The 72,089-nt window shown below is 39.2% G+C and overlaps 1 protein-coding gene across 1 annotated transcript; it reads right to left on the reverse strand.

Annotated features, from left to right (window-relative positions):
* Positions 1-6,723: 6,723 nt before the first annotated feature.
* LOC107076196 (cytosolic phospholipase A2 gamma-like) lies at positions 6,724-47,272 on the reverse strand. Its single transcript, XM_069180560.1, has 14 exons — positions 47,206-47,272; positions 31,851-31,909; positions 30,905-30,939; positions 29,704-29,815; positions 27,295-27,437; positions 26,913-27,111; positions 26,263-26,371; positions 24,143-24,283; positions 17,642-17,683; positions 16,516-16,590; positions 11,426-11,539; positions 10,305-10,459; positions 9,688-9,856; positions 6,724-8,360 (listed from the first exon to the last, which is right to left on the reverse strand). The coding sequence occupies exons 2-14, from the start codon at positions 31,857-31,859 to the stop codon at positions 8,191-8,193; spliced, it is 1,473 nt and encodes a 490-aa protein (XP_069036661.1). The 5' UTR covers positions 31,860-31,909; positions 47,206-47,272; the 3' UTR covers positions 6,724-8,190.
* Positions 47,273-72,089: the final 24,817 nt, after the last annotated feature.

Below are 72,089 nucleotides of genomic sequence, written 5' to 3' on the forward strand. Positions count from 1 at the left end.
AAATATTTATGATAAAGGTGGTAGGTTGTGTACTTTTGTCCATCTGTGCAATCTTGCTTTCATAAAATATACCAACTTTTTAATGTATAATGCTTAACATGCTGTAATACACAGTTTAAAGTTAAAAGTCTAAAGAGTATACAACTTAAATTCTTAATTGAATAAAGATTGTCCCTCAGCAGTAATTGGGATTCGAAACTGGGTGTTTTCTGATGACAGCTTAAATGCTTTACATAAGAGGTTAAGCTTTATTAGCTCCACCTGGCAGTTTCACAAGGTGATTCCGGATACTATTAACATAATCTAATTTGCAGTCTGTATGATACTGTATGATGCAGTATGACGCATTTAGATGTGTTGTAACTGAAGAAATAAGGTTCTTGATCCCGAGATGAAGTAAAACAGATGAGTTTATTGCATGCAAGGAACAATAAAGCCGAAGTCTTGTTTCCCGCAAGAAACAACAAAACCGAAGTATTGTTCCCCGTACTGTTACAAACTTTTGGGTTATATAGTGTTTTCTTCTCCGTTTCTGACGTCACTCGGTCTGATGGTAAAGAGGGGGGTTCATGGTATTTGGCCAGTTTACGATGTTCTGGGCAAATGGTCAGTTTAACATTACACCCAGGGGGGTTCCTAGCTTGCATCTGCAATCCTTATCAGTTAACCCCCTTTCCTGCCATAAACCCCAGCTTGTGACTTAGAAGTCTAAACCCCCTACAGAAAGGATTAAATTCAAACCCCCGTCTTCACATCTTTCTTCATTCCCCCCTTATAAAATATGGCATACGTCAGTGTAGCCTGTTTTTATACATACAATGTCAGGGCAGATCTTTCCTTTCTTGGCGAACAGGTATGTATTGCCATGACATTGTACGTTCCACGGTTATAGCAAGATGTGATACATGTTTTTGTGCACGTGATGATTACAATTATACATATAAACAATACTATTCCTACAGATAAACACTATAAAAAGGTTCCACCCCAGGCCCCAAACACAGACTTTACCCAAGACCCAGTTCCCTAATTTTCATTATAATAGTCCTGATATTTCTGTCCCTCATTGTAAATGTGTTGGGCCAGATCTGAGATGTGCTCAGAATTATCAGGGATATATGTACAGCATTCAGTGCCAATTACTGCACAAGTTCCTCCTTGGGCCGCCAGTACATAATCTAAAGGTAGTCGGTTCTGCATGGCCACTGTTCTGAGGGCTACCATCTCATCATTAACAGCCTTCAGACTAGATGAAGTAGAATTTGCTAATTCTTCTAAAGTCGAGGCCATTTGAATTAACTCTCGACTCAGAAAGTTCATGCCGGCTTGTGGAAATATTATACCTAAATAATATTCCCAATCAGCCAATTTTCTTTGTGGTCTGTGGTTAGGTCCAAAGGGGCTGTGGGTTTGAACATGGATATGAGGAACCACATATCCTAAATAACATGAGCCAGACCACTGGGCTGGCAACCATGGGTAGGCTCGTTTTCCACAAATGAAAGATGTTCCGTTTGGCGCTCCCCATGCCTCTGAAAATAAGAAGCTTATACCGAATTGTGGGGTGTGCCGATCCCATCCTGGAATTTGGAAGGTAGAGGTGGATATATTTGCAGTGATGGTAAGGTTGCAACGACTCCATCCAACCAAGTGCAGACCATTAGTGTGCTGAAAACATATGTTTCCCTCACGTTCCTTATTGAGAGTCAGGTATGGTGGTGTATGGCTTCTGTTATATTTAGGAGCGTAAGAGCCTGTGAAACTCGTGGGCTCTAAGCCTCGCTCCTGTAGATAATGTAATGTTGTGCAGGTTAAAGTCGTGTTATGGCAACCCCCATAGTTTGTCATATTAAAATCTCCTAAATTATCCCTCCAAATGATCATGCCTATGACTTCCTCGAGACGCCAAGGAATGGCTCCCATAGGAAGTCCTCCCTGTACATATTTGGGTAATGCGGCACACACCCAGCAGGCACTTTGGTTGGTATTCTTAGCTGTCAGATAGGAGAGGCCTAAAAAGGAATTAATTCCATGTTCTCCTTTGTGGGAGAGATGATCATTAATTCCTGTGGAACATAGTCCTACAGCAACAATTATCGTTATTAACAGAAATGATTTCATTCTGAGTCTGTAAATGGGGATGAGGCTCGTCGGCAGTGTGGCGCGTGGATCCAGCGATCTTTTCCTTCCACTCGAACCGCAGACTCGGTTGTCAACAGGATCTGGTAGGGTCCGTCCCACCTGGGCTGGAGAACCTGTGAAGGAATTTTCCTGATCCACACCCACTCTCCTGGGATGAGGTTGTGCCCTCCTTCAGGTGGTGGTCCCCACGCCTCCAGGACCTGCTCGTGGGCTCCTTGGGTGGCCTCTGTCAGCAACTTGCAATAATACAAAGGAATGGTTGATCCATCTAAGGAAACCCCAGTCTCAGCACCTGTAAGAGAGCTTGTTTCAAATTATTACAGGTGGCTTTTGCTGCGGGAACCAAGGCAATCTTGTCCTTGTACTGCACTCCCCCTTTAAGCAGATCTGTTAAGAGTTGTGCTCACCCTGTAAAAACATTGCACCCAGGCCTTGTTAAAATTTCACAATGCTAGACACAAAAGGGCCTTATCACAACTGCTTCTATTAGACACTCTAAAGCTGAAGCAACTCAGACTTCCTCATCAGGGGAAGCACTCAGAATACCATCAACATACTGAGTGATCACAGCCAGTTGAAGCCACGTGATACCCTGTTCTGGATAGTGATTCTTTGTAATGCATAATATTCCAACCCAATAGATCTGGAATAAAACCACCCATTAAAATCTGGTACTCGGCAAGTAAAACTTGCTGTCCCAATACTCCTTTGGCCTCCTGCCGTCTTCCCATATACATTAATCTATAGCACACTGTCGAACAGAGGAGTGAAACAAGCATGACAGTAGTGCTCCAGTATCCCCTAACAGAGAAACCAACACTCCATTAACAGTACATTTTTAACCACTGGACTGGGACAGACTTAGGGAGGCTACAAGGGATTTACAGGATCTAATCGTTAGGTAAACAGATTTTCTCACAAGACGTTATTCTCCCCAGTCTCGATTCTAAACCTACAGCGTTTCAGCATGTCTGGTTTCGAGACATTCGAATAAAACCAAATTGTTTCCATTATTGCAACTAATTGTATAAAAATACAAAAACTGTTTAACTACTTTTACGTCCACCTGTACTGTACTTATACGTTTCAGACGCTCTTATATTTTCCAATCTCCTTAAGTTGATTTTCGTCAAGTCTCTTTAGTTACGTCTCTAGCCAGTCCCGCTGGCTAAACACACTCACACCGTCATTTAGTAGACCAAAACTCACAGTTACACACATACATGCCGGCACACAAATTCATAAAACACACATACACATCGAGAATATATTTTTCTCGTAATACAATGTGCTGTATTCTTGTTTTACTTCTACATGAATCGTTTTAATTCCTGAAGCGCACTCCAGGTTTGCTGCATTTCTAATTTCGGGTGCGGTACTTTAGCCCACCGGTCAATATCTTACGGTTTTGGATTTGATAGTATGGGGGAATCGGGGAAGGTAGGTGCGAGTGCAGACCCCCTCGACGGGGTACAAGACAGTGTTAGAGTGGCGCTGTCATCAACGGCGCCAGCCCCTGCTACATCAAGTCCTTTCCCACTTCGAGTGAGAGTACAGATCTGCGGGCGCCCTCCCTCTAACAGGGGAGACCCTGATCCGTCTTTATCACACTCATACCAAGTGTTATCCCAATCAGAACCCCCTTCTCCATATGGCCACTGAGGGAATTGATCCCAATTATTTTCGTTTCCTGCCTGTTTGTTCCCCTGTAGGAGAGCAGGACATAACTTAGTCGCCGGCTGTAGCACATTAACCAGTGCAGCGTGACCAGGAGTAAATTCCTTCTTTAGTTTCTCATTCTCCTGTACTACCTCTTTTAGCTTTTTTTCTATACTCTTTCGTAGCGAGTAAAGTATCTTTTCTTCCGGGTTTTTGTTTTCCCCGTAAACACACTTTTAAATCGCATCCCAATTTCTTTCTTTTTCCTCATGTATCTGCCACCACTGTTGCCGGCCGTGCACCAGGGTGGGAGCTACATGCTTGTGGTTTTGCCAATCAATACTCATATGCTTTCTTTACAGGCGTCTTCGCCCCAAATTCCCTCTGACAAACTCGGCTTTTCCCATATTTTTCTCCTTCTTTTCAGTCAACTTACACTTTTCCGATATATAAACGCACCCTTCCACCACTTTCTCAAACCATCAGTTAGCACACATGTTCGGTCTCTTTTACTTTTGTCGTGTGTGAGGTAACAGCTCATACAGTAAGGGGATGCTTTCACTTGAAAAACCTGTGCATTCCTGCACTCATTCAGCCAAGGGCGTCTGTTACCTCCAGATCTAAATGCCTCTCAGAGACTTTAGAGGACTTACACCACACTGTTCACAGGTAAGAAACGAGACCTCGAAAACCCCCTTTCTTGATCAGTAATTCATTTAATGTACCACTCAGCTCCAGAACCCCGGGCGCAATTAAGGCCCACACTGATCCTGAGCCACAGAACTCTGGGCACAATTAAGGCCCAAACCAGTTCTGACCTTCAGAACTCCGGGCGCAATTAAGGCCCACACCAGTCCTGAATTACGTGCATTTAATGCACCACTCAGCTCCAGAACCCCGGGCGCAATTAAGGCCCACACCGATCCTGAGCCACAGAACTCCGGGCGCAATTAAGGCCCACACCAGTTCTGACCTTCAGAACTCTGGGCGCAATTAAGGCCGACACCAGTCCTGAACTACGTGCATTTAATGCACCACTTGCTCTAGAACCCCGGGCGCAATTAAGGCCCACACCGATTCTGAGCCTCAGAACTCCGGGCGCAATTAAGGCCCACACCAGTCCTGAACTTCACGGTAAGGGTCCAAAACCCGTTCAAAAACTCCACGCGCAATTAAGGCATACACCAGTTTCGAACGCCTGTACACAATACCGCGGAACCCCTGCCAGACCAAATTCTGGGCTTACAGCAAACAACCCATTACATACACCGGTGTCTTCCCCGGGCCAGAGGAATTCAGAAACTCACGTTTACTCCGTCATCTCGGGCGATTCTCGCAAGGAGCAGAGATTTCCCAATCGGTCAGAGAGAGTCGGGACTTTTTTTTTTTAAAAAGAGGAGTCCTTACCTCTTAGTAATGTGAGCGCTGACCGTCTCTCCTGCCAAAGGGAAGTTCTGCGCCTTCTGGACCATCCCCCGACTACGCCAAATTTGTTGTAACTGAAGAAATAAGGTTCTTGATCCCGAGATGAAGTAAAACAGATGAGTTTATTGCATGCAAGGAACAATAAAGTCGAAGTCTTGTTTCCCGCAAGAAACAACAAAACCGAAGTATTGTTCCCCATACTGTTACAAACTTTTGGGTTATATAGTGTTTTCTTCTCCGTTTCTGACGTCACTCGGTCTGATGGTAAAGAGGGGGGTTCATGGTATTTGGCCAGTTTACGATGTTCTGGGCAAATGGTCAGTTTAACATTACACCCAGGGGGGTTCCTAGCTTGCATCTGCAATCCTTATCAGTTAACCCCCTTTCCTGCCATAAACCCCAGCATGTGATTTAGAAGTCTAAACACCCTACAGAAAGGATTAAATTCAAACCCCCGTCTTCACATCTTTCTTCAGATGTGACACGCTCACCACGTTGTACCGCAGCATACCCCACTCGTTTTGAATGGCTCCATCTGTATAGAGCAGTCTTGCAATATATTGTGCAATTTACTGTACAGTGCATGACTGTAAGTCACAACTGGACTCTGCTTTATTTTTTATTTGCCTTTAAATAAATATATTTTAATATTTTTTCTTTATTTTTAATAATTGTGTATATAGTATTTAATACAAAAATAAAACAATCTGTTAGTGCTACTGTATAGTATGTCTAGTGCAGAAAAGTACTAATGGATGCTTTTAAGACATTGAAATTTTATTATTAAAATAAGATTAACTTCATGTTGGACACAAGGCACATGAAGAATTCATTGTGCCATCTGTTTTAAAGAGTAGTGCAGGACTGCATTAGATTATTTGAAAAAAATAAAAAGGTGAACTGTAGCAACACCCTGGGCATTCTGAGTGGCTGCAGCTGTAGCTCTTTAAAGATCTGATTCCTTTTTTATATTAATAGTTTATATTTTTTGTAACACTCAGCACTACCACTCTACATTGTTCGATCGATTGAGGATGTAATTCATAACAGTCTCAATCACATGGTCCATTACCTACTGGTCTTTATTCCCTTTTTGTCTTAACCTTAACAGAGTTCCTCCTTATATCCCCACCTGTCCCAATAGTCCATTACGTGCTCAGAGAGTGAGTGAACTGGTGGTACAGTAGATAAACCTTTCCTATGTCTAACCCTGAGTCAACAGAAAAGCACTTATCTTTATCTCTGACCCTTTTCTGTGCCATCTATCAGACTAGCTTGGTCTCACAAGGGGACTACTCTTACCTATATGGGTTGTTATTATTATAGACTAATCTTACAGCTTTTCCTGTGTTCTCTATTGATTTCTAGACGAATCCAAAGGGAATCAGCTGCAACAGACTCACCATAGAACCTTGAACTTATTTTCTTGTCTAGAGCATCGCCAAGCCCGACATGAGCATCTTACATTGACACAGACATTAAGAGATACAGTCAGCTTTGAGAGATGGCCTTTATTACATGCTCAGCAAAAGTCAAAGCTTACACATAATAAAGCTTATTAGCAAATCTGCAAAATAATATTTGAAATTCTTGCACCATGGCAATCTCTATATTTCTCCTTTTCACCAAATCTTAAACAGAAAACATTTTCTTAGGTAAATTATGTTCAAATGTGTTCCAAAACAAAGCTAGTTAAATTTTGTAATGCATATAAAAATCAATTTTCTACGTACAATACCCTTAATAAATGAAGATTGCATAACAATTAAAAATGTGAAAGAGACAGAATTGCAGAGTGCACTTACTTGTTAGCAGATGTGGAGAGTTCTTTATCTGGCAACAAATTCAAGGAAGGGTACAATTTTCTAACACTTTCTGACACTCCCTGACAGTTCACTGCCAATTTAGTATTGTACTGAATCATATGGTACATACTGTATTTTTAGTTTTCTAAAGAATAGGCAGTATTATGATATGATGTAACAATCATATTATGAAGACACAGGAATGTACAGTATTATGATCCAACAAATAAAACACTCATTTTAATTGAACACCCAGTCATTTCTGAATCTTCTTAAATTGTGGTTCTAGAAAATCTTTCTAATTCATCATATATCCCAATAAGGAGTTAAAGGAAATAGAGCCTTAGGGACATGTTTTGCTTTAAACCACTTGTCTTGAGGAATAACAGCCCGACTATCATGAAAGATGATACAACCTGTCTTATAAAAAAAAAAACAGAAAGAAGGCTGCAATGATGTTGACAGTGGGGGTATATTATACAGGAAAGTATAAAGTATTTATACACTAGTGAACAGATGACTGTGGGAGTTGTCTTTGTCCCATAAATTCCATGAACTCCATTTACAAATTCCCTCTAAAGTCTACTTTTTGTTGCTTCACTTTTTCAAAACCTTTTTATAATTCTATACTATAGATTTAGGATTCTTTAATCTTTTAAACCAGATATGATGAACAGAGAGGTGCATTGGCTAACAAAAAGCATCTTTTCAGATTAAAAAATAATCAGATTCAGAATACTGTCTGAAAATGAAAAGAAAAGACTAATTCCTAATGCAAGAAATTGTATAGCGCTAATAAAGTGATGTTATGTTTGAAAACAAAATCAACAAACTGCATCAGAGGTTTTAGATAAAATCAACACGTATCTCAAAATATATAATCAGGAGCATCAAGGGAAATATTATATCTCTCCTAATATGTTGGTCATCAGTTTATCATTAATTTCACATTCTATATAAAGGTGTATTTAATCTGTATCTGTCAATACAACTCCACAAATGCTGTTTTAAAAAATATGCAAATAAGAAGCCTAAATCATAAGCAATGAACAATCTAACTGCATCCATGTCTATAAAACTACTGATTTAACAAAAAAACCCTCAGATTAAAAATGTTCTCTAAAATGCCAACTCTTTCATTGTGTAGGTTTTATTGGTTTCACTTCTTTCTTTCTGCACCCACAGCCTTCTTTATCTCAGTGATAATCTTATCTTTGTTGAGTCTGACATTCTTCTTAGCTAAATTCAGAAGATCATCAAGCTCGTTTTCATTGTATGACAGGTTGACTGTACTGTAGATGTTCTTCATTTGAACAATTTTTTCCTTGCCTGAAAGAAGACAAAATTATGATGGAATAATCATTCTTGTCTTGACAATTTAAAGTGCTTTAAATATGTCCAACCAAAAGCAAAACACATTAGAAACATCAAAATAAGATTAAACAGTACAAGTTGTTAAAAGAATTAGAAAATTAGTATAAAAAGGTATGTTTAAAGACCAGATGTAAAAGTTTCGATTGATCTGTAACCTCATATAAAGGCTGGGATCATTTTGTAGTCTCGGAGGGACAAAACACTAAGCATAATCTCTCAGGATAGGACCTCATTTTGAAATAGAGACCAGAGTCCAAAGACAAGTAACAGTAAACCCATGTAGTCAGGAGCCAAAGAAAGAGCTAAAAGGTGAGCAGCAGTATTTTCAATTTTATTATAAAATCCACACAAATCTATTGTGAGGAAGCTAAAGCAGGAGAGATATGCTTCTGCATTTTAATAACAGATAATTTGTTTAGGTGGGTAGCTGCGTCAGCATGCATAGGCTACAAAGGAACAAGTAATTGGTTTATTCCATGCTGAATAAAAGAAGAAAGTAAACACAATGTTTCGGCCATGGAACCTTCTTCAGATGTCACCCACACCTGAAGAAGGCTCCACGGCCGAAACGTTGTGTTTTCTTTCTTCTTTTTTACAGCATGGAATAAACCTATTACTTGATCATTTGTTTAGTCATACTAGCAGCTTTGTATTACAATAATCAAAAAGACAAATTCAGGCACTGGCATCTCTGACTCAAACTGGAACAAAAACATGTTATAGAATAATGTTACAGAGTTATAAATATAAGATAATAACTTCACATCATTATGATCACAATAAATACATTGTCTTTTCAAGAAAAAATCTGTTTAAGCTTTTGCTTGCCTGTGTCTGAATCAAAGATAGTCTCATCACAAATAGACTGTGTTGCTTTACATGCTGGTGTTTCCACAAATTATTTTAACAAGCTATACTGGATACCTTCAGAAGCCAATTCTTATACAGGTTAACTGACACTTCTGAATTACCCCTGAATACAATGCGTGTCTGCCCAGCATTGGACTAGCATTTTCAAAGGTATAGTCACACCTTATGTCCTGTGCCTGAAAGGTTAGGCTCCAGCTCATTTTAAGCCACGATGGGTAAAGTTATTAAAAATTGATGGTTGGATAGATAATTTTTTCCTATGATCACATTACTTCTGTTGGTCTCTTTGCACTGGATTACATAATTACCTATTAGATGGTTCTACTGACAACTGATGTACAGAATATCCAGGTGTCTGAGGTGAAAACCTGATGACAAGGTAAGTGGTTTGATTAGGGTCTGATTCACTTACTTTCACAGGAGTCCTTGTTGAACAGAGGGAAGTGCATGACTGTGGGGGTTTTATCAGCACTGTAAACGTAGCAGCTTAAGGGACACTCCTTCTCCTCCTTAGTCACTGGTGGAATGGGTGGGAAGGGAATGTTGTTCTTCTCACAGTATTTAGCTGCCTTAGTGACAGTCTGGGATGGGAGTAGAGAGAGGAGTGCAGCAGAGAGGTTTGCGAAGGGGATGGGGGTATGTCAAGAGTTAAGGAAAGAGAAGAGAGGAAAAGGCACAGAGAGAAGATAAACAGCTCTATCCAGCTAGGATAGCAAAAGATCTGTACTGTTTTAGTTTAGTAATGATTTCATCAAGGTATGCTCAGTCACACTGTATTAGGCCATAATTTCTCTTGCACTTCTGAACATGAAAAAAAATAAAACCATTTAAGAAATACACAACTGCACAACACTGAAAGAGGTGAGAAGTGGTTGGTAACTTTTAATATATTGTGTTGCATACTGTATAAGTTTATCTCATTCTTGGCTAAGGGGGATGATTTGATGCAAAGCATGTAAGCCTATATACTGTATAAGACTTCACTATACTGAACTGCTAAATATTGTGATTTCCAATACAGCGTCTTACCAAAAATGGGTCTTCATCAGAAAAATCAAATGACAGAATGAGCTTAACTCTCCTGTCATTCCTCAAAACCAATGGGTAGCCACAATCATTGGCAATACCAGCATCTTCCAAGTAGATCTTCTCATTATTGACCAGATATTTAGGGAGAGTTTTTGCTGGACAGGAAATAAAAGGCAAAAATATTTGATACCATTGCTTTGGTACTTGTGTTCATAATAATCATGTAATTTATAACAGTTGTATTTTATCTTTTCTTAAGAAACAATATCATTTTCATGTTTTCTATTACACTGCTTATACAATGTTGTTTCAGAATGATTCACATCAGTATAAAAAAATTATAAGCATGTCTTTTTGATCTCCACAGTTAACTGAACACTGTTGTACTATAACTATAACTATAAGAACATCAGAAAAGCCAATGTTGAGAACTGGTCGGCACATGCTGCTTTATTAACACATTATAGCCAGCAGCCATATCACCCTGCAACTCACAACTGGCAACCCACTGAAGCTAAGCAGGTGTGAGCCTGGTCAGTACCTGGATGGGAGACCTCCTGGGAAAAACTAAGGTTGCTGCTGGAAGAGGTGTTAGTGGGGCCAGCAGGGGGCGCTCACCCTGTGGTCCATGTGGGTCCTAATGCCCCAGTATAGTGACGGGGACACTATACTGTAAACAGGCGCCGTCCTTCGGATGAGACGTAAAACCGAGGTCCTGACTCTCTGTGGTCATTAAAAATCCCAGGGCTTTCTAATGTGTTTTTTACTCTCGAAAAGAGTAGGGGTGTAACCCCGGTGTCCTGGCCAAATTTCCAATTGGCCCTTACTAATCATGGCCTCCTAATAATCCCCTTCTATGAATTGGCTACATTACTCTGCTCTCCTTCCCACTGATAGCTGATGTGTGGTGAGCGTTCTGGCGCACTATGGCTGCTGTCGCATCATCCAGGTGGATGCTGCACATTGGTGGTGGTGGAGGGGAGACCCCATTACCTGTAAAGCGCTTTGAGTGGAGTGTCCAGAAAAGTGCTATATAAGTGTAAGCAATTATTATTATTATTATACTATATTTCTATATTTGATCACCATTTCATGTATTTCACTGCTGTTCATATTCTAACCTGTGTCAGGGTATTTATACAGGAAGTTGTACTTGGTTCCCCATGTCCAGCTTAAAATGAGAGCGAAGATTTTCTTTAAAAAATCAGGTGTTAGGTCCATTTTTTCAAGTAAACCTGAAGGGATAGAAAGAAACAAGCATAGAAAAGAATTTATATTGCCAAAAAAGTTCAAACTATTCCTATCCAATGTGCATGTTTGTTGCATTAAACCAAAAACCAACAAGGAGTTTAAATAACAGATTTGTGCTGTCCTGAGAAATTTCCCATGAAATTAAGCACTTACCCTTACTTGACCTTTTTACCTGACTACTTAAAGTAATTGAACAAGCCTGAGATGGTCTCTACATACTTGACTGTAGAAAGTTTAATCTCTGATTTGTGGGCCATATAGTACCACTCAGTTTTACTAGTACAAGTCTACATAAGTACAGCATTAGAACCTGGTTTTAACCTGTACACGTGATTTAATCCTTAAGGAAATACAATAAGTTGAATTCAATGATAAAAGCTTGGTTCCCAGCTTTTCACATTGACATCAGTACTGTGAATATGAACATCCTTTGATTAAAGATGCTGATAAGTAAGATTTGTTATTGCAGTATTTCAAACTGTATACATTTATTGAATTCTTTTTATGAAACACAGTATTCTTAATGTGATTTGTAGAAAGTATCTTATAGAACATAATTGCCATATATAAAAGGGTGGCAATGGTGGTTAACATTGCTACCTCTCAGTGCCGGGGCCCTGAGTTCAATCCTGGACTTGGGGTGCTCTCTGCATGGAGCTTGCATGCTCTCCCTGTGCTTGTGAGGGTTTCTGCCAGGTGTTCAAGTTTCCACCCAAAGTCCAAAGACATACTGTAGTGGTAAGCCATCTGGCTTCTGCGAAAAACCGGTGCTTATGTGAGTATGTTTTTCCTGCAATGCAATATACCTTTCCAGGGTATATGCTGACTTGAGCCTGTTGCTTGCCAGGATAGGTTCTGGCTTCTCTGATACCTTGTATTGGATTAAGAGGTTTAAAATTCCTACAATTGCTAAACATAATTGCTACAATGTTGGTTTAATTGCTGCTTAGTTTCATTGCATGCCATGTGTTTCTGTTCTCAGGGAAAAATAATTCCAGGATGACTTACCAAAATTCCATAATTTCTAAATGAAACTGAAATACTGAAATCTGAGAGTGACAAAGAGGAGATAAATGATCATGACTTGGAGAGTCAAGTTAAAAAAAAGAAAACATTACTTACAGACTTCACTGGGACTGGTTCATACTGTAATGCTGTTGGATTTATATACTGTATACAGTATTTACCTGTTTTGCTTCACATAAATGTTTGACAGTGTACATAATAGCCAAGAGAAAAAAATCTGTAAATAACTATTGTTTTCTTTTCTGTATGAGTTTTTAAAATTTTATTATCCATATTATTTTGTAATATTAGTACCTAGAAATCCCATTTTCATTTTACTGAATTAAAATTGATATATACGCATTATGAAAGTGAACATTTAAAATCCAAACTTGAATGCTCACACTGAGAACTTTCATGGGTGAAATGTCAAATGTCAGCAAAAACTGCAAAGAAAAATAAAAAAATAATTTATAGTAAAGCCATCATAATAATTTGCTTTACAAATACAAATTATTTCAGGCACACAGTATTATTTTGGCAAGTTATACATTTAGATTAATGGCCTCTATGGTATGGTATGGTGTATGGTGCAATAGTAGTGGACAAAAAATAACACCACAGCATTTCATCAATCCGATCATGTATTCTTTTCCAATCATATAAAATAAGTCTTGAGAATCTCACCATGCCTTTAACATGCTCATAAACAATATTAATTTAGGAACATAAACATATTATGTAAACTGTATATGGCTGGTATTAGTAGTTTAAAGAAAAAATACACACCAGTTTTCCACTTTTTTTCTAAACATTTGAAGCATCAAAATCTTACATGTGTTTATTTGGAAAACGTTTTTACGTGCTCTTTCTGACTGTATTTAGTTTATATAGTTTGTAAAAAGTTGTTTTAACCTTTTCTCCGAATACACTCGTTATAGCAGTAAACAAAAGCATACTTTTCAAATTTGATTAACAGGGAATATAATATGGAATCGCGAATCTAAAGAAATTAATAATGATGTAATTATATTCATGTGCTACTAAAGAAAGTAGTACACCTTCTTTGGATATATTCGGCTTCAAAGAAACAAATAAACGTTTCTTTGAAAAACTAAAATAGCAAATATTATGGACACTATATTGACATTTTTGATATTACTAAATATGACAACACGTTTGAAGCTAAGTCATTTATTGATAACAACAAATAATTTCAAACTGCTACTACTGTTGTTATTACTGATAATAAATATTATCAACACTATATTGAATTTGTTGGTATTTCTAAATATCACAAAACATTCAAAGTTAAGTGAGTTAAGTGATTACCATTTTCCATGAATACTTGTGCTCATTATCGCAGTAAACAAAAGCATATTTTTAGAATTTGATTAATAGGGAATATAATATGGAAACACATATCTAAAGAAATTAATAACGATTTTAATTTAAGGATCTAAATATATGTATTTACATAGCTGTAGTACTACTGAATTCCACTTACTTTGTAAACATGTTTTATTTTAATTTGGCTCATTCATGCATGATGAATTGTGAGAGAGTGATAGATGGAGACAAGATGTAGGTTTCTTGTCAAAACAACATTCCCCAGAATGCAGTGGGAAATTGGCGTTTTACTCCTGATGGTAACTCCAACAAATTGTCACATTTCACATCCTTGTGAAACAATCAGGACGTTGTCATCCAACCTATGGTTTGATGGTTTTTTTTTTATTTTGAAACCATGATCTTGATATGCAGGTGTGAAGTAGAGTTAACAGCTTCAGATTTAAAAGGTTATTAATAATATCTTCAGTGTCGCATTAACATTGGAATGTTCTTCCAAGTGAAAAAATAGGCAATAAACAATATGGCTGCTCTATATATTTTCAGTTTACAGACCGTCCACAGACGTTTACAGACTGTTTACAGACCGGTAATTTATTATGAATAATATCTTCTATATCGCATTAAAATTGGAAAGCATTTTACTGATGTAAATCCACCTATTTTCCAACCACTTTATCCAGTACAGGTAACAGTTTCACCCCTCCCCCCTGTCTGTCTGACCTCTTTTTAACCATTCTCTGCCTGAATCGCAGTGCGTGAGAAAAAGTGAATCTTTTTTTGGGCTCAAATCTTGCTTAACTAAAAATTAGACACAAGAATAGTATTATTGGACAATGTTGTGAGGCTCTGGTGGAATTTTTCTGTAAACTGAAACTTTTTTATTTTCTTTAAAATTAACTATTTACTTATTTCTTTTCATTTATTGCTTTTAATTTGTGAAGCAGAGTATTAAGATATTAATTGCTACTTCAATGTGCAAAGGTCTCAATATTTTTGCAAGGCAAATAGCTAAGAGTTTATCATACTTAGACATTTCCATCACATTCTCAAGCTCCTCATAAACAACACAATCCAAAAAAATCCTACTGACTCTCATTCTAATCTTCAATACAGCACCTCAAATCCAATGGTCTGCAGAAACAACCTATTTATTTAATCCACAGTGAAATCTGACTCTCTCAGAATTTTTAAGAAGTACCTTCACATCCAATAAATAATGATGTTCATCTGCAATTAAAAGTTTATCTCATTACATTGTAGTGGCAATGCTTGTTAATAAGACAGAATTAAGCGTTGCTGTGCTTTCCCAAATGAGCCCCATCTCTCTCTTCATCTCTGTGGTGCAGCCACAGAGAAGCTATTCATGCAGGCCGATTTAAGGTGTTTTCTTTTGATAAGGAACAACTCCCAAATGGGGATGCACTTAGCTAATGATCAATGGTCATCCCTGGTGCCTATCTGTCTAGGGAGTTCCAGAGGAAATCTGGACTGCATTCCTAAGTGTCAGGAGTAAGTAACTCATCTCTCACCTTGGTCAACCAATCAGGGACTGGCAGGGCGTGGTAACACCACGTGGGTCTACAATGCCCGCCAAACTCTCAACCAATCATCACACATCTGTGTCTTGGTCAAAAAGGTAGCACAAGCTCAGGTCGGGGCTCTCCTTGGCCATTTTCGCGCACCCTTAGAGACAATCACGTGACAACCGGTGTTGTCTGCACTGGGACTTGGACTTTGTTCTAAGCGTGAGGCCGAGGATCCCAGACATACTCAGAATTTTGCAACGACCAACGTGAATGCTCCGCTTGATCAACAGCAGCCTAAAGTTGGACCCTCATCGACAACCTGAATAGCTTATTCAGAAGCAGCACTGGACCGGGAACGAACCAGTTTTCTTCCCGTGCAATAGAATGACCTGCGAGGACCCGCGGTCACACTTTGTGCATTTAGACTTTCTACCAGTCAGCCAGACTACTAGTAGACCCCTGGGTGCAACGACTGCACTGCGCGCCGCAGTTAGATTCCTCCGTCCGTCCTACTCTGAGCTGCACCTCGACTGGTTGGCCGGTAGCCAGAGGACGCCGAGACGATGCCTATTGGATGACTGCTGGGACAGAGTTTGCAACAGAGCCTGTCAGCTAGTTTTGGTGTTCGTGCCAGGAAATCCAAATCCATACACAGTGGATAAGTAAACCCCATGTTCTATGTTGCGTCTTGAGAATTTAATTGTTATCAATTTAATCAATCAAATTTAATTGAATCAAAGTTGTTATCAATTTAATTCATGAGTAATGTATTTACTTCCGAGTCTAGTGTAACAGTGGGTAATGACACTGATTAGATATGGTATAGCCGAACGATATATTGAAATATATTCTCTGTTGTATATCTCTTTGTGTTTGCCTCTCTTCGGGATTATATACCTTGTATTTTGATAACCCTCACAGTAAGGTCTGCTGCCTGTATTCAGGCAGACTGGTATATGTTTTGTGCACAATTTATTTTTAATGAATGTATCTTGTGTTAATTTAGGTGAGCATGACCTTTTAGTTTGGCTGTAATTCTTCAAATTGTTCTATACTTCCCAGGTTCAAAAACTCACCATGAATGGCCTTCATATCTTTCTTTTGTTTAGTCTCTTCGGTATTCCCTTTTAATAAATGATTGCAAATCCATTCTGCAACATAAAAATCAGACAAATGCTTAAACAGTTTAAGGTTTTCTAAGTACGGTACATAACAGTACATTTTAATAGTTCAGGTGGATAGCTGCGTCAGCATGCGTAGGCTGCAAAGGAACAAGTAATAGGTTGATTCCATGCTGAAAAAAAGAAGAAAGAGAACACAGAAAGAAGAAAGAGAACACAACGTTTCGGCCATGGAGCCTTCTTCAGGTGTCACCTGAAGAAGGCTCTACAAACAAAACGTTGTGTTCTCTTTCTTCTTTTTTTCAGCATGGAATAAACATATTACTTGTTCCAGTACATTTTAATTGTGTGTTGGTTATACAATCTATATTTATATACTATATATAAGGCTTATTTGCAATGTAATGGAAAATAAAAAACTTGTAATTTTTAATTTAGTTTGTAAAGCAAGGTGATGTTTTGGTTAAGTGGTGGAGTTCTCACCTGCTATGCCTCTGACCTGGGTTCAGTTCCCAGCCGCTTGCCCTTTCTCTATCTCTCTCTCTCTCTTACCTACTGTCTGGCTCACTCACTGCCTCTGTCTTAAAATACTTTTAATTAAGCATAGTTAAAGTCATTGTCCAACTGCTCCTGTTTTCTATGCTTATTTGCTTTTAATACAAAGTTTTTAAAACCAATATATAATATAGTTAAGACAAAATCTAAAATAAAATTATCTCATTATACATTAATAATAAATAATACATTACTACTTATTCACAATTACATTGCATTAAATAGAAAAATTATGTTACGAATTAGTATTATTGTACAGTTTGAATAGCTCAGGAAAGCACTAATGGGTTAATACACATTTGATTTTTATTATTAAAATACGATGAACTGTGAAGAACACAGCAGACCCACAATATATTAAGGATTCTACAGAGTGCTGCAGTCCTATATTAGATTATTTGGAAAACTAAAAAGCTGTTGCACTGTACTTTTGTCATACCTTGCACATTCTGAATGGGTGCATCTGTAGATGCAGATTGGGAGAGCATACAGCACATTCATTACTTACAAGATATTAAAATTATACCTATATCGTACTGGAAGTCAGCGAAGCAACTGCCACACAGTCCTGAGGAAATAGTAAAAAACAGAGAAAGAGCAATGAAAATGGTTTGAGGCCACTTAATCACAGCATGGAAACAATCAGACTATTTAATTCACTTCCCGTGTGTAATAGATCACTTCCTGTAGCGGAGCTGGAAAATCTGCACATATACAGATGCAGCCATTCAAAGTGAGCGGTACAGACACGTACCGCAGGTAAGATGACACGCGGTGCGTGATTGGTTGACCGACAGGGGCACTCCTGGTCCGTTGGTCTGTCGTAGAAAGACTTACTGTAAACGTCTTTACTGTGCCCGTTGTAGATATTGAATTTTACCACTGAAGGGAAATCTTAGTAGCTGAGCATAAAAAGAATAGGAGCATACTGTAACGCGTGTGAAGGCCATAAACAATATTCATTTTGGAACGTAAACATACAGTATATAGCTGGTCTTGGTACTTTAAAGAAAAAAATACACACCAGTATTCCATTTCTCCCTAAACATTGTAAGCTTCGAAGTCTTTAACTAACGTGATACCGGAGTCAACAAGCATACTTTTAGAATTTGATTAAAAGGGAATATAATATGGAATCACGTATCTCAAGAATTTAATAACGGTATGATTATATCCGTGTACTGCGGCAGAGCTATGTAGGGCTGTTTCGCCTGCCTGATCATGCGAGCTGTCTTGTGGCCTACTGGTCTAGGTGCGTGACTACCAACTGGCAGGTTGTGTGTTCGAATCCAGCTGGTTCTGGAATTTGCATTTTTATTTATTTATTTTTTAATCGCGTAACATAAACATATTACCGTATGCAAACTGTACTGTATACAGTATGTATATGTATATTTAATGTCTTAACTGTGCCCGTTTAATTGAATTAAAAAAAAAATATTTAACATGAACATTAAGCTGTTTACATCTTCCGCCTGAGAACAGTCACCCGTTGCTACCCACCGCAGAATGGTCATTGGCTGACACTATCTGACACCCCTCTGATTGGAGAAAAAAGACGTGCTGGTGTGCTATACCAGGAAGAGGATTTCTTTCTATTCAAAACGTGTATTTTAAAAGTTTAAGAAGTAAAAACCTTACAGCGTACACAGATTTCTAAACTGATCAGGATCGTTATCTTTGTCTTATGCATAATAATGTTCACCGCTCTGTCCAGCAAATTAATAATAAACTTTATTTTATATAGGTTTTTAAACGAATAGATAATTAGATTGCTCATAAACCTAATCACTTGCTTTTTCTTTTTATTTAGGCTCAGATTTCAACTATAGATCGTATTATTAATAACCATAATAACAACCAACCAACAAAAACAACCATATAAACATAATACCAACCAAAAACATAGATAACAACCACAATACAAAATCAAATAATCAAACCATTTTACACTCGCAAAGTCCTCCAATTATCATAATCCCGCCCCTTATGCAAAACCAAACCTTCCTCCCATCCCAGTTTATCCTGTTTATCATAAACAAAATCCACCTCAATTTTCAACATAAAGCATTACACAAAATCAAAACCTCAACACTCCATACTCAACAATGATAATTCACAAACAGCCAGAACATGTAACTACACATTCCCAAACAGACCTCATTTCCATAGCCCCGCCCCTTATGCAAAACCAACATCCCTCCCCTGTTCTCTCTCTCCCCTTGTAATTGTTTTTATTTTCAAATAAATTTTAGCAGTCATGTATTTTAAAAATCTTAAGATTTTTCTATTTATGTCTTTATTTAGTGGTTTCATTAGTGACAAAGGCTAAACTTTCTTGGAAAAATGTCTTTTATGTAAACCATGTTTGCTATTAATTCATTCAGGGCTAAAATATGTTCATTGTCTTCTAATGAAAGAAGGGTTCCTTTCGCCGTAGTCGGGAGCCTAGCCTTTAACTAATAAGTACTGTATTTACTGGGTTTTTGAGGGGGGGGGGGTGTCTTTCGCTGGAAATCTCGCCTCCTACTTTGAAAATACCCGTGAAACCGGTTCAATTCGTCACAGCCAGCACTCCTGCAGAGAGTTGGGTTGTACAGTACTTGCAGTGTATACAGTACACGCGTTATGCTCTTCGTTAATGTCTGTGAAGTTTTATTTAATCTCTGAGCCATACTGATTCTTCTGGAAGCCAGTTTCCGCCAGGGAGTAAAAAAAAAACACACTATGGTATTCTCTCCAATGCAGTGCAGTTAAAAACATACCTCTGATGCTGCTCCTAAATGAATATCGTTTATGACCATCAGAAGCTTTATGCTCCTTTTCTTTTTTCCAGTGGATTGAACAGGGAGAGGCATTTCATGATGTACTTTTCACTGATGAAACAACAGTGGCTCTGGAACAGTTTTCAACCAAGTCGTTTTATAAAAAGGGGAGATATGTACACGTTACTGAAGCTAAAAGTTTAGCCTTTGTCACTAATGTAAACACTAAATAAAGACATATAGAAATCCCTACGTTACAGACTGTATATGGCTGGTATTGGTAGTTTAAAGAAAAAATACACACCAGTATTCCACTTTCTCCCTAAACATTTTTAGGATCAGAGTCTTATATGTGGTTATTTCGAAATGTTACTGTTTACCGTTACTGACCATATTAAGTTTAAGTGCCTGTGGGCACTTTTCCTGTCCGTGGGGGGTGGACCGTCTTTCATTAGAAGGTTAGTCTGTTCTACTCTGAGAATGTAGAGGCGGTGGGAAGTGCCCGCGGTCATTTAATTAGTATTAAAATCTTAGTTATCTTTCTAGTTCACAGGTTTGCATGCATAATTTAATTTTGAAAGCCACTGAGACATCAGGTACTACTGTTGAATTTATGAAAAAAACAAAACAAAAAACATACTAACAACTGTGCCATCCTACTCCTTAGTTAATACATTTTATTATTCATAAACAGTTAACATTGTTAGCAAAATATTTTGAATTATATTTAACCCTATTTTTTCTTTAGTTTTGTATTTAACTTATTATATGATAGTCAGACTTAATGTATATTAATGTATATTTGAACAATGAAAATATATTTTTACAAGATTTTACATTAAGCACTTAAAATTAATATGGTTAATAATAGTAAACTGTAACATGCTGTAACAAGATCGGTTAAACTGCGGAGAAAATGCTTTCAGAGAAAATGTTTCAACCAAACCTGTTCCCACACACCCCGCCCCCACTACCATTAGAATATACACAAACATTTTAGCGTTTCATTCTGAGCAGAAGACCCTCACACCTGAAGAGTGCTGGCTGTGACGAATTAAACCGGTTTTACGGGTTTCAATCACAGATTGGGACTCAGTAAAGTAACACACAGCGCCACTGGATTTGATAATACTGTACCTAACCAAAATCCGCAATATGGAAACAGAACCTGTGTAATTGTTGATAGATGATGTACTCGTAACATTTTTTCAAGACGAACTACAACATTTAAAAAATGACTTGTATGTACTTGATATCTCTAATCAATCCACGGGTTCCAGCACAAAACGAAACTAAAACGCATACCATTTAGCGCTTCTTATTAGTTGCTCAAAAGTAATTTGACCGTATGAAATGCATAATATAAACCTAGAAACATATACGTGAGCAGTACTTAAGCACTGTAGTATCGGTGTTAAGACATACCTCTCAAATACTGTAAATCAAGTTAAAAATATCTCAAGACCGATTCTGGTCGTAATGAAACCATGTTTCGTGTATGTTTTCTTTTTCATCTTGAAATAACTAATTTCCAAATACCTTTTTCACTGTTAACATCTTGTAGCAACTTTGCGACAAAATATACACTCTGACAGTCATCCTGCTACCAACATTAAATAAAACAAATCTTAAGATTTCTATATTTATGTCTTTATTTAGTGGTTTCATTCGAAGCTTACAATGTTTAGGGAGAAATGGAATACTGGTGTGTATTTTTTTCTTTAAAGTACCGAGACCAGCCATATACTGTATGTTTATGTTAAGATTTCCCTTCAGTGGTAAAATTAGATATGAATATTCAATACTTAAACGGGCACAGTTAAGACATTAAATATACATATACATATTGTATACAGTACAGTTTGCATACGTTAATATGTTTATGTTACGCGATTAAAAAATAAATAAATAAAACTGGAAGGTCCAGCACCACCATTATGTTTATATGGTTGTTTTTGTTGGTTGGTTGTTATTATGGTTATGAATAATACGATCTATAGTTGAAATCTGAGCCTAAATAAAAAGAAAAAGCAAGTGATTAGGTTTATGAGCAATCTAATTACTTATTCGTTTAAAACGCTATATAAAATAAAGTTTATTATTAATTTTCTGGACAGAGCGGTGAACATTATTATGCATAAGACAAAGATAACGATCCTGATCAGTTTAGAAATCTGTGTACGCTGTAAGGTTTTTACTTCTTAAACTTTTAAAATACACGTTTTGAATAGAAAGAAATCCTCTTCCTGGTATAGCACACCAGCATGTCTTTTTTCTCCAATCAGAGGGGTGTCAGATAGTGTCAGCCAATCACCATTCTGCGTTGGGTAGCAACGGGTGACTGTTCTCAGGCGGAAGATGTAAACAGCTTAATGTTCATGTTAAATATTTTTTTTTTTAATTCAATTAAACGGGCACAGTTAAGACATTAAATATACATATACATACTGTATACAGTACAGTTTGCATACGGTAATATGTTTATGTTACGCAATTAAAAAATAAATAAATAAAAATGAGAAGTCCAGCAACAGCTGGATTCGAACACACAACCTGCCAGTTGGTAGTCACGCACCTAGACCAGTAGGCTACAAGACAGCTCGCATGATCAGGTAGGCGAAACAGCCCTACATAGCTCTGCCGCAGTACACGGATATAATCATAACGTTATTAAATTCTTGAGATACACGATTCCATATTATATTCCCTTTTAATCAAATTCTAAAAGTATGCTTGTTGACGTATCCGGTATCACGTTAATTAAAGACTTCGAAGCTTACAATGTTTAGGGAGAAATGGAATACCGGTGTGTATTTTTCCTTGTGATATTTTAAGCTCTAGTTGAATGATAGGTGTCGCATTTTAAATCATTCTCGTAGCTAGAAATTATGAAACGCCCTATTAAAAGCAAGGAAGTTTTTATGCCCCGTTGAAGTAAAACAAAATGCCTGACAAAGTATGGCTTGGACAGATTCCAAGTGCTTGTACAAATGTGCTAAAGAAATTATACTTTGAGTATACAGCTTGTCCAAAGTCATCCATTATTAATACTATTAGTAATATCTTCAGTAAAGGCTTTGATGCATAAATATTTCTGATAAAGGTAGGTTGTGTACTTTTGTCCAACTCAGCAATCTTGCTTTCATAAAATATACCAACATTTTAATGACTGATGATTAACATGCTGTAATACACAGTTCAAAATTAAAGGCTCGAATGCTGTACATGAGAGGTTAAGCTCCCCCTGGCGGTTTTACAAGGCGACGCCGGATAGCTAGTCACGTGACACACGTGATACCGCGTGATACCCCGGTGGGCGTGTCGCGGTATGCCGTGAAATACCTCACCCATTTTGAATGGCTGCATCTGTATGGTTCCTGATATATAGAAGCCTACATGCCAAACAGACCGTGCTGATGGTCCCTGTTTTAACCCAATAAGTAAAAGTGGAAATCCTCACTCAGTCAAAGCCATTTTCTTTTTACCAGCAGTTAATACAAGGCTGGTATTATGAACAAGGGCGTTTCTGAGACAGAAAAAAGATAGTTGTTTTAACCTAAATTGCAAAGGAACAAGTAATAGGTTTATTCCATGCTGAAAAGAGAAGAGAGAAAACACAATGTTCCGGCTGTGAATTCTTCTTCAGGTGTGAGAAAGACAGGGCAGACAGCAAAGATTAAATAGCACAGAAGAACAAAAGCTGGGAGAGGAGAGGAGGAAGGGGGGGCAGAGAGGCAGAGATGCCACTCAGAAAGCGCAAAGTGGAGAGGGGTGAAGAAAGGTGTGAAGTCAAAACCAGCATGAGAATAAAGAAGATTACATGAAAACAAGTCAGTCATTGAGAGAAAGGGGGAGGTGTGAACCTAGTTTCAGGATGAGTTTTGTTTCTGTTGTTTTTCTGCAATGGAAGTTGAGAAACCCTTCTCTGTGAACCAAAAGTTTACATAGATTATGTGGTCAGCGGTTAGTGGAGTCACCATGGGCACCTCTTCCATTCAAGATAATTTAGGAGTACCTGGGAACAGCCATCCCTATAAAATTATTAATTTTCCTAATTTCCTAATGCAAATGTAACACATGGAATATTTTATCACCATTACCAAACATTATGTAAAAGCCCAACACAATAAACTGAAGTCCAATAGAAATATATGGAAAAGTTCCTCCATTTGCCTAAAAATCTTTTGTGTGTATCAAAGGCTTTGGCATCCAAGTGGAGTTTTTTCTTCATCTATAGTGTAACAACAAAGATGAAGAAAGACCTTGCAAGTACAGGATGTCCATCTCATCTCTGAGCTCCTCCACATCCCCTCCTGCAAAACGGCTCCCAAAGAATGGTGTTTCCACAAAGGCTCCATACCCAGAGTACCCCACTTCATGGCGGGTAATCTCACACCAGACCCCTGTGAAGGGAAGAGACACAGAGAAAAGGAGGAAGAACAGAAGAAGAGTGAAGTGAGAAAGGGTACCAGAACTAGAAAAACTCTTTCATCCCTAAATCGCTGCTAATCTCTAAACCCATTTTGAAGGCACTGAGGCCACTCTTGTGTGTCTATTTTTCTAATATTAAATGATATTATTATTGTTAATTAATAGATAAAATTTATATTCTTGTTGTTTTAATGTAATACCTTGTCCAACTTTTGTTGTAGTTGTTGAGTATATGAAAAATGTACTGAAAATGAGAACTGTAACATCCTGGTTGGAGGTCCATAAAAATTGTTTATACCCTTTATAAAATTAAAGTATATGGTAGTATGCATGGCTAGTTTGAAGGATATGAATCTCTAATTCCCAAACAGCCCTTGGTTGAATGGAAAAGAAAAATAAATTAAGGAATTTGGACACAATGGAGGAAATCATCTGCCTCAGGTATTTAAGGAGGAGAAGGTGTCAGGAACAGTTCTTTCCGGGCCCTATGCGGACGACACGATCCGAAAGGTGAAGAAACAATAGGGAAAAATATCATGCAGGAGTTGGTCAGGAGACAGGGGGGCGTGTCCAAGGTGAGCTGGTGTCCGGGGGAAGTGAGTCCGGGGCAAACAATCCAAGCATAAATCCAAAAGGGAAATCCAAAACGGAAGGCAAAGTCCAAGACCAGGGGATCCATCCAAAGTAGTTAAAAACCAGAACCAGGTCGGGACCAGCGGGACAAGGAATCAGGAACAAGAAACTAAAACCATAACGGAGCCAGATGCGGCAGGACCCCGGGCTCTCACGAAACGGGATTCAATGAGAAGCCCCGGGCAATCGCCTGCGTCTGGCTTTAAAGGTGGAACTAAAGAGGGGCTGGAATAAGAAACAGGTGTGGGGAATGGGACAGAACGAGGAAGGGCTGGAGCGCCCTTAAGATGAGGAGTAAGGATCATGACAGAAGGCACACTGTTATCTTTCAAGTAATAGATTTATTCCATGCTGAAAAAAAGAAGAAAGAGAACACAACGTTTCGGCCGTGGAGCTCCATGGCCGAAACGTTGTGTTCTCTTTCTTCTTTTTTTCAGCATGGAATAAACCTATTACTTGTTCCTTTGCAGCCTACGCATGCTGACGCAGCTACCCACCTGAACTGTTATCTTTCATATTGTGTAGCATGAGAGAAACCAGGAAGGAATTATTGAGTTTTACCAGGAGACAGAAGGATTTATTGATTTTTAGTTTAAGTTATTTTTGAAGAGAACAGAAAATAGTTTTAATCGCAAACTAATTGAGGAACACTATTTGGTTGAAGGGAAAACATGGGTAAATAACACTAGAATAAAAAATAATGTAACGCAACGGGGGCTCAGGCGGGCGCCCTTGCCGCATCTGGTCGGCCCCATCCCGACTGGAGGCTTGAACCCGGGACTTCCGCGTCTCTCTGCAGCGACCTAGCCCCGTGAGCTAAAGAAGGGCGGTGACGTCACCCGCTCTGGTACGCCGGCTCTTACACACAGTGCTTGTCGGCCGTAAGCGTTACAATAATATTTTTCTTCAGAAAAGTTCATACTTCTGAAAACTCTTATGATTTGTTGGTATAACCTGCCAGGGCTGTTGACTTCATATATTATTTCATAGAGCAAATAATAGTTTACACAGAAAGCAAGGTCCATGGGTTCAATTATCAAAGAAGTTAAACAAGTCCTTCATTTTTTTAATACATATTGGCAGTTTCTTAAAATATAAATTATTTTGGATTGTTAATAGCCTTATAGTTTAGCTCTAATGATCATTTCCTTACCTTTACCAGTAGCAGCTGGTTGGTCATAATTTTTCAGATCAGATTAGGTGCTAGCGGTGCGGTCTGTGAACATTTAACATTTACTATAAAATATGTAATACCGTATATGGCCTTTCTGCAGGATTTTAAATAAGATTTATGTTAATCCATCATCATGTATCTTACCTCTATCGTATTCATCCTTCTGTCTCTGCTCCTTGTCCACAACTGCCAAGATAGGGTAAGGGTTGTTCATTTCATCATCGGTTTCCTTAGAAAAATGTTTTTCATCCACCTGGAAAAAATATAATGTAGTGAAGACCCAGCAATGGTATTCCCCAAGTACTCCCACCAAGTTTGGAGGGTCTCTGAGATCTTCAGTGGGGCTCACATAGCTGTATACAATTAGAGATTATCTAAAGGTTAGTTTTCAGCTCTAGTAATTAAAAAAAATCTAGATTCATTGTGTTCTCCCTTTAGAGTTACTTGTCTTGAATAGTAAGGTCACATCACCTTAAGCATGAAACATCTGTTAAAGCATCAAATCATAATAAAATATCCAAAAATGTCCTTTAATTTGTTTCTATATCCTTTCCTATTTTATTGTACACATCAATGGTGTGCACTAATGAAAATTAAGTAAAAATAAAAAAAGTGAATTTCAATTTTGAGCAAAGATATATTGTAGGGAAATAAAACCTTTAGTAATTACAATTTACCACATTAAACTGTACACTTTACTCAGAAGCATCAATGAAGAGAGAGAAAGACTTTCAGAAATACAGAAATACATGACGACAAAGATGGTAGAAACCCAGGCAGGAAGGACTGCTGACCTGCTTCACCATGTCGTATACAATTGTAGATGCAAATACATCTGTGATGGAAAAGTTCTCATCCTTTTCTGCCTCCATAATTCTTGCCAATGCTTTTAGACAGTCAAACGAGCCAGTTGTGAGTCTTTGCACCATCTCTTTCTCTGCCTTCTCTAATTCAGAGGACCAGGTCTGGTTGTGGTACAAAGATGTCAAACACCTGCATTCATACATAAACAAGAGTAGAGACCAGGAGAAAAGTCGGTGCTCAATCCTTATATCTTACAGAATTAGAGCAGAATTAGACGTTCTGCTGCTTTATGCGAACCTTCAGAATTCATATTGATTCCACAGATCCATGTGGCACAAACCTGGACCCCAGAGCCCAGTCTCTCAGACTCACCAGGTAGATCCTGACACTCCACATAGGTACATGATGGTGTCCAGCAGGTTCTGAGCCCCCAGCTCAGTTAAAGTCCCCATGAGAGCCACCATAGCGCGCAGACCCCCCCCAGAGCCCAGCACAGCGATAGGGGGGACACAGTCCTGATTGAGGAAGAGAGAAGCAAGAGAAAGAGCATGATAAAAAAAACAGTGTGTGAGTCTGACAGATAATTATTAGGCTATTAAATAGTGTAAATGAATTGCAAAGTTACTGAGATATCACAACTGTGTATCGTGTACCCTACTCCACTCAAGTGTGTCCCTTAAAGAGAAGAAGATTGAGAATTATTTAAATTTAACATTCTCCTATTATGTTTCTCTCATGAAAGCATCTAACGTAAATAACAACAGTGCAAGAATCTACTTACCAGCAACAAAAGTGCAACCTGTTATGATATTTGTAATATCACCACTGAAGTAAGAGACAAGATGTAAAAAGGGTTAATAACTTAAGTCAGTTCTGCCTGAAAATTAGACTTCTAAGCAACAGGGGTTTATGGCAGGAAAGGGGGTTAACTGATAAGGATTCCAGATGCGAGCAAGGAACCCCTGGGGGCATAATCTTAAACTGACCATTTGGCCAGGGCCTTCTAACTGGCCAAATACCATGACCCCCCCCCCCTTACCATAACACCGAATGACGTCTGAAGGAGCAAGGAAGGACTATATAACCTAAAAGTTTGTACCGGCACATCGAACAATACTTCGGTTTTGTTGTTTCTTGCTGGAAACAAGACTTCAGCTTTATTGTTCCTTGCATGCAATAAACTCATCTGTTCTACTTCATCTCGGGATCCAGAACCTTATTCTTTCTGTTGCAACACCACTAAGGATCATTAAAACAGCATGAAATATTGTAACTCAATCTTGGCTGTCACCCTCTCCACCAGCGCTATTTAATCATTCCAACTCAACCTACAATTTCATGGTTCAAACTGAACGATCTCTTCTTCCATTTACTTATTCTACTTCATTTCATACTTCAAGTCCCTTCCCTATTAAGACCTGTAAGGTGCCTGTTTTGCACCCAATTCAGAGCCCTGATCCTTGCCCACTGTTATCTCAGACAGTGCAGAAGCCTGCAAAATCTTAGTTTCATTTGTCTTCCCATACACTTTTTCCCTTTCTGCTCCGCCTCTTTTATTAGACTTTATGTACTCTCCATTTTCCCCAAAGCCTGTCCATTCCCCACCTTCTCATCTATTAACTGCATCCATGTAATCTGGAAAGCAGTAACATGCCTGTAGCATTCAAAGCAACAATAAACCCCTACGACAAATGTTAACTAGCATAATGAATTTTCTTATGTCATCTTTTTCACTAACATGACAATGCACCTGCTACAAAATAAAATGTCTTTATTTTCCTGATAAAAACTTTGTGATTTCGATGCTGTTACAACCCCAAGTGTCTAGGGGTAAAGGGGTGTAACATTTAGGATAATTTTTGAATGCAGGTGGGTTCTGGTGAGACACTAGGAAGCGTGATAACAAAGGTGGATGCAGAAGTGATGGTTTTAAGTTGAATAAGTGACTGACAAGACATGATAACACACAGGGGTAAGGAACTAGAGTGGTGACAAAGAAAAGAAAATAACAAACAAAATGGAGCTGGCTAAGAAAATGAGGGAAAGCTAACCTGACTACAAAAGAAATCTGGAAACACACGGTCTTCGGTGTCTCATACACCCTTGCTAACTTCCACTGACTACCCAACAACCATACAAGACAAATGGCACTCACCCGTACTAAACTAGTGTACTAATACAAAATCAACTAAGTGTGTAGAATGTACCCAACAACCTAAACTAACCTTATACACAAAAGTTCACACAAAAACACAAGTGAACCAGGAAGACAAATAAGAGAAAACAAGAGTAATCAACAGGAACAGGGTACAAAAGAACACAAAAGTTGAACATATAACACATTAGGGCAAGGTAATGGCAAAACAAGGATAAACACACAAACAAACAAAAGTACAAAGAAACCGCCAAAGCAAAGCAAAGCAAAGCAAAGCAAAGCAAAGCAAAGCAAAGCAAAGCAGGACCAAACTCAAACAAAAGGCCTCTTCCTTCAGAAAACCTCCATGTTATATGCTGAATAAGATGCACTCTGATTGGCTGAGAAGCTGATTGATGATTAACTCATACGGCACAGTGGTGTAATGGTCAGGTCAATGGAGGAGGGAGAACAATCAAGGGTCAGCAGTGTGGAACATAACAAAAACACACATAGACCACACACTGGGATGTAACAATGCAGTTTTTTGTATGATGCTTACAGTAACTTACTGTACTTGCATTTTTCAAACTATACTGAATATGTATTTCTGCAACACAAATAATAAAAAATAATAAAAACCATACCAATTTACAAGGAATTTTCAGATTACTCAGGGCCTTATGGATTTTGATTTTTCTCTGCTTAACAGCCTTAGTCTCCCCCTCACAGAGAGTCTGTGAAACCCGTACATATGTCCTGTGGAAGGAAATAAAACGAACATGAAGAATTTGCAACCTTGGCGCTTTCTGTTCCTAAAAATGCAAAAGGAGACATATTAGAAAGAATCTGGGAGAATTTCTAATTTGCTTTGCTGACTGGATCTCACTGTAACTTGAGTGTTAATGTGTTTGTTAATTTCTTTGTGTATTCTTATTAATTTCAAGAAGGTGAATAGGGACTAATACAGTTGTAACCACTTTAAACTTTCATAAATATTGCTAATATTAATGTTACTCATTTAAAAGTATTTATTTTTCTTGTTTTCAAGTAACAGGCACATTGTTAAAGTCAGTATTTATCTTTTCGTAATATCCTGGGATATAGCACCTTATTTTCTGCCTTATTGGACATCAGCTGGTAAGTTAAAGGATACTGCTAGATGCTCAAGAAGAGGAGGGGGTCAACTGTTGAGGTGTGATCTGCTCAGGACCTTAGGATCTCTTGTTGTTCACCAACACAAATGCTCCACAAGTGCTTTTGGTCAGTGTATCACACAAACGAGCTACACTGTGGTACAGCAAAGAAAAGGGACGCTACTCTAACACGTCAATAGGTTCTAATGCATGTTTTGAATGTTTTTATCTGTATATTATATATATTGGCTCTAAAAATATATTGTATTTAAATTTAAATGTTTTAAAAAAGATGTCAGTAGTTTTGAATTTCTCTGAAAATAACTTGTGATTGCATACTGTAACCTCTTCAATGTGAGGCATTAGTTATTCATTGGGATAGCCTTGTGTCTGGTTTTGAATCCTAGCCAATGCCCAAGCCTGTGGGGATAATCTTTCTATAATCTTTCTAATCTAACTATAAACTATAGATTTACTGGAAATAAGGGATTTTGAAATGCGCATGGATATCAACCAAGGAGGAAACACCTCACTTACAGCTTAGAATCAGTTAATCAGTACATTTATACTAATCACATCCTCATGAGAAAAAAAGAGGAAAGAAAATAATTCGGAACATCTGATTGAAAAGAGGTGTAATTGTTTTTTGTAATTATACACAGAAACGTGTTTCTTATACTGTATCTTAGTACACAGATTAAAGAGCACTTACTTTCCAGTATTGTCTTTTGCTTCCCTCATGCTTGTCTGTAAGATAATTGAAAACAAGAAATCGTAAAAGACCTGTAAGCACTATATCCCTCCGTTTTCTGTACTACTGTTTCTGCCCCATTGGGATACATTTGGGATACATTTCTGGAATCACAGAACTACATCTTCTTGCCACTTCAAAATTCCATTTTTCAAAAAGCACTTCCAGAATTATTATTCCATTTCCAATGCTCTCTATATTGTCTATAGTATTTTTGTGATTCAGTATGTTACTGTTTTTATGTGGCTATACTTAAATTCTCTCAAGAAATGAAAGGTGATCCAGAATTCAGCAGCACAAGCAAAGCAGCAACAGGTCATCAATCAGGCTTGCCCTTGCTCTCATTTTCCCAAGTCTGTAAAATACAGAAGCTTGGCACTTACAATGTTTTTCTGAAGCTTGTCACCAGAAAATTACTTTGTTGTGCCAGAGAACAAAGATAACTTGTTATTTTAACGCTACAATAGAAGCTGAAATCAAATTATGTTTATAAGTCGGTTCACTGCAGATAATACTGAAGTAAATGATTCAATGAAAATGTAATTTAGAAGAACAATTTCAAAGCATATAAATTATATTTCATTGCCATTAATATTTTAAATCTATACATTTAAGTGTTTTATTGAATGTGTTTTGGCTGGTTATGTTAGACAAATTTACAGCATTTAATTTTGACTGAGTTTTTCCACGTTTTTCCCAATTTAAATATTTTTTTAGTGTGCTATTTCAAAAATTATAATTTGCATTTTTCATATTTATACCCACACAGTTTTGGCTACACATTATGACTTGGACTAATGCTACATACCATGCATCATGCACAAACCATTGTTTAGTCTCTTCTTTCTTAAGTAATAATGTTTTTAAGATTGTCTTATATGCATTTATTCTGTAAATACTCAGATACCTTATCCATGTTGTTTTTTGCTAGTAAGGAATGTTTCCTGGTGACCTCTTTTAGTGGATCTGTTAAAAAAAGATAATATACTGTAACACTGTCAGCCATTGTTAGTATACAAAACTGCAGGAGGCACACATACACACAAAAACAAGTGGTAGACTAATGGCAGCACTAAGGAGAGGCATGAACTGCTTTAAAAATACATTCAAATACTTCTCCATTTCATGACATGTATAATATCACTTAAAACAAGAGCTGCTCATTACAAAATGAGGTTCCTAGCCTTTTTGTTGTTTACAGTGTGCACATTGCTCCCTGTATAGGCACTGATAGTGGGCAATGGATCCTTTAAATTTGAAATAAAGTCATAAACCATTTAGAAAAAGAGGATGTCATTGTTTTCTTATAAATCAGTGCTATGTACAACATACAGTAGATTATTCCAGTGTATCATGTTTTAGGTAAATCACAGTGTATTCATTCCTTAATGCCTTAAAGACTGTGTCAATTACTCCTATAGAAAAACACCAGGCTTGGATTCTGACAAAATGATTGACCATTTCTGTCTCAGGAGTTAGATAGAAAAAACCTTAGATGTGTGGTTGCACATCAAATACAGTCTTATATGATAGCCAATGACTTGTTTGAGCCATTTCAGTCTGGTTTCCACTTAAATCATAGCACTGAGACTGCTCTTTTCAGGGTTTTGAATGATTTATTTATTGCCTCAGACTCAGGAGCTACAGTATACAGTAGATATCCTTATGCTTCTTAAAGCTGCTTTTGATACTGTAGCAACACAAAATTATTTAAATTGCTGGCAAACGTTTTTGTCTATCAGTGGTACTGTCCTTAACTGGTTCTGTTCTTAACTGACTGGCAGGCAGCATATTTATAAAATATAATAACAAAAATAATAACAAATAAATTTTGTTATTATTAAATTTCAGCAAAGGAATGAACCGATGCAACCATTCAAAATGCACGGTACAAACCCGTACCACACGCAATTACCCACAAGTCACTGCTTTGTACCGCGGTACGTGATTGGCTGGCCAGAATGACCGACAGGGGCGCTCGTGGTGCATTGATCATTAGTGAAAAGATTGAATAATTTCATCTCTTTACTGTGCATGTTTTAATTTGCTTAGTATTGAATATTTATATGTACAGATGCAGCCATTCAAAATGCATGGTACAAACCCGTACTGCAGGGCAACTACGTGTGCGTCACAAGCCTGTTAACAGCCTGTTTTTTGGCTAAAAAATCACGCCCGACAAAGTGAAGTAACATTAACTAGCAAAGAGAGGACATTAGCTAGCCAAAATGATAAAGCAATAAATGACTTTTTTTGTTTATTTAAACGTTATGTCAGCCAAACATGTATGTAATGTCTGCCATACGGCGTACGCGTTACTGAGGCTGAACGTTTAGCCTTTGTTACTAATGTAACCACTAAATAAAGACAGAAATATAGAAATCCCTACATTACAAACTCCAAGCATTTCATTTTGTCTATTGCTACAATATCGACAACAGTGCAGTTACAATGTTTCCAAAATAAGCAAAATCTAATGATTTGAAGGTTTTGATAATAATAGAGAAATCATAACAATGACCCCGTACTGCTTCATGCTATTCATGTTTACCCAACAAAAAAAGGACAACTAATTTGACACGAAAATACTTAATTTTTTCATTGACAAAAAGTAACGCCACACTCTCTTGATTAACCGGATTGTTTTGTTTCTGCACAGACTGTTAAACTAGAGAAAAAGAGCGCCTCTTCGAAGCATTTTGTTGAATTTATCGGATCGGATCAACGAAATGCTGTGGTGTTACTTTTTGTCAATGAAAAAATTAAGTATTTTCGTTTACAAAGACGGTTACAAAGAAAGTGGATCACAATAATACTTTGAGCTTACAGCCTGTCCAGGGTCATTCATTATTAATACTATTAGTAATATGTTCCATAAAGACTTTGATGCATAATTAAAATATTTATGATAAAGGTGGTAGGTTGTGTGCTTTTGTCCAACTGAGCTATCTTGCTTTTATAAAATATACCGACTTTTTAATGTTTAATGATTTACATGCTGTAATACAGACTTTAAATTATTAAAAGTCTAAAGAGTATACAAACTTAAATTCTTAATTGGAAAAAGACTAGGATTTGAAACCATGCATTTTCTAGTTACAGCTCAAATGCTTTACATGAGAGGTTAAGCTTTATTAGCTCCACCTGGCAGTGATTTGGGATACTATTATCATAACTGTGGTATTATACGGTATGACGCGATATGACGCATTGTGTTGTGACATGCCCATTGCGTTTTACCACAGCGTACCCCACTAATTTTGAATGGCTGCATCTGTACCTATGAATACCTATGAATTTGGCATAATTCTGCCAAACCGTTGCACAAAATCCGTTTATTTTGCAAATAATTAGTGGTCGTAAAGTAGATATTTATCAATTTCTAAACTGAATATTACCCTGAAAAATTTAGAACAACATAATCTAAATATTGTACATTATATACACAAACTGTAAAAAGACTATTCACAACCTGTACACACTATTTTGTAATCAAAAATTCACATAAGAAGAATGCCTCCTACGTTACACATGATAAAAGACATTGTGTCTACGGGGCTGAGGTAGATATGGGCCTTCTATATATTATGCCGGTCTGCATGTCCTTGGTAATCAGGCGCACTGTTCTTGGGAAGAAACTGTTCATACAGTAAACCTGTTTCTTCGGGTCTTAATGCTCTCTGGCCTACAACACCAAGGTTATGTTTAGTGTCTTGCCAGGTAAACAGACTTTAGCTAGGGTGGAGTGTGTCTTTGATGATAGCGTGAGCCTTGCTCCTGCAGCGGGCTGTATGGAGTTTCTCCAACCAAGGAAGTTCTGTTCCAAAAATGCGTTCAGCTGTTCTAATCATTCTCTGAAGGATGCATTTGTCATTCTGGGTAGCACCGCCGAACCGCACTGTAATACCTCTAGTCAAAATGCTCTCAATGGCACCATGATAGAAACTAACCAGTGGATGCCACTCCTCTTTAGGCACCTCAGAAAGTACAGACACTACTGTCCAGCTCAGCATGTTTTTAATATGTAGGCCAAGAAACTTGATGGAGTCAACCTGTTCAATATCAGTACCATTGATGTAAACTGATTGGTGGGGATTGATATTTTTCCTGAAATCCAAGATCAATTCTTTTGTCTTAGAAGCATTAAGAAGAAGGTCATTATCCTTACCATAATTGGTCAGGTCTCTAATTAGCTTCCTGTAAGTAGACTGGGCAAACGATTTTTAAAATTTTTTAAAAAGAAATAAAAAATGAGATATAATGATGTGTTCCTGCTTAACTTAGACATTGCACAACTTTAAAACCTATAAAAACAGGTTTAGAGAGTTAAAAAAACAGTTTTTATGCGCGAAAAATGGGTGATTTTTCTTCCTCGTGATCAGCTCAGAATCTTTGTGTACGCTATAAGGTTTTTACTTCTTAATTAAATGTTTAAAATACACAAATTTCATAAAGACAACACATGTTTTGAAAAGAAAAAATCCCATTACTTTCTCTTCCTGTTGTGTGAAACTGATCAGCAGGTCTTTTTTTCTCAATCAGAGGCTCTGAAAATAGTGTACCGCCCACTGCGCTCCGTCAGAGAGGGGCGCGGCACCGAGAGAGGAAGGAGGCGTGGAGCTCAGCAGTACAGAATGAACGTTCTGCTGCCTGTAGCGCTTATGGCAGCAATCGCGTTTGCATTTATAACTTAGTTTTTAAAATTAATCAAGCAATATGAAGCATCTCTTTTTACTTTTAAGTCACTTAATTATCATTAAGCACAGCTTTCTCACCACTTAGACTACTTTTTGATACCATCCTTAGACAAAGCGGAAATTTCTTGTTCTGTCTAATGACATTACAAGTGGAAAGATTACAGATTTTAATCGTCTTTAATTTTGTTACGTTATACATTTTAGAAACGTTTCATCCATACAAACACCACAAAACTATTCTCGATTGTATTTCTGAATGGTATGTTACACTTAGTTCACCGTTTTAAATACATCTAATTAAAAAAGTTAGGTGTTAGCATAAACTATTAGCAATCAATATTAAATTTAGCACTGTAATAATTTGTTGCACTTTCCCCCGCATCTTGTAAAAATATATTTTCATTGTTCAAATATACATTAAATCTGACTATCATATAATAAGTTAAATACAAAACTAAAGAAAAAATAGGGTTAAATATAATTCAAAATATTTTGCTAACAATGTTAACTGTTTATAAATAATAAATTGTATTAAGTAAAGAGTAGGATGGCACAGTTGTTAGTTGGCTTTTTGTTTTGTTTCTTTTTCATAAATACAACAGTAGTACCTGATGTCTCAGTGGCTTTCAAAATTAAATTATGCATGCAAACCTGTGAACTAGAAAGATAACTAAGATATCCATCCATTTATAATGGTGGCAAAGTGGTTAGCATTGCTATCTTGGAGCACTGGGGTCCTAGGTTCAATTCCTGCCATCCTGTGTGTGTGGGGTTTGCATGTTCTCTCTGGGTTACATGGTTTTTCTCCAAATGTGTGATATGACTCCCTCTCGCACTCCAAAACATACTGGTAAGTTAATTGGTTTTATGGGAAAACTGGCCCTGGTGTGTGTGTGTTTGTGTCTGTCTGTCCTGTGATGGACTGGCGCTATGTCCAGGGTGTATTCTGCCTTGTGTCCGTTGCTTACTGGGATAGGCTCCAAATCCTCTGTACTGGATAAAGAGATTAGAAATGGAAGTAAAGGCACTGTGTGGATGGAACTATACACAGTGTTAGAAACCCACTATGAAATGGCAGCATCTCACTGAGAATAAAATATTTTATAGTGCTGGCTTAAGGAAACAGCCTTTCCACCTCTCTGATCAGTATCCATACCTAGTTATTTAAACAAATTGCCTCTAATTATAAACATCTTAATATGCTGGCTCTGTGGATCCGCATCAGCTAAGTTTGCCCATTCCTTCAATTCATGTGCATCCAACACACAGTTCAATGCCAGCAACTACACAAAATCTAAAATACAATCCTCATTTCAGTATCTATGTAAACATACAGTCTGTTAACTTCATCATCTTCATCAAAAGTATGCCTAACCCCATTAGGAAGTGTTCTTGTTATCAGTGTATTCCTCAGCTTTCCCTAAATTATCTTCTTCTTACCAACATCTCTAGTCTTTTATCCTGCAATAACTCAGCCAACACTTAAATCTCCAAAAGCTGCTTGTGTTAATTTCTTTAAATCACAAATATCATCTGTAAATACTGGTCATGTAATACTCTGCATTGTGGAATAATAGTTTATTTTAAAGGGAACTAGAGAAACTAAGAACTAGAGAAATCAAGAAAGGCTTTTTTTTTCTAGAATTAATAAATGCACATCCTGTTCACTGGGGAAATTAAATCCACACTGAGCAATCTTCAATATGTTCAGAATATGACAGCAAGAATCCTATCAGGGATGCATTGGACCTGTTTTCAAGTCCTTGCACTGGTTACCTATCAGGTTTTGAGTCAACTTCAAAATCCTTATCCTCATTCAGTACCTACAGTATATGGCTTATTATCTGTCTACTCCCCACCTTTGTCCATCTGACTCTGGTCTTCTAGCTGTCCTCAAGAACATCTACATTCTGTGGGTGACAGGGTCTTCTCTAGCTGCACCCCAGAGCTCTCAATTTGTATTCCCAGTGATGTCAGTCACGTACCCTGAGTGCATTTAAATCTAACCTCAGAACCTTTCTTTTCAGAAGACTTGTAAGTAAGTGTCTGTATCTGATTCATTTTCTAATTTTGGTAGCACCTCTAACTGTTTGTCTTTCTTATATGTATTTACTTTGTAATCTGTGGTCCTTATAACTGTTTTTACATCTACTGCATTGCTTTGAGATGCCACTTTTAAAGGTGATATATAAAATAAAGTTTTTTTTTTTATTGTTATAGAGAAACATGATCAGATTTTCCCTGGTTCAGAAAAAAATATCTAAAGTATACTAGTTTGTCACTCTCCTCATTCCCTTTGCTAAATGACTTTTCATACTAATCTGATCAATCTAACTGCCTGTTTTCTGTGCTTTCTCTATCCTGCAAGATTTGCAATTATTCTGAAAATTTTCTTCTTGAAATAACTCATTTCTAAATACCTTTTTTCACTGTTAACATCTTGCAGCAACTCTGCAGCAAAATATACACTTAGCTCAACCTGACAGTTCATCCTGCTACCAACATTGAATAAAAAAATCTTAAGATTTCTATATTTATGTCTTTATTTAGTGGTTTCATTAGTGACAAAGGCTAAACTTTCTTGGAAAAATGTCTTTTATGTGTTGCAGAAAAAACTGACTTGCTTTGACAAAATATGTTTACAAATCCTTTCACCTGCCAATCTACCTGAATGCCCAACTATCTGAGAAGCCCTCCGTGAAACCATGGTTGCTATTAATTCATTTAGGGCTCACTGACAGAATTGCTGTTTTTTATGCATGATAATTTTCTGATTCCTCACTCTGTTTCATGTTTATAGATAAGACTTTATTGATCGCGACGGGAAATTGATGTACATGTTCATGTACATTTTTTTGTAACATACACCTTTTTGTGATTTTTTTGTATATCTAAGCAAGTCTTCCTGCATCCCTCTTCTGCACTATAGTCATGGCTTTTTTTCTGTTTGCTTATTTCAAAGCAACACCTGCTCCATTTCCAACTTTTTGCCCATGTGCATTTTTGTATTTTTTACACCTCACCTCATTTTGACGCAAGATGACGCGCGGTACAGCGGTACGTGATTGGTTGACCGACAGGGGCACTCGTGGTCCGTTGGTCTGTCGTAGAAAGATTTACAGTAAACGTCTTTACTGTGCCCGTTGTAGTATTGAAAATTCATATGGAATTTTACCACTGAAGGGAAATCTTAGTAGCTGAGCATAAAAAGAATAGGAGCATACTGTAACGCATTTGAAGGCCATAAACGATATTAATTTTAGAACATAAACATACAGTATATGGCTGGTCTTGGTACTTTAAAGAAAAAATACACACCAGTATTCCATTTCTTCCTAAACATTTTAAGCATCGAAGTCTTTAACTAAAGAGATACCGGAGTCAACAAGCATACTTTTAGAATTTGATTAAAAGGGAATATAATATGGAATCATGTGTCTGAAGAAATTAATAACGATATAATAATATTCATGTACCGCAACACAAGGATAGTACATGCTGTACATTGTCTAATGTTTCTGTAGTGCTTTTTCAGCACTTTGCATGTGACATTGCTGGTGGTGCTGTGGGTTAGGTTCCTAAATCCCATGTCCCATGGTCTTTGATCAAATTCCACTGGAACTATGACCTTTTTTTTAACAAACATTTCTTTGAAAAAATGAAACGTTTCCCTTGGTCAGAGATTAAATAAAACCTGACTCGCACCAAACAAATTTATATTTCTAAATATCACAACATGATCGAATTTAAGTATTTTTAATAACAATGAATAGTCACCTATGCGTTACAAAATAAATATTTATATTGATTTGAATCGCGTTTTGATTTAAATCGTAAATGTGTGTTTAAATATATGTGTTTAAAGGCGATATATAAAAGTGCTGATTCTTATGGAATGTGTTCCGCCGGGGATTCAAAAATTTTTTTTTTTTTAATTGCGTATCTAAGGAAAATAGCAGTATAACTTTGTTCATGCACAAACAGTGGCATGTTACATTATTAATTTGGGTGTCTCCTCTTGCCAGAAAGCTCTAAATTGCATTTTGAGTGCGTTTTTTTACTTTTTCTAAATTGCAGCCCATAAATAAAGCTGATACAGTTTAGACTTACTGTATTTTAAACTGTATTACAGCAGCACATTGGACAATGCAACGTAAATTGCAAAAATGCACTTGGAATCTGTCCAAGCCCTACTTTGTCAGGCATTTTCTTTTACTGCAATGGACATAAAAACTCTCTTGCTTTTAACAGAGCGTTTCATAATTTCTAACTACGAAAATTATTTAAACTGTGACACTTATCATTCATTCCATTCCTTTATCAGTCTTCCATTTCTCCCTAAACATCATTATATCTTACATATGAAAAATACATAATATAGCTCCCAAACAAACGCAAACGTGTTTTTAATAAGATGCTTTTATTCGTTCATAATCCAACGATTTCAGGAAGCTTTATGGAGCAGCACTGTCAGACCTGAGCGCTGACAGTCAATCTGGACAAGACCAGAGTTATGGTTTTCCAGAAAAGCTTCAGAAATAATATATATATTATATATAGAAAGATATAATGATGTGTTCCCACTTACACATCGCACGACTTTAAAAGCTAGAAAAACAGGTTTCGATTCACATTATCTGGTGAGCCTTGTTTTGTCAAAAAAAAAACAGACATTGTGTGGTACAGCACGGAGCTCAGTCAATTCAAACAAGTTCAGTTTAAAAAAAACTGCAACAGACATAAAAACTCCCTTGCTTTTAACAGAGCATTTCATAATTGCCAACTAAGAAATTTATTTAAACTGTGACACTTATCATTCAACTTTAAACAAACTTTATTTTATATAGTGTTTTAAACAAATAAGTAATTAGATTGCTCATAAACCTAATCGCTTTTTCTACATAAACACAGCGTGATTGCTCTCTGAAAATGCTTTTTTTTATATTTAGGCTCAGATTTCAACTATAGATCGTATTATTATAAACTTTCTTGGAAAAATGTCTTTTATGTAAACCATGTTTGCTATTAATTCATTTAGGGCTAGAATATGTTCAGTGTCTTCCAATCGAGTCGAGTTGACATTAGAAGCTTGCGACGCCCAGACTGTTACACCAACGCATTAGCATGTTAAAGCGATTTCATTGAGGAGCCTAGCTTTCTTAACTAGTAAGTACTGTACTTCCTACTTTGAAAATACCTGTGAAACCGGTTTAATTCGTCACAGCCAGCACTCCCGCAGAGAGAGGGGTTGTACTCGTTAATGTCTTAGCACAAAGCAGAAACTTCTTGTATTTTCCGATGACATACAAGTGGAAAGATTACAGATTTTTGATGGTATCAAAAAGTAATCTAAGTGGTGAGAAAGCTGTGCTCAATGTATTTAAGGACTTAAAAGTAAAAGGAGATGCTTCATATTGCTTGACTAATTTTAAAAACTAAGTTATAAATGCAGACGCTCCCTTGGTGTCGCGCTGGGTGTAAATATCAAAATATACATTCGTCCCGGGCAGAAGCCGAAGAGCGCCCGGCTGGGGTGCACGGGGAAGAGCAGGACAGGAGTGAAAGTGGTCAGGGCGGGGTTTAGGAAGGCGTACAGTCTGGGCAGGTATAGATTACACTTTTCTAAAACGTATTTGAAAAATAAAAACGATTACAATCTAATCCTTCCACGTTAGATCCCAAATTCCCAAGAAAAATAAATCTAAATGGGTAGAAAGCTATGCTGAAAGTTTATTAAGATACTTAGAAGACAAAGATACTGTATCAATTTATGTTGCATTAGTCTGATTATGATTAAAAAAACACATATAATTAAACACGCGTTTGCGATTTAAATCAAAACACGATTTAAATCAATATAAATGTTTATATTGTAACGCATACTGTCCAGCCTCCATTTCTCTATAAAAATTTACTCTATTACAAATTTACAATTTGTTGATAATAGAAATGTTAGGTTCTCTAAAGCTTTGTGATAGCTGACCCACCCAGGCAGCAAAAGATCAGCTGCACTGGTAAGATGTGACACCGAAGATATGACTAATAACCTTTTAAATCTGAAGGGAGATCTGAAGGGATCCCCCCCGCCCCACACACACACACAATAGAAGCAGGAAGCAGAAGCAGGGACCGTTGTCAGAAGGGAAGAAGGTGACTATTCATTTTTATCAAAAATGACTTAGAATCGATACTGTTGTGACATTTTGAAATATAAAAGTCAATTGATTGTCCATAATATTGCTATTCTATTTTTTAGAAGAAATGTTTGTTAAAAGAAAAGTCCAGCACCAGCTGGATTTGAACACACAACCTGTGAGTTGGTAATCAGGCACGTAGACCAGTGGGCTACAAGGGAAGTCGCGAGGCAAAACAGCCCTACACAGCCTTGTCACAGTACACGAATATAATCATATCGTTATTAATTTCTTTAGATACGCAATTCCATATTATATTACCAGAAAAGCTTAAAACTACCACTTTTTCACACGCTATTTCACATGTTAGTTAAATACTTCCATGCTTAAAATGTTTAGGGAGAAATGGAATACCGGTGTGTAACTTTTCGTTAAAGTACCGATTCCTGGAATCTGACTGGCTGACACCCTTCTGAAGTGGTTCCATAATATCTGGTATACGGAAAAGAAAGCGTTGATAAAAAAGCCTGGATTCTCATGTATCTCATACAAGTATCTTTTAATACAGTCTTTGCTGTGCTCTTGAGTATCCTTGTGATATTTTGAGCTCTAGTTGAATGATAAGTGTCGCATTTTAAATCATTTTCGTAGTTAGAAATTATGAAATGTCCTGTTAAAAGCAAGTGAGTTTTTATGCCCGTTGAAGTAAAAGAAAATGCCTGACAAAGAAGGGCTTGGACAGATTCCAAGTGCTTGTACAAATGTGCTAAAGAAATTATACTTTGAGTATACAGCTTGTCCAAAGTCATTCATTATTAATACTATTAGTAATATCTTCAGTGAAGGCTATGATGCATAAATATTTCTGATAAAGGTAGGTTGTGTACTTTTGTCCAACTGAGCAATCTTGCTTTCATAAAATATACCAACATTTTAATGACTGATGATTAACATGCTGTAATACACAGTTCAAATTTAAAAGCTCAAATGCTGTACATGAGAGGTTAAGCTCCCCCTGGCGGTTTTACAAAGTGATGCCGGATACTTTCGGACATGATGTCAAATGACGAGATTAACCGCGTGATACTGCGTGATACTGCGACACGCCCACCAGGGTATGCCGCGAAATACCCCACCCATTTTGAATGGCTGCATCTGTAAACACAGCGTAATTGCCCTCCGAAAATCCTCTTTTCTTGTTTGTTTTAGAGACCTTGATCGAAACTGATTTTAGATGTCAGAAAGGATTTATTTTCTCTGTATTTCCTACATTGCTTTGTCGAGATTTTAACTTTATATCTAGGCTCAGATTTCAACTATAAATCATACAGTAATTAATAGCAGTAAATACTGATGTTTTGCGCCCTCTTACCACAAAAATATATGTTTTGTAGCTGGGATTAACTTTATTTCGTACGCGTAGCTACTGCGATTCGGACACGGAACAGTTAAAGATGGCGGCAAATCAGACACCCAGAGTGGGGGGGGGGGGGGGGGGGGGCGTCTTCTTGCCTCCATTACTAAAATGCCAAATAGGAGTGGCTTAAGCGACATACACAGTCGTGTAACTGACAGTTTGAGGTAGCCTATCGTGTAAATTTCGCTTTGTTGCTGATAGGTTAAGCTTTCGAAACTCTGCCCCAAAGTCATGTGACTGATTTTTTCGCCTTGTTTCATTGGTGAAATGCAATGATCACAAGCACCACCATGGTAACTGGGATGTGTAGTTTTTAATTCCGTTTGAATTATAACTGTACGTACTGTCTTCATATTTGGCCAGGGCTTTAAAGAGAAGGCGCGCCAAAACATTTCAGTGCCATCGTCTCCACTTTAAAGGTACCCCTGTGCTGGAAGAATTTGACCTTGGAACGTTTGCCCAGCGTACTGTAAGTAGTTTCATTATCATGTTGAATAAGGCCAAGCACTGTTGTATCATCCCCAAATTTGTATATTATGTTATTGTCATACAGTAGGTGGAATTGCAGTCATGTTTGTATAATGGTAATAATAATTGCTTACACTTATATAGCGCTTTTCTGGATACTTCACTCAAAGCGCTTTACAGGTATTGGGGACTCCACCTGGATGATGCGACAGCAGCAATAGTGCACCAGATCACTCACCACACACCAGCTCTCAGTGGGGAAGAATTCATAGATGGGGATTATTAGGAGGCCATGATTGGTAAGGGCCTATGGGAAATTTGGCTAGGACACCAGGGTTTCAAGAAACACTCTGGGATTTTTAATGATCTCATCCGAAGGACGGTGCCTGTTTACAGTATAGTGTCCCCATCACTATACCAGGGCGTTAGGACCCACATAGACTGCAGGGTGAGTGCCCCCTACTGGCCCCACTAACACCTTTTCCAGCAACAACGTTAGTTTTTTCCAGGAGGTCTCCCATCCAGGTACTGGCTAGGCTCACACCTGCTTAGCTTGAGTGGGTTGCCAGTTGTGAGTTGCAGAGTGATATAGCTGCTGGCTGAGACAAATGAGAAAAGTGTTGGGCTTAGGCAACAGCCTGGGGTTGTACCTGTGCTTAAGGTAATCGGGGAAGAGATATTTCGACCTATCTTCACTACTTGTGGTCTAATTGTCAAAAAGTCTAGTATCCAATTGCACAGAGAATTAGGCAGGCCAAGCCCAGTGAGTTTCAACACTAGCTTGGTGGGCCTTATGGTGTAAAAAGCTGAGCTATAGTATAAAAACAACATACGAATGTAAGTGTTGTGTTTTTCCAGGTGCTGGAGAGCAGTGTGTAAAATGATAGCTACCGCACCATCCACAGACCTATTTAGACGATATGCAAACTGCAGAGGGTTGGGAATATTATTCTTGATAAATCTCAATAGTTTCTCCAGGCATTTCGTAGCTACAGATGTAAGAGCTATGGAATGGTAGTCGTTCAGGCAAGTCACCCTAGATCTTTTAGGAATTGGAGTGATAGAACTTTTAAAACAATGTGGAACAATAGCCTGTGACAATGAGGTATTAAATATGTCTGTGTAGACATCAGCCAATTGCATGGCACTGGCCTTCAGAACTCTGGTGGGGACTCTATCAGGTCCAGCAGCTTTGTAGGGGCTTACCTATTGTAGGGCTCTACATACCTCTGACCTGGTAACCTGATAGACAATTTAACAATAAACATTTCATCTCTTAACAATTTATTGCTCATTATTGTGTTAACTGTGACTGATTGAACAAGTTCTATCAGCTCTTCATGGATATATGAACATGACAGCCCTCCAGGACTGTATTTAACAGCCCTCATCTAATTCTTCTGGCTCCACATTGGGAGATACAGTGTGATGTGGGTTTCATGCTGTGTTTAAAAATACTTTTTGCTCCAGAGTTTCCCTCCATGGTTTATTAAATTCTAAAACATAGAAATAAAATCATGACAGTCTTAGAGTGACTGGAAAGCATCACAGTGCAGTGAGAAGGGAGAGAGCTTTGCACGCTGAACGTCACAATTATCTGCTGCTTGGGTCCAGCTGCAAGTGAGACAACTGGGGAGAACTGTGTTCGTCCCAGCTACAGCTTCTATACAGAACATACTAGGATATTCAGTATGCTAACAAAAGAAAGTCCAAATTGTTTTCTTTTGTTGCGCAGGCAGAAATAAAAGTGGGTTTGTAAACATAAGATTTCCCCTGTTGCAGAAAGAATATCTTGGGCAGAATTCTGTACTTTGCTTGTTCACTCTCTGTAAAAATAAATTAAATGGTTGGAGTTTGAGGATATTAGAGATCACTTGCATGTGCAATATTTTGTGAAACAATTTAAAAATGTTGCTTATAATGTCACAATTTTATTTTAAGCTGTTGTAACTGCAGTGAAACCCAGGTGCTGGCTTCTCAGAGTTCTACTAAGAGGTTTTAACTTCTTCACACCCTCCAGCTGGAAATAGTGCTATCTGCCTCGGGCATCACTCTGTATCTCTTCCATCCATAAAGCATTAAACAATTATTCTAATTGAACCACAAAGCCCAGGATCAACTGCCTGATCTTGTGTTCCATTAAATTAACCCATAGGTTTTGCTCTCTTCCATCAGTTCCTTGAGGTTTTAGCCCTGTAGCCTTACAAAGCTGAAACTGCAAGAAAACTACTATTTCTTGAGTCAAGGAAATATGGCTACTCTATCACCAGAGGGCAGAATTAAAATTTGGAGCTACAATGTTCGTAATGGGTACCTGTTTGTGTTTCCAATGGTCATTTTTCAGTAATGAAAGCATTCTTGGAAAATAATTTTACTTACATGTGTCTTTCACTAGTCTGCAGTACAATATGAAATCCCCCAACCCTCCCTCATAATTATGGCCCCAGATCAGAAAGAACTGTAATTTTATTTAATTAATCCATTACTATTACTTGTGATATTTAGTGTACTGCCCTGTGCCCCCGCTTTGAACACTCATAATTTTAATGCCCATCTAAAATAAATTATGTGCTGTATGTGTGTTTGGAATTCAGATTTACATACATGGTTACATGGTTGTTTTGAGCAATTTAGAAGAGCTTATGTTTGAAAACCATGTTAAGAAATTGAGATAAACACCAGTGCCTAATTAAATAAAACTATAAACTGTTTTGGAATATCTGTATTCATCTGTATTAATAAAAAATATACAGAAAATTTAAAGTTTTATTATACAGTATGTGTAGACTAATAAGTGAGAGTAACACTTTTGTATTGTGCCATTACAATATATCTGACTAACACTTTGGTAATATTTGCTAATAAATGCAAAATTTAATGAATTTTAATAAATGCTAGCATCATTCAGTGTTCCATATAACTTAACAATTGCATGGTCATTTTGGTGCTAATATTATGATAATTGGTATTGATATTGGTGCTAATATTATGATCATTTCAGTTGAAATAATAATTGAACAAATTAAATCATTGAAATAATTATGCAACTCAGCATTTACATGTTCCCTCTTGGCCACCTCCCGATTTTTAGTGTAATTCTTGTCTCCTTCCTGTCCTACAAGCCCACCTACACACTATGGGTGACAGGGCCTTCATTTACTATGCTCCAAAGCTTTGGAATTATATCCCCAAAAAATAAGACTCAAAACCTTTTTGAGAAGGGCTTTTATTTAATTATTCCTGTGTCTGCCCATTTACATTCCTACTGCATTCCAAACCCTAGTTGTAATCGCATTGATTCTGCTCTTTCCTCTCCTTGTGTGCTTTTTATATAATTATCAACATCTAATAATAATAATAATAATAATAATAATAATAATAATAATAATAATAATAATAATAATAACCTACTGTACTTGTAGATCTGCTTTACAAAGGCATCTCTGTTATTCTGCTGTTGCAATGCAAAATAATTTAAGTACAGCATTAATGCAGATAAAAGAAATACATATTAATTACTAGTATTAAAATCCTTCTTTTTCTTACCAGTTTGAAAGAAGTTTGGTGTTCCAGAAAAATCAAAATGATTTAATCTTTCGATGCAGTGGACATATATTCATAGGAAACACAAAGGACCAATCAGGAGATGACAGATAAAAAAGAAACTTAGTGAAAGTTTCACTTTCGGTATTGATTGTAATGTTTCCTTACAAGATGTTTAACCATTAAAAGCACCCTTCATTGTATCTCACTGTCACCACAGTCTCTAGCTTTGGAGATGCTTTAATAGTCTGTCCATTTCCAGGTCTGAAGTTTTTGTTTCATTTAATATTTCATACAGTTTATGTGTAACAATAATGGCAATTTTTTCTTTCTTACAGTCTTTCAGTGTTCCTAAATTTAATCCACTTTTCAGCCCTGACAAGGCACACCCATGAAGCATTTTAAGCACACATTGTTGTGTGATGGGGGTCATGCTATCTATATCATTCACACCCTCTACAGCCAGAGGGTGCTCCTACTCTGTCCTGTCTCTAGTTTCCTGTGCTTTGCTGTCCTTTTGGTGTCTTTCTCTCTGGGGCTATATATTTCTGGGTCACTCAGTCCCCTTCACTCAGCATTGACGTTCTGATGTCCTGAGACCCACCTAGCATCCAGGTCGCCCCACGTCTGCTGCCTGAGGGCATTGGTTTCTATACGACTCCTGAACTGCTGAGCTCGGGCTAACCTCCGTTCTGCCACTATGCATAGGGTCTTTTCTCGCTCTCCTGCCATTCCATGGTTCGTCCCTTCCAACATCCGTGACAATACCAATGTGGATTATGGCACAGCTTTTAAACACTCTGTAACGCATACAGAACCAGGCACTGAGAACGCACAGCATTTCTTCCAATTACCTAAAAAATAATGTGTTGCATTGTGTTATGTAATTTATTGCCCAAAGATGATAGACAGGTAGCACTTGTGATGCATTAGATGTTAGTGAAACCATTGCTTCATTTAATCTGTTTCTCTCTGTGCATGCCAAAATCCACTTAATATGGAATATTAATATGGAATTTTACAAGTAAAGAACATTTTGGCAGTGGAAAATAAAATCGGAAGCATGACGTCATATACCGTATACCTAACGTACTTAGATTAGATGGTAGTGGTTGCTAAATATATTGAAAAAAAAACAAAGTACACAACAGTATTTCACCATCTTCATAAATATTTTATGCACCAAAGTCTTTAACTCAATAATTTGCAGTGGGTATTTTGGAAAATGTGCTTCTGCTAACTACTGTATTTATGAATAATTTATTTTTTAATTTACAGTTTATTTGTAAAGTAATATGTATATTGCATATAAAAAGTTATAATGTTTATCGTTTTAGAAGTATATTCCATAATCATTTAGGTGGGTAGCTGCGTCAGCATGCGTAGGCTGCAAAGGAACAAGTAATAGGTTTATTCCATGCTGAAAAGAGAAGAGAGAAAACACAACGTTTTGGCCATGTAGCCTTCTTCACAACTAAAGGTTCCATGGGCGAAACGTTGTGTTTTCTTTCTTCTCTTTTCAGCATGGAATAAACCTATTACTTGTTCCTATTACATAATAAGAACACTGTAGTTGTTGTAAATTGTAAAAAAAAAAGCTTGATGTATTTAGTTCCACTTGATATAGAATCTAAATCATGTAACACAATACATTTTTGCAGCTAAAAATATCACTTCTGGATATTTTGGAAACAATTTAATGTTTGTTAATCTATCAGTAAACAATGAGGACAAACAGACTACATGAAGGCTACCTGGTAAGTGTCTTCAATACATCTAGAGAGCTGTGCAGGCTGAAGAGCCCCCAGTGAGGCTGTGAGGTTGTTTAGTGTATTTTCTGCAGTTACTCACTTTTACTCGGTCAGACGTTCAGCTGTTTCTCCAAAACTGTATCAGACAAGCTTCCTCCTCTTGTCATTTTGTTTGGAGAAAGGATAACAAGATCCAGTTTTGAAGGGGTCTCTTTGTGTGCAAGAAAATAATTAGAATTATATGTATATATCATTAGTAGAGTATTTATAAAAACATTGACAATGTAAATGGACCCACTTCCATGGCCTTCCAACTCTGAGCTGTATCTCAAGTGAGATGCAGAAATATCAAAAATCTGTATTCTTCAGAAAAGCAATATTTCACAAATTGCAAGTTTATGCTTTCACTCTTTTTCCAGTTAACCAGTAAAGAAAAATGGGTTCTGAGATTGACATCCAACTTAATAGATAAAAACCAAATCACTAACACATGAATTTCTAAATGTCTAGTGTAAACTGTATGATGGTGGCACTGAACCGGGCACATTAGGATAACCATCTGGTATGGGTACAGTCAAGTTGTTGAGGCTCAACAGGTGAAACTTTGAGCTTTTCATTTTTAATTTTCAGCTTTGAATTAAACATTGCTCATTCCTTTCCTGTACAAGCACACTGATGCAGCTCCCAGCTCAAATGTCTTCATTCTGTGCTATGTTCATGCTATGACCTAAGTTGACATGGAAAAAGGCTCAGTAGCTGACAAACACAGGGAGGCGAAAACAAAGACAGGTGGAGATCTAAGATCCGGTATAAAGAAAAGAAGTTTAGCAAAGGTCAGGAATATAAAGCAATGCCTGACAAAGCCAAGAGAGGTATTAGGGAATACAAAGCTTGAGAGACACAGTGATGGAAATCCATAATGGAGACCAGAACACAATCTGAGCAGTCCTTAAATATCCCCCTGACAAGTGAGAAGTTACAAGTAAAAGGTTTATTCAGTTAACTGTCTGCAGGTGATCTGGGTCTCCTGTCAAGTGGTGCCCATGGCAACCAGTGCGGAGAGACTCATGGATTGAGTAGAGGCTGGCTGCCACTCCAATGATAGCTCAAACCACAGACCAGCAGCCAGAGTGACCACAACAGTCTTCAGCTGAATTAATAAGGATACTTAATAATTCAATCAAGCTATATAGTAAATAAGGAAATCTAATATTAGTATAAGCTATCCAGTGTGTCATTTACATGATTGTCTTTCGGGATGGGGATGTCCTGGGAGAGTTCATCTTAACACTGTCAGATGGATGTGCACCTTGAATCCAAGATATAATCATTTAATCATATAATCAGTTTGCTGATGTGAAGATGTAGCAGAGATGCATAATCTATATGATCCCTTGTAGCGATACTGTGTGCACACCACTATTGGAATGAAATAGGCTTCTGAATGTAAAACCTTTCCCAGGCACTATATCTTGTTATTATGTTTCTTTAGATAAATGGCTAAAAACATCCAGTTTTGAAGGAGTCTCTTTGTCTGTAACAAAATAATTAGAATTATATATAATTATATTACAATTAGAATATTTATGGACAATTGAAAATGTAAATGAACGCACTCCATCCATGGTCTTTCAACTCTGAGCTGTATCTCAAGTGAGATGCGGAAATGTCACCAATCAATCGTCTTCAAGAAAAAAAAACACAATTTGCATATTAAGCCTCACACCCTTTTGCCAGTTAAGTCGTAACAAACTCTGAGTCACTCCTGGTTAACTGGAAAAAGGAACAAGTTCATTTGAGTCTCACCTCCAGTGAGATGCAGAAATGATCCAAATCAATGGTCTTCAGAAAAACAATATTTCACAACTTGCAAGTTTATGCTCACACCCTTTTTCCAGGTAACCAGAGAAGAACAAATGTGTCTGAGATTGACATCCAACTTAATAGATAAAATCAAAATCACCCGTGCTTTAATTTCTTAATGTCTTGTAAATATCAATGCAATGAAAGACAATGCAGAATTTCTTGCTGGTATTGGTATTGTATCAACATCTAACAATAACTTTTTCACATCAAACTTTAAAAGTCTTGGCACATTCAGAGATTTATTTTTAAAAACACAGTTAAACTAAAACTGAAATTATGCAATCTGTGTGGTTTATGAATTTTGTTCTGTTATCACACTCTGTGAAGAGATTCAGATTGTAAAATGTAATCACGTGTCTGGATGTTAAAAACAGAACCAGTTGTATTTCTGTTGTCCTGAGAGCATTCTTGACAGCTGCACTCCAGTGTGAGTGCTCCAGTGTATCTATACCCTGTGAATGCTTTCCCCAGTCTCTCCTCTACACACCAAGTCTGTTTTTGGAGTACAAAGCACCTCATACATTTGTAAGCAGTGTTTGAAACGCTTCTCTTGTGTCTGAGATGCTGGAGGTGTGATTCAAACCAGTGAGCCATTCTGACCCCTTTAGTTTTCCTCCAATACCAGGCCTTCGGACTACAATAGACCCACTTTAACTTGAGCTTGGACATGTCCAGGTAACCAAGGACTCCCACCTGAATATTATTTTCACATACACTAGTGCATGTGCACCAACCAACACACTGCTGAACATGTCATAGAGGAGCAGGGACATTCCTATTTCATGATGTGTGCATCTACTGTACTCGCTACTAGAGTTCCATATTGTTGGTGGAATACAGAGTCTGGAATAATGGATAATCTAGGTCTCTAGAACCTCTGAACACTTATATTCACACACTTGTGTTATTATGAAATTATTTGTAGTTGTGTTATTTCAGTGATCATAAACATTTATATTACAAACAAATGAGATAGCATAGTCATATTTCAACAAAGTGTCAACAAGCATGGAAGGTCACATACTGTATATCTACATATTGTGAGCCACTTATAGAATATGTCTCCCTCCTTTTTCTCTTATAAGAAATTGTTTATATTTTGCTTTTTACCACTTTATCCAAATACACATTTGCTCAGACACCAAACAGATCAGGTTCAGATTATAGTGCTTACTTACATCATTAGTTAAATCATTATAGACCTTATCCAATGCATACGTATTAGGTATTGTCCTATACTATATGCACTTAACACACACAAGCATTTAGTACAAAATAGTTCAAACGTTATAAAAAATAAAAAGTGAAACATTAATCTGAGAAGATGTGAGAAAAAGAAGAATCTCTGCAATGCTTTACATGAGCTCAGATCGTAAGAATGAAAACCAGCTTGTTTTCATGAACAAAAGGTGGGAATTACTACATGTTGTACAAACAAAACCTCACATGGAAGGAAATTGTATTCAGTGAGACTTGTATGGAGAAATTCAGTTTTTCCCAGGTGAAGCTGCTACTACTGAATAATAAGCTTAATACATTAACATTTAGGTGTATTAACAATTGCAAGACACAATTTGCAAGGAATACCCAGAAATTCTGTTAGGATTACCACATGAAAAAAACATTTGTTAAATATACTGTAAGAGCTGAAATTTCTTGCACAATAGTAACATCTCTCAAATGACTTTTTCAAGAAAGTCTCTCACAAAGGAAATATACATTTAATAAAGAATGAAATTCTTGTAAATGTGTCTTGATATAGTTTTGAAAACATTTGATTGCAGGAATGTACTCAGACTATTCAGAGAAACTGTTTTCACAACTCAGAATGAATGTACTGACTTGTAGGTTTCTAGGTTTTAATTAGTGTCATGTGTCTTGTGATGCTGCGGCTGCTGATTTATCTGAACCCAAGTGCAAGAGCCCAGAGAGTGGCTGGACATCCAAAGAGACCCGACAGATAGGGTTGCGAATCAGTCAGTAATAGAAAAGAAAAGAGGAAGGCACATAGATTGCTGGAGAAGCCAGGTAACTGCATCCCTGGCAAAAAGAGGTTGTTAAACACAGCCAGCGCGAGAAACTGAATAGTGAACCTCGTGAGAAAGGGGACCAAACGGGTGTGCAGGACAGGCTTCAGGTGCTTAAAGCTGCTGCAGAATGAAGTGCCATCTTACTCAGCAGAGATCTGTAGAGAGAGAAAGCAGTACTGTGAGACAGGAAAAATACAGCGTATGAGATACAGGAGATGAACAATGATGAAGCACCATCAAAGCGGCAGCTCAGAATTATTAAGATAAACCAGGAATAGAATCATTACTATTTAATATGAAGCCTAAAAAGAGAATTTGTCAGAGCACGGCCCTTGTTAGGCAACTGCTAGTCGAAAGACACTGCAAGACCTTGATCAAAACAGTGTAATAATAATAATAATAATAATAATAATAATAATAATAATAATAATAATAATAATAATAGTTCCTAAGACTTATACAGAGCTTTTCTGGACACTGGATGAAGCTCCAGTCTGCTCCCCACACACCAGCTCTAAGTGCAGAGGAGAGCAGTGTGATCAAGCCAGTTCACAGACAGGGATTATTAGACGACCATGTTTGGTAAAGGCCAATGGGAAATTTGGCCAGGAGAAACACACCGGGATTTTTAAAGACCACAGAGAGCTTGGACCTCGGTTTTATCTCATCAGAAGGACGGTGCCTTTTTTGCATTAGGACCCATACTAACCCACTAACACCTCTTTCACCAGCAGCCTTTGCTTTCCCAAGAGTCTCCCATCCAGGTAGCCATTTGTGAGTTGCAAGGTAAGCTGCTAACATGTGTAATCACATTTGTAAGTGTACTAATTTGGCTTAATAAAGGGTAAAACTTTAAGGAGTATTTAATTCTTTAAATAATTAAATACAAAAAAAGTTACTTTTCTCTTGCTTAGACTGTACCCTTGGTTGAGATTCATTCTGACTATCCAGCACACCATGACTCAGTGGCACTCATTAGGCTGTTTTGCTTTAGAAAGTGTAAGGCAAACTTTATTTTTCTTTTTGATTTCTTGAAAAAATGCTATGGGAGTAAACATTCATTTATGTTTGTTTTCTGAAGAAGTTTGCATTAGAACATTTCTGTATTTGGTATGACTTATGACTCAATGTTTCAAAGTGGTTGAAAGACCACTTCCACTTATAGTACATTGAAGACCATTATTAACATGGCAATACAGCAACGTTTTGAAAAATAAATTGTGACATCTTTTAGATTAGACTAAAAAATAACAGATTAAAAAAATAGATTTTAAAACCTAACTGCTACAATGTTTCTCTCAGAAATATTTGTGTTTATGATCTGTACAGTGGTTAACATTGCTGCCATGCAGTGCAGGAGCCCTGGGTTCAGTTCTGGACCGGTTCCATGACTGTTCAGAGAGAGGCTAATGAGCTACAGTGGCCGACTCATGACACTTTAGGGGCACAACTGCCTTGGCTCAAACTCGCTACCTGCAGGACCAGGTCACTGGGGTGCAGGATCTGTGCTGCCAGATGGGAGAGAAAATTACTCTAAATACCTTTTCCCCAACACAAGTTCTGAACAGACATTCACTGTGAACCCCAGTTGATTCAGGGAGAGCACTATGTCTCATGTCCCAAGAGGCAATCCGGCCACCCCAATTAGAGCAGCAACAGCGCCTCCCTGTTAGCTGCATTCTTGGGGAATGAAGCAGCCAGTCTGAATCTCCAGGCCTGAATCAAGATCTTCTTGATCCTGGCTGCCATAGTTCTGGGATTGTCGTATCCTCTTATGCTCGGCAGGATGTTCCACTCTTAAATATTTATTTACTTCACCAGATGTCATTAAAGACAACATCTCCTTACAGAAATGAGAGGCAGCTGATGAAAAAAAAAACCCCAAAAAAGTACACTCCATAAATGTGGTGGAAAGAGGGTAGCTATACAAACCCACCCTAGCACTGAAGACTCTTCCTCTACTTCCCTGCATAGATCTAGGAGCTCAGAGGCCCCGATATCCCGCACCGATTTCCTCAACACCTGGCAGATGGGGATTCTCTCAGCTCAATTTCAAGGGACCAAGTATGGGATCTTACCCTAATCCACCAAGACCCCACATAGTGGAACTGAATGGACAACCCATTGACAGCTGCCCTAACTTATCTAACTGCCTCATCATTAAAAATGACCTCCTTGACCTGTGATTCTCAAACTATGGTACGCGGAGTGCCCCCAGGTGGTACGCCAGATGACCCTGGAAATTGTGTGCCCTGAAAAATTGGGACAGGTTTTCATATTTTGTATTTTAATAAAATTAGTTTATGTGTCAATACAGCGTGTGCTAGTACTTGAGTGGACACAAGAGCTACTTCTGTATGTAATTCTATACCATTGTACAGGAATGCGTGCTACGAACGTTAGTGGCTGATTGTATTTAAAAAAAGTTATCTACAGCAAATAGAGAGGTAGGAGAATGTGCATGATTTTGGAACAATACCAATCTTGTGAGCACAGGAAAGCTTGACATATAACAGAAAAATATTTAAGGACTGTTCTAGGTTAATTTGAGAAAAAATACACAGAGTGTGTCTGTGTTTCGCTCCCATGCACATTGCTAAAGCAGGTAGGCTGCACACTATTTGTGAAGAACTTTGTTTACTGTTGGTAAAAGAGCTGACATGTATTATGTGTGGAGAAAAAGCTGCTAAACAGCTCGACTTTCTGCCTCTTTCGAAAGACACAGTCACTCATAGAATTATGTCATATTATTAGTCATTCTGTAAAGTGCTTTGAGAAGCCACCTTTAAATGCTCTATGTCAAATAAAGTTTATTATTATTATTATTATTATTATTATTATTATTATTATTATTATTAGATGTGTATGTAAGTGTGTGCGTGCGCGAGTGCTCATGTTGGTTATTAAGATTTTCTGTGGTTCCTACTGTATAAGATGACTTGTAAGTGGTACTTGGATGCTTTGGTTTGATCAGGGGTCCAAAAAGTTTGAGAACCACTGGGTTAGAACATGAAGTGCAACCATTCCACAAGCTCTGATGAGGTCTTCAGAGAAGGGTGTGCTGGGGGCACTCATGAGACCCACAAATTAGAAATGGGACACCCTAAGCCCTCTCAGACCTCAGGAGTAACGCACTTATGAAGGGCACAAGACCACAAGTGTGCATATTGGGAAACAGTGTTTCTCTATACATGAATATTGTACAGAAATGTTTGACTTTAAATGATAAAATAGCTTATAAGCTACAGTATTTAAATAGCTGTGATCTTATTTTGTTAACAGTGTAAATGTGAGTTTACTCTTCACTGTGAAATATGATGGCAGAAGGTAGATGCTATGGGGATGCTTCTCTGCTTGAGGGACTGGAAAACCTGTCTAAAAAAAGGGCAAAGTGAATGGAGCGAGACAGCTAAATCTTGAAGGAAAACTTGATGCAGTCTGCAAGAGACCTGGGAGAAAATATACATATTGCAGCAGGACAATGACCAAAAGCATAAAGCAAAGTCACATCTGAGCATCTTAAAAACAAAAAAAAATGTCAGTCAAAGCCCAGACCTCAATCCCATTGTGAACCTATGAAATTATTTGAAATTGCTAATGGTCCCCATCCAACCTGATGGAACTTGAGCAATGATTCTTCTGTGAGAAATCCTACTGTATGTAATCAATTATTGACATTTTTTATTTGTTATTAAGAAAAAAGCTTCAGAGTTTTTTATAGTATTTTGTGGTAATCAGAGGTAAGAATACATCTATTTTGATTCCATGATGTAAGAAAATAAAATATGAAAAAAGTCAAGGGGAGTGAATACTTTTTATAGCCATTGCCACTGTAATCTTTAAAGAGACATACTTCTGCCTGTACTGATGCTGCTATCTGCTCAAGCAATCTACAAGTAGCATTTTGAAATAGCTTCTTCATCTTCCATGTATCTCTCAAATCCACTGTAAATATACAATCCACCACTGTAATAGACAGGCAAAAAAAGTGGCTGAACTTTTCAAGTAACTCATCAGAAAAATTATGGTTAAAGGCAGTAGTTTTATTTTACTTAGCCGTGACCCTAACCTAACAAATAGCTGGAAAGCTAATTCCATTCTTATAATAGCCTTTGGGAAAACAAGTGGTTGATGTATTCAGTCTTAAATGCATTTAAAAATAATGTGCACTTGTGCCTTTTAAGTGTGTAGCGGTGAGGCTTAATAATAAGGCAGAATTAAGTGTTTCTGAGCTTTCCCAAATTAGGCCTCATTTCTCTGTTCATCTCTGTGGTGCAGCCACAGAGAAACCATTCATGCAAGGTGATTTAAGGTCCAAGGACAGCTCCCAAAGGGGGATGCACTTAGCTAAGCCTGGCTATCATGATCAATGGTCATCCATTGGTGCCTATCTGTCTAGGGAGTGCCAGTTGGACATCTGGACTGCATTACTAAGTGTCAGGAGTAAGTGACTCATATCTCACCTTGATCAACCAATCAGGGACTGGTAGGGCCGAGTAACCCACGTGGGACTCTGATGCCCATGGAACTTTCCGCCAATCAATGAGCTGAAGTTCCTCCAGGTAAAAACAGGCAACACAGAGAGCCTGAGAGTTTTCAGATTCAGATTCAGATTCAACAATTCTAAAGGGAATTCAAAGGAGAATTCCAGGGCAGGACGGCCCAGGAGCAGAAGGCTCCCAAGGGCAGGACATTCTCGCAGCGTGCCTCCTGACCATCCTGAGACTCAGCCCGGACAACCACGGAACGGCCAGTGTGTCCGAGTGCCAGAACTTTCCTTTGTTCTAAGAGTCTAGAGTGGAGGTTGCCAGAGAGTAACCAGCAGCAGGCCTCGTGAACAGGTCGGAACTGTGGACAGCTGAATCACTATTCAGAACTAGCTCTTCATCAGGAATGAACCGGTCCTCTTCCCGACTTGCTGGGACCCACAGTCATCTTTTCTCCTGTGCACAAACTTTGCTGGTTAAAGCCAACAGTGAGCAACAGCAGCACACCGTCGCAAGCCGCACAGCACAGCCTGGCACCGAGCCAGAGAGCGCGGATTGGACAGCAACAGCCTGCAACTGTTTCTTTGTGCCCGCAGGAGATCTGAATCCCCAGAAATTGGATGAGTATTCAACTTCAATGCATTACAGCTCGAGAATTCAATTGTTATCCCAACAAGTTGATATCAATTTAATTCCTAAGAGTTATGTACTTGTTTGAGTATCTAATGTAGAAGTTGTAACCAAGTTCACTTTACGAAACGGTCTTAATGAATGATATACTGAACGTATGTCCTCTTGATATGTGTAACACTTTGTAACTGATTGAATATATAACTTTTGTATTCTGATAACCCTCTCGATAAGATCTGTTAGGTTTATATGCATATTCTATGTATTAATAAATGTATCCTCGTGTATTAGTACCTGTGTGTGTGCGTTGTTTGAGTTATATCGCATGGTTGGATTCTAAAGCCACCAAAAGAATCAACTTTGTGATTTACTGCTACAATTAATAATTGTCTCAGTAAATGCCCAAACCCTACAGAACTGGTGCCTTCAGAGAGCCACTATGATTACATATTTGGCGTCCCTGAACCGGTTTTCTCTACAAGTGAAAAAAAAGAAGATTCAGATTTCAGCTTTTCAAATCTCTCCTACAGATCTCCAGCTCTCCATTAGTTTAAACATTCTGTTTTAACTGCTACTGTACATTCTTATTCTGCTGTCTTGTGTTTTTTAACAGCAGTTGAAAAGGGAATTAACTTTCAGTTTCAAAAGCTCTTCATCAAAACTCAAACATACATTGAAATCTACCTCTACCTCACATGTAATGAAGTTCACTCCCCATAATTTTCTATCCTTTATTTAATTCTGTTGTTGTATGATTTTTCACATCTGGTGTTGTTTTGCACACTGCCTGTTGTTGTTTTGCACATTTCTTTTTGTCTCTGTCTTTATTTTCTTATACAATTGTATTGTTGTTTTTTTTTGTACTGCTTACCATCTGAGAGCTAGCTAAATAGCATTTTGTTATGCCATATACTTGTATATGAGCATAATGACAATAAAAAATCAAACATAATTGTGAACTCACTTTTTACACTTTCTTTTGCTTTTTGCTGATTTTTTTCTGCAGAGGGCCATTTAAAACAACTGTTTTCAATGCATCAATGATCAGACAAAGAGAGGGAAAAGTGCAAACTCTAGTCTTAGGGCACTCATGGCCTGAACCAAAGCCATGCAAAAGTTCTGAAGCAGCAGTGATAACTTTGATGCTAAAGGCCTATTGAGCTCAATAAATTTGGTTGAATAAATGCAAGTCCAGATATTTGACAAAGACACATAAGACAGACTAGTAAAATCCTGCTTCTCATACTAAGGAAGAAGGGATCTTCTTTGGAAGCTGAAAGTGAATAGTCTGCTGTGGCAGTGTCAGCTGCAGTGTGTGTAATGATGTGACACCTGTGTGTTTATACTCTTGTGAATGTCAGGGTTGAATCCCAAAGCTCGCAGTAACTAACCACAATTATGGTTCTTCTTGTATAATCACTGAATGAAATCCAGTTTCATCTGTTCTTGCAATTGAAAAAAAAATAAAAATAAACTGGTCAGAATTACAGTATACTACAGCTATGGGTTTCCACTTTGTATAACCTGTTGCCAAATATTATTTTATAGGACAATTTTGCAATGTAGGTACAGCCATACCCCTTATGTTTTCATGTAACACTTGACTTTTCTACCTTCCACAGGTAGTGCAAGTGCTTTATTGTGCTTTATGTGCCACAGTATAGCAATTGCAGGAGCCGTAAGACCATTTATTTATATGTTTATTCCAGAACATAAAATGAGCAATATAAACACTTTGGGCAATCTTGTCTTAAGTGTTACCACATTACAAAATGTACTGGTTTAACAAAACATATTTTTACTTCCACATAACAGTATTTACAGTAGTCCTTAATGTTGAAAAGCAGAGATGGAGTAGAAGAGAGGATATGTAAAGACATACAGTAGACCCCGATAAAATCTCCATCTGTTTTCACAGATCAGATCACATCTTACTGTCTGTGACAGGATTTGTATACAAGAAAGAACTTTGCATACCTGTGCCGCCTCACTGCTCCAAACACTTTAAGACTCACAGTGTGGATCAGTCACTGTTCAGCCCTTTCAGAGTCACTGAAACACACAGGACAATGATGCCACTGATTCTACTGTTGGGGATACTGGGGCTCTTTGCTCAGGGTGAGGATTAAAGATGATTGTTTCATTCTGTGACTGAGATTATTATAGTAACATAGTAAATGTTTTTTTCCAGGTAAAACAACACATACAGTACATGTTTATAACAAGTAATTATTATGCATTTCATACGGTCAAATTACTTTTGAGCAACTGATAAGAAGCGCGAAAAGGTATGCCCAGGGCGTTTTAGTTTTGTTTTGTGCGGGGACTGCTTTAACTATATCGCCGTGGATTGATTAGAGATATCAAGTACATACAAGTCATTTTTTAAATGTTGTAGTTTGTCTTGTAAAATGTTACGAGAACATCATCTGTCAACAATTACACAGGTTCTGTTTCCATATTGCGGATTTTGGTTACGTAATATTATTTTCTAATTTAATGTTGTGAATATATGATTTGGGCAAACAGAGCCACAAAGAAGTACATTATGGGTTGTTGTTTTTTTTCAGTTTTATCTATAACAAGCGATGCTTAAACCTTTGTCTGATTCTTGTGAAACTATCCACACGACAGTTACAGTACCTAGGAGTTGACTTCAGTGATGTCACTGATGGGATGTTTCTAAAAATCCATCCTCTGTAAAACGTCTTCTCTAGTTGTCCTGCATATGTATTCGCTAATGAAGCTGTGTGTTCTGAGCCTGGATCTCTACATTTCTGTATGAACCAGCTTAGAGGGCTAAAGACAGCTTGTGTTTAAATTGAGTGTAAGGTAATTTATGCTTCTAAAGTCATGGGCAGCATTTATTATTGTACTGTGCTGTAAACTTGTTCTGTGCCTAGTCACATTATTTTATAGCGTTTTTATAGTGTTTTCAAATCTGGTGGCGCTGTGTGTTAGTTTCCTGACTCCCATGTCACACGGTCTGTGATTGAATCCCATGGAACTACTGTATGACTTGATATTTTAACAAACATTTCTTTGAAAAATTAAACGTTTCCCTTGGTAAGAGATTAAATAAAACCTCACTCGCACCAAACAAATTTATATTTCTAAATATCACAACATGATCGAATTTAAGTCTTTTTAATAACAATGAATAGTCACCTATGCGTAACAAAATAAACATTTATATTGATTTGAATCGCGTTTTGATTTAAATCGTAAACGCGTGTTTAAATATATGTGTTTAAAGGTGATATACTGTATAAAAGCTCTGATTCTTATGGAGTGTGTTCCGCCGGGGATTCAAAAAATTTAATTTAAAAATTAGATCACATTATTATAAACTTTCTTGGAAAAATGTATTTTATGTAAACCATGTTTGCTATTAATTCATTTAGGGCTAAAATACATTCATTGTTTTCCAATCGAGTCGAGTTGACATTAGAAGCTTGCCACTCTGTTACACCAACGCATTAGCATGTTAAAGCAATTTAATTGAGGAGCCCAGTTAACACTGTACTTCCTACTTTGAAAATACCTGTGAAACCGGTTTAATTCGTCACAGCCAGCACTCCTGCAGAGAGGGGGTTGTACTCGTAAAGTAGAAGCAGGCGAGATATCCAGCGAAAGACACCTCCCCCCCCCCTCAAAAACCCAGTAAGCAGTAATGCTTTATGTTGAAAATTGAGGTGGATTTTGTTTATGATAAAGAGGAGAAACTGGGATGGGAGGAGGGTTTGGTTTTGCATAAGGGGCGGGATTATGATAATTGGAGGAATTTGCGAGAGTATAGTGGTTTGATATATTTGATTTTGTATTGTGGTCGTTATCTATGTTTTTGGTTGGTATTATGTTTATATGGTTGTTTTTGTTGGTTGGTTGTTACCTCAGCCTCGTCCAACCCCACCTTGAATCATTGATGGTATACCAGCCTACACAGTAAATGAAATCCTGGAATCCAGCTGGCATCGTTGGAGATTGCAATATGTAGTTGACTGGGAAGGCTATGGACCAGAGGAGTGTTCATGGGTATCCGAGAAAGACATTCTTGACCGCACATTAATTCATGATTTCCACCGCTGATTCCCAAACCTTCCCGCAAGGGTGTCAGGAGCTGACCCTAAGGCGACGGTAATGTTATAGTTCCAACATCCCGCCACCACAGGACATCCCAACCAAGAGAAAGTGCTTCATCCACTCTTGGGCAGCATAGGTTAACCACACCTACAGGCCTTCTACTGCGTTACTTTCTCTGGAATCCTTCTTGGTTTTTGGACTTTTGGTTACCCTTTTGACCATGATTTTTGGAATTCATCTTGGAACCCTTTTGCTAAGTTTCTTATAGTTTATTGGCTCCTTGACCCTTTTGCTAGTCTTTCACCATGACCTTGGATTTCCCTGTTGCTTCAGTGTTTTGTGATATCCTGCCCGCATAGGGTCTATCCCTTTACTAATCGCTACCCCACAGTGTAACAGTAGGAATGGGACTGAAATACTTTAGTTTTACTTAATGTGAAAACAATACATTAATAGAAAATATATTGAAATCAATTTAATTAATGAATTAGTGTTTTCAATACTTTTCTGACACATGTATTATTTTTCTTTTCATTTTCAGAATTGAGTGAAATATGCTACTCCAGGACAGTCACTGTGAGCTATAATGTGTGCAGTGCACACTGATGGCTCTAAGCACTGCCTAGCCTGGTGCCAAACAGAGGCTGGAGAAGCTCCCAAACTCCTGATCTATCAGGAAATGACCCATGAGACAGGGATCCCTCAGCATTTTAATAACAGTAGATCTGGGACTGACTAAATATCTGACCATTACAGGAGTCAGGCTGAAGTTGCAGCAGACTATTGCTGTCAGAGTTTACACTTGCCCAAAAGTCTGGGGGTTACACACATTGTGCTACACACCCTTACAAAAACCTCCCTCAACAGGACTGCACAGCAACTGAACTGCTGCAGCTGGGACCTCGTGCAGAAGCTAAGGGTGAAGATGAAGACACAGGACATCCTGAGAAGGTGCTGGAAATTTCATTTAATTGTTTCGATTCCATCTCTTAAATTAGTGTTGCCATTTTTTCAGTTTCTTTGTTACTCTCCATTTTGTAAAACATGCTGTACAGTCAGTTCTTACACTTTACAGTATTTTGAAGGATGTTATTTCTCCTGTTAAAGAAGGTGATTCTGCCCAGTAAGATGCATTATTCTCATGTTTTCCATAAACCCTATTACATTTAAAACATAAAATGCAATCTAAGACAACATAATTTACACTGAATAATGCTTATAGTAAAGAGTTCTTTATTTTCAATGTTTTTTTCAACATTTCCTGATCAGGTCATCATTAAACAGGTGATTGTTATAGAGCATTTTGCAAACATTCATTCTTTAAAGGACTGTTGTACCTTTCTCTTTGTGTAATTAATTAAATTAAACAATAAAAATCAAACAATATACAGGTGTTTTCAATGTACAGGTGACTGATAATACCTTTAAAGTTTTGTCCAAAAACATAACACTCTTCATGGGTTAGATTATCTTCAATGGTTATGTATCATATCGATTCACATCTCTGTACACCGTCATTCCCCATAATGACGGCCTTACAGCACTCAAGCACACACTGGACAAACGCACAGTGCTTGATCCACCCACCCATACCCTGGTACGCCTTGCAGAATTGGTCCTCACACTGAACGCATTCTCTTTCAATAATCTTTTTTACCAACAGGTCAGTGGAGTTGCCATGGGCACCAGAATGGGACCCAGCTATGCCAACATTTTTGTCGGCTGGGTAGAAGAACGCTTCTTCGCCTCCTACACTGGCTATGTCCCTGACCTCTACAAACGATATATTGATGACTGCGTCGGTGCCGCCACATGCTCCAACGATCAGCTTGAGTTCTTCCTGCACCACTTCACCAACTTCCACCCGTCCCTCAAATATACGGTTAACATTTCTTCCACCACTCTTCCGTTTCTAGACATCCACTTGTCTATCAACTACCCCCGACTGTCCACTTCAGTTTATTACAAACCCACGGATTCACACAGCTACCTCCTGTACAGCTCATTTCACCCCAACCACACTAAAAACTCTCTTCCTTTTTCACAGTTCCTTAGGTTACGACGATTATGCAGCGACGACATCGACTTCGAAAACCAAGCCCTCGAAATGTACTCATTTTTTATCAACAGAGGATACCCCAGCAGTGTGATTGACAGGGCCCTTGCCCGAGCCAAAAACACCCCCCGGACCATCAACCCGATCAGGAACTCCCGCCGTAACAACCGCATTCCTTTGGTGCTTCCTCACCACCCTAACACACTTCCTATCCCCAGGACCATTAACCAGAACTTTTCCATCCTACAGGATGATCCCTCCATTGGGGCCCTCTTTTCTGATCGCCCTATCATCTCATATCGCCGACCACCTAATCTGCGTAACCTCCTTGTCCACAGCTCCCTTGACCGCCCTCAGCAACCATCCACACCAGGCACTTTCCCTTGCAAAAGAGCTCGCTGTATCACCTGCAAGTACACAGCCACCACCACACTCATTCAAGGCCCCTCAGGACAATTCCGGATCACCCAGACAGCATCTTGTACCTCCAGCAACCTTATTTACTGTATCTCTTGCAGTAAATGCCCAGCTATCTACATTGGGGAAACAGGAAGGAGACTCGGAGACCGCTTCAGAGAACACGTCAGGGCTGTGAAGATTAAAGATCTCTCCAAGCCCATTGTTTCTCATTTCACCTCTGACGGCCACGACCACTCTAATCTCTCCATCTGTGTTCTCAAAGACGGTTTTCCGAACTCATACATCAGAAAGACCACCGAAACTAAAATTATTCTGCAGCTAGGATCACACATTCTCCCTTCCCTTAACGACAGATTACTGTTCTTTTAAAGTTTCTCCATTCATTGGAAGTTTCATTTCACACCTCTCTGCACCCATTCTGACTTCACACCTCTTGATTGGCCTCTCTTTCTGTCCCCTGCTCCCGCCTCTCACTCCTCCTCCCTCTCAACCTTTGTTCTCCCGCTACTTTACCTTTGCCTACTGCCCTGTCTCTCTCACACCTGAAGAAGGCTCCACGGCCGAAACGTTGTGTTCTCTTTCTTCTTTTTTTCAGCATGGAATAAACCTATTACTTGTTCCTTCATTAAGTATATTACTTCTAACTTGTCTCTGAGGTGTTTCTGAAGTCACTGTGTTGAAGTAAGTGTAAAAAACCATAAGCAACATCCTGCATATGTCTGAGGGATACGATTATAAAGTTAATTGTTTAATTGACTGCTCAGATTGTCAGGAATCCCTGATGGAGAGATACAAGGATCCTGTGCAGACACAGGAGTGGGTAGTTGACAAGGCAGGCAAACAATCCAATACGATAGGCGAGTTCGTGGTCCAAAAGAAAAGGGTGTTTCAGTAACCAGGAAGAGCGATAGAAGCGAACAATCCAAAGCAAGAGGCAAGGTCGTGGTAAAAAGGGGTAAAGTAAGTCGTAATCCGGAAAGAACACAGAGCAAACAGTCCGAGGCGATAGGCGAGGTCCAAAGTCAAAAAGGCAGAAGGGGTCCAAAATCCAGAATAAACGAGGTACGGGAAAAACGCCAGGTACAGCTCTCAAGGAGCAGTCTCAATACTGAGCAGTGGGAAGCAGGTTAGGGTGGTATAAATAGCGCAGCGTGCCGCACGGTAGAGCGTGTACAGGTGTGTTAACGCGTGCAGCGGTGCTTGTTAATAAGAACCCGCTGCTGGTGCTGATTAGATCGCTTAAGAGTCGGTCTCCGCTGGCTGGCAGTCGTGACAGTACCCCCCCCCCCATGGGCGTCCCTCTGAAAGTTGCGGATTAGCCAAGGGTCCAAAATATCCTTCTCCAGAACCCAAGATCTCTCTTTGGGGCCATAGTCCTCCCAGTCGACTAGATACTGAAGAGTACCATGGTTCCATCTGGAGTCGAGGATCTTGTGGACCGTATACGCCGGGCTCCCCTGAATGAGATGCGGGGGTGGCGGGCGACATTGGGGAGCCACAAGGGGCGAGCGGTAGAAGGGTTTCAGGAGGGAGACGTGGAATGATGGGAGGATTCTGAGGGTGGGGGGAAGTGCAAGACAGAATGTAACTGGGGTGATCCCGGAGAGAATCCTTAAGGGGCCGATATACCTAGGCCCGAGCTTCTTGGAAGGCAGGGGTAGAGGTAAGTTCCTCGCTGATAGCCAGACAAACTGTCCTGTCCGAAAACTGGGGGCTGGTCTGCGGTGCCGGTTGGCGAATTTAGCCAGGCGCTGGGTTGATTTGGCGAGAGCTGTCCTCGCCATTCTCCAGGTCCTCTGCCGCTTGGAAATATAGTGACGCACCGACGGCACTGCCGTATCAGGAGGGGTGACAGGAATGAGAGTGCGTTGATAACCTAATGAACAGAGGAAGGGAGAGAGACCTGTGGAGGAGGAACTAAGAGAACTGCCCAGGGAAGAAGCGACGACCAATCATCCTGTGAGTTGGAGGTAAGGAGACTTTGGTTGGTGCTTTCCACCTGACCACTGGCCTCAGGATGATAACCCAAAGTCAAAGATACATGGGTACCCAGAGCTTGACAGAAAGCCTTCCAAAAGGCTGAGACAAATTGTAGTCCCCTCTCGGAGACCACATCGTCGCGCAAACCATGTATCCTGAAGACCTGCTGCACAAACAGTGACACCATTTTCTGGGCTGTGGGCAGTGCTGGGAGGGGGACGAAATGGGCTGCTTTGGAAAAACAATCGGAGACCACCATGATTACCGTATGACCTTGACTGTTAGGAAGGTCCGTAATGAAGTCAACAGCTATGTGGGACCAGGGGGGGGGAAGGGGGTGAAGGAGGCCGGCCTTCCTAGTGCACGGAATCTTGGTCCTGGCACAGACCGGGCAAGCCCGGACGTACTCTGCAGCATCAGATCACATGGAAAGCCACCAGAAGACCCTGGTGAGGAGGTCCAGAGTGCGTCTGGAACCAGGATGGCCCGCAAACCGGGAGTCATGCCCCCACTGCAGGAAGGCAGAACGCAAGTGGTCCGGTATAAAAAGCTTATCCGGTGGGCAGCAGAGAGGAACTGTAGTTCTGTTGAGGGCACGTCTGACCTGATCCTCAACAGAGCACTGGTTCGCCCCCAGGATTCTGTTAGATGAAATGATAGTCCAGATCAGGGGGATCATGGAGCCGAGAGAAAGCATCAGCCCTCCCAATCTTGGAGCCGGGAATGTAGGCCAGGTTCTTATTGTCCATAATAATGACAAAGGGGTGATGAGCCCCCCCCAGCCAGTGTCTTCATTCTTCCAGGCCAGCTCGATAGCTAGGAGTTCACGATTACCCGCATCCTAATTAAGCTCGGCAGGGGAGAGCTTCTTAGAAAAGAAGGCACAGGGATGTGGAATGTGCTCTTCTCCGTGGCGCTGAGAGAGGACTATCCCAACCCCATAAGCTGAGGTGTCAACCTCAACAATGAAAGGCTGAGAGGGATCCGGGTGTCGTAGAAATGGTTCCAGATGAAATGTTGATAGAAGTTAGCAAAACCTAGAAATCGTTGGATTTGCTTTAAATTCCGAGGAGCCGGCCAGTCATTGATAGCCGCAACCTTAGCAGAGTCCATCTCTACACCAAGGGGAGAAATAATGTAACCCAGAAAGTGAATCTTAGAGGTGTGAAAAATGCACTTCTCAAGCTTGGCGTAGAGATTATTGTCAATGAGTCTGGACAGGACCTCCTGGACGTGATGGAAATGTTCCCTAGGGTTGTCAGAAAAGATGAGGATGTCATCCAGGTAAACCAAAACAAAATTTGCGATAATGTCACTAAAGATGTCATTCATGAATGACTGAAAGACCGCCGGGGCATTAACAAGACCAAAAGGCATCACCTGATACTCAAAATTCCTGTGCATGGTCATAAAGGCCGTCTTCCACTCGTCCTCTTCAAGTATCCTGATTAAATTGTAAGCCCCCTGTAGATCTAACTTCGAGAAGATAGAGGCTCCACGTACGGACTCCAAGGCGGCTGGAATTAAAGGCAGGGGGTAACGATGTTTGACCGTACGTAATGGAGTTCAGTCCTCTATAATCAATACACGGCCGCAAGGAGCCGTCCTTCTTCCCAATGAAGATAAAACCCGCACAGGCTGGAGAAGAGGAAGGACGAATGAATTCTGACTCCAGAGCCTCCTTAACATAATCTAAAGCCTGATTCTCTGCCTGAGTGAGAGGGTAGATCCGTCCTTTGGGTGGAAGGGTTCCAGAGAGCAATTCTATAGCACAGTCCCAGGTCCGGTGAGGGGAAAGCAAAAGAGCCTTCTGCTTATCAAAGGCTTGTTTCAGATGCACATATTGGGGCGGGATGGTAGACTGCTCCTCCAGAGGGGTTACTGCAGCACCAACCTTAACTGGCGGGATGATCTCATTCTTGTCCCAGGAGATGTGAGGATCATGCTTCTGGAGCCAGGGAAGACCCAGGATTACCGAGTAGGCAGGTGAGTCCACGAGAAGGAGTGAAATATTCTCAACATGTGTCGCACTAACTGTTTGACAGAGAGGAACGGTCTGCCAGGTAATCTGTCCAGGCGCAATCAGTGATCCATCCAGAGCTTAAATGCAGATAGGGGGCGAGACCGGAGCCAGGGGAATATTCCACATCTTAGCAAAAGTGGTGTCTACATTTTTCGTTTCTCGAAAAGAGTAGGGGTGTAACCCCGGCGTCCTGGCAAAATTTTCCATTGGTCCTTACCAATCATGGCCTGCTAATAATCCCCATCTATGAATTGGCTTCATTACTCTGCTCTCCTCCCCACTGATGCTGCTCATTGGTGGTGGTGGAGGGAAGTCCCCATTACCTGTAAAGCGCTTTGAGTGGAGTGTCCAGAAAAGCGCTATATAAGTGTAAGCAATTATTATTTTTATTATTATCATTATTATTATTATTATTATTACAAAGTTCCCTGTTGCCCCCAAGTCAACAAAAACCGAAAGGGGAAAGTATAAGGCAGTCCAAGAAACTTCTGCCGGGAATAAAGGCCCAGACGAGGTTTGAGAAAAAACAGCACTACTGACTCTAACAGTAGGCTGCGGAAGGGTTCAAGAGGGATACGGGGGTCTCAAGGAACAAGCAGAGAGAAAGTGATCTGGTGCAGCTCAATACAGACACTGTCCCTCCCGAAGGCGCCTTTCCTTTTCCTCCAAGGAAATGGGTGCATGATGCAGAGTGGGCACCGTGGGGGTAGTACCATTAGGACGTCCGGGACTCTACTCTCCGCAGCCGAAAGCAAGTGTCCAATTCAACCACCTGAGCGATCGCCGCCTCGAGAGAGCGGGTGTGAAGTTACGTGAGCACTAGGTGGTCCTTTAGTTCTTCTGAGAGACCCTTAGAAAAAAGGCAAATCAGGGCTTCAGGGCTCCAGTCAGACTTTTGGGCTCGGTATTCTGTCAGGAATCCCTGATGGAGACATACGAGGATCCTGGGCAGAAGCAGGGGTGGGTAGTTGACAAGGCAGGCAAACAATCCAATACGATAGGCAAGTTTGTGGTCCAAAGGAAAAGGGTGTTTCAGTAACCAGGAAAAGCGATAGAAGCGAAAAATCCAAAGCAAGAGGCAAGGTCGTGGTCAAAAGGGGTAAGGTAAGTCGTAATCCGGAGAGAACACAGGAGGCAAACAGTCCGAGATGAGAGACGAGGTCCAAAGTCAAAAAGGCAGAAGGGGAGTCCAGAATCAATGAGGTACGGGAAAAACGCCAGGTAGAGCTCTCAAGGAGTAGACTCAATACCGAGCAGCGGGAAGCAGGTTAGGGTGGTATAAATAGCGCGGCGTGCCGCACGATAGAGCGTGTGCAGGTGGGTTAACGCATGCGGTGGCGCTTGTTAATAATAACCTGCTGTTGGTGTTGATTAGAACGCTTAAGAGTTGGTCTCCGCTGGCTGGCGGTCGTGACACAGATTAGAAACAATAACAGTAAAAACTAGGACCTTCCTCCAGTGCAAGTCCACTTCCCTTAGGTGAGTTTAAACTGTCTCTTTTCTTTTTCTTATAAAAATCTTATCAATTGTTTTGTTTTTTTAAATTGTGGTTGTGACACTGCACAGCAGAGACTCTGAAAGCGATAGAAATTAAAAATTAATTTGATAAAATTTTTAAAATATTGATCAGATGGCATTGTCTAAAAAATACAGGCCTGAAATTATTAAAGAAATAAAGGAGATGAAATTATCCTCAATCACTATAATGCAGACTTACAGATGCAGCCATTCAAAACAAGCGGGGTACGCTGTGGTAGAACATGGTGGGCTTGTCGCATCAAAACACGTCTTAAGGCATCATACCACGCTTTACCGTATGCAAATTATATTATGTTGAGCTGTCACCAGAAAACACCCGTTTCGAATCCCAATCGATGCTGAGGGACAATCTTTATTCAATTAAGAATTTAAGTTGTATGCTCCTTAAATTTAAACTGTGTATTACAGTATGTAGCGTTTGCAGGTTCTTTTTCAGAACTAAAGAACAGTGGAGACACGATTAACCAAGCACTGACTTTATTTAACAACCACACCAAAACCAAACACAGGATCTACACACACATGAGGAGACTGACGAACACGTACACACATTTAGGATGGTAATTACCTAACAACACACTATACTTTTACAGGACTACACAGGGCACTAGAATTACTAGGACATTACTGTATTTACACAGGTAGGGTCAGCCGCTGGTCATCGTGCTGACCCTCAGACTCTTCCCGGCTACCACTCCCAGCATGCCCAGCGGTACTACGAGCGCCTAGGGGCGCTTCCTCCTCACCACCAGGCGAGGGCGTTACACTGCCCCCACCTGAAGCATCTGGCATCTCGCCGACGTCGAACACCCCCCTCAGGCTGTACTCGTATTCGGCCAACTGCTGCGGAACCTTGCGTGAGCGGCCGCTGCGCCGCGGTGACGGCTGGCGATCCACGGACGCCCCACTATTGGCCGGCTCCGGCCCCGGCTGCTCCTCTTGAGCCTCCCCACACGGCTCCTCCTCCTGGGCCCGGTAGGGGGCCAGGCGGTCTCGGTGCAGGACCACCACTCTCCCCCGTGTTCGCAACCGGACACGGTAGAAGACCTCGCCCACCACCCCGAGTACCTCAGCGGGCCCCTCCCACAACGGCACCAGCTTAGGGCTGAGGCCTTTGCGGCGGCGCGGGTTGTACACCCAAACCGAGTCCCTGGGCTGGAAGGCAGGCTCCTTGCAGCGCAGGTCGTAGTGCCGCTTCTGCCAGACTCCCGCCTGAGTCAGGTAGGTCCGGGCAAAGCTGTGCACCCGCTGCATCCACTGCCGCAGGTCCCATTCGTAGTCCGGTCCAGCCGGTGGTGCCGACCCGTCTCCGGGCGGTGGGCCGAAGACCAGGTCCACCGGTGTTCGCATTTCCCGGCCCAGCACGAGCGAGGCCGGGGTGCACCCGGTGGATTCCTGGACCGTGGTCCGATACGCCCAGAGCGCAAGGGGGAGGTAGCGGTCCCAGTCCCGTTGGTGCCGGGAAACCAGGGTGGCCAGCTGGGTGGCGAGCGTCCGATTAAACCGCTCTACCAACCCGTCGCTCTGGGGATGCAGCGGGGTGGTTCGCGTCTTAGTAATCCCCAGGCGCTGGCACACTCTGGCGAAGACCTGGGACTCGAAGTTACGCCCCTGGTCACTGTGTAACTCTTCCGGCACCCCCAGCCTGGCAAACATCCCCTCCAGCAGTGCATCAGCCACCGTGGGGGCACTCTGGTCCGGGAGGGCGTAGGCCTCCGGCCACTTCGTAAAGTAATCCATGGCCACCAAGACGTAACGGTTCCCGGCCTCAGTGCACGGAAACGGGCCCAAAACGTCCACTCCCACCCGCTCCATAGGAACCCCCACCTGGTGTTGTTAGAGGGGGGCCCGAGAGCGCTCGGGGGGACCCTTCTGCGCCACGCACACCGCATATGTTCGGCAGTACCGCTCCACGTCCTGGTGGCAAAGACCCCAATAAAAATGGCCTCGGAGACGCTGCAGGGTTTTTTTACCGCCGAAGTGCCCCACACCTGGCTGGCCGTGCACCGCTGGGAGCACCGC

This window comes from Lepisosteus oculatus, chromosome 18 (genome assembly GCF_040954835.1).
Source record: "Lepisosteus oculatus isolate fLepOcu1 chromosome 18, fLepOcu1.hap2, whole genome shotgun sequence".
NCBI classification, from domain to species: domain Eukaryota; kingdom Metazoa; phylum Chordata; class Actinopteri; order Semionotiformes; family Lepisosteidae; genus Lepisosteus; species Lepisosteus oculatus.

What these genes read in the sequence shown, in the direction of transcription:
- LOC107076196 (XM_069180560.1), bottom strand. An exon ending in GGACATCCTGTACTTGCAAG is followed by an intron (nt 17,684 to 24,142) that starts GTCTTTCTTCAT and finishes CTATTTCCTCAG; the next exon opens with GACTGTGTGGCAGTTGCTTC. An exon ending in TGACTTCCAGTACGATATAG is followed by an intron (nt 16,591 to 17,641) that starts GTATAATTTTAA and finishes TTTATGTTGCAG; the next exon opens with AATGGATTTGCAATCATTTA.